We start from the raw sequence: 70,583 nt of genomic DNA, 5'->3' as shown, positions 1-70,583 counted from the left end.
GTAAAGTATTGTTCAAATTTTCACTAGGTCACAATTTCACCATTTATTAATTTTCATAATGAAATAAATTAAATATGGATTTCACATCTAAATATTAATTACATAAAAAAATTTGGATGATGATACTCAAAACACATTCAACAAATCCTTATCTTAAATGCTTAGAATGAGAAAGCAAATTATTACCCTATTTGTGGAAAATTTGACTTTAAATACATGATCATATAAGATACGCATCCAAAAATTGTACATTATTTAATGCAATAAATAAATTAGATTCGTATCTCGCTTGATATTGTTAATATATTTGTATAGTAATTATTGAGATAGCTATCTTATCCTTTATCCAAATATCACAAAGGATAGGTTAATTTTAATGGATTGTACTATTCTATTCTATAAAGTTTATCCTTTTCATTTAAAGTTTATCCTTTTTAATGTATCTAAAAAATTATGATCAATAAGAAAAATGGTTTAATTAAATTATGTGACTAAATTATATTTTAAAAATTAAAATATATTAATTAGGTAAAGTCAAACCTAAGAAGCATCATGTGATATTGCCAAACCAATGCCTGAAATAAAGTCTCACGAAATTAAAAGCTTAATCTTTGAACCTTACAACACCAAAGTCTCACTAATTATTAAAATTATAAATGCTCAACCAATATTGTCAGCTAATCCCTCCCAAAAGTCAAATTAAAAGATACATCTCCTCAAATATTTAATTTATCAACCACAATATGATCCGGTCTAAGATAATACTAATAATTTGAGTAATAATTTTTTTTAAAGAGATAATACTAATAATTTAATATACTAATAAAAAGATATTATGTAATATTGATAAAAGTATTAATTAACATAATTTTTTATGAATAAATTTATTAAATAAATATATTTTTAATTATAATATTTTTATCTGTATGGTCAAAAGTCCAAAAATAGCAATATTTAAAAAACGAATGAAATAACATAAGAAATAGATCTTATAAAATTTAGATTCTAAATTTAGTCCATATTACAACTCCATAATCAAACCAACATGTATACAGAGTAACTTTCATCATACATACTGAAATTAGTATAAAACTTGACTAATTAGGGAATTAAAAAAAAAAGTTTTTTTTTTTTAAGTTTTAACAAAAATAATTAACCTAACCATTTCAATATCAACTCAATTAATAATAAGTTAAATACAAAAGCAAAAATAAAAAATAGATTCTTCAAAGAAGCTACACGCCTACACGCACACTGCTTTATTTTATTTTCTCTCTCACCCTTTAAACTCTTGCAGACAAAAGAATCACTGCATCATTAAAAAGCCACTCTTTAAAAAAAAAAATTAAAATAAAAGTCGTGTTTTGTTCTTCTGTAACACCTTTTTTTTTTTTTCTTTTATTTTATAAATAATTTTCAGTAATTTCCTCCGCCATTAAAGAAGAGCTTAATAAGAAGACCTTTCTCTGTTCATCGATCAAATCAAATCAATGGACGTCACCTCTCTTTAATTTTCATAGGTAATTTTGCCTTCCACTCTATTTTTTTTTCATGTAATTTTGGTTTTGATTATTAATTTGTTTTTTGATCGGCGATTGTCCAGAAAATTGAAGGAGTTGTTGCTGTTCATCTTTACTGGAAATCAAATTTTGTAGTATCGAGAAAGTGTGAAATTTTGTTGTTGCGATCATGGCGGTGGCGGAAAACAGTGTCGCATCGGGTGGAAACCATTGCGAAACGACTGATCTCGACCGATCAAACGGCAATCACATCAACAACAACGAGAAGAGTGAGAAATGCAGTTTGAAGTCGCAGTCTTTGCCCAAAAACGACGTCGTTGTTGTTGGTGAAGCGAAAGAGGATGATTGTAACAGTAACAATAATAATAATAATCTGGAAAATAATCATTCTGGCTTGACAAATTCTGGAAGTAGCGAGAATAGCGGTGTTACTGATGATGATGATTTTGATGATGATCATCAAAGCAACATCAAATTTGATGATAATAATAATAAAAATGAAAATGGAAAGAATTTTGATGCGAAAAATGAAGAAGGGTTTAAGAAGGAAATTAGGGATTTACAGGAGATGTTATCGAAGCTAAACCCTATGGCTAAGGAATTTGTGCCTGTAAATTATGTGAATAATAATAATAATAATATGTTTAGTAATAACAATGGCAATTTTGGTTATGTTAATAATTTTCTAATTGCGCCGCCGAGTCCGGTTGCCGGCAATGTCAATGGATTCTCTGGTAGAAGGGTAATTTTATTTATCTGATTGATTGCCATTTTTGTGTATTTATTTGGTAGGGTTTATTGATTTTTGTTTGTGTGTGTTTTTGTGGATGAACAGAGGAGAAATGGGTATGGTCAAGGGAAAAGGAGGATGAATACCCGTACTAGTATGGCTCAAAGGGAAGATGTAATCCGGCGAACCGTGTATGTTTCGGACATTGATCAGCAGGTACAGGATTTTTGCAATTATTGTTAAGATTATTGAATTTTGTTGTTGATTTAGGTTTGTTCTGTGTGTTATATTTTGATGAAGTTTGTGTCTTTTGTTATTTATCTATTGAATTATCGAACAAAGCTATCAGAATTTTATCTTGGTAAGATTTGGGGTGAATTGCTTGTGAAATTTCTTGTTTTGGGTATGAGTTTGTGTTGTGACATTTGTGTAATGGTGGGTATCAGGTCACTGAAGAGCAACTTGCAGCGCTTTTTATCAATTGTGGACCGGTAATTGGGCTGTTTTTAGCTGTATGTTGTTTTGGTTGGATGTATTTAAGTGTAAACATTGAATTGCTTTCTTTTGTTGGGGTGGTTTAGGTTGTTGATTGTCGTATTTGTGGTGATCCGAATTCTGTACTTCGCTTTGCTTTCGTGGAATTTATGGATGAAGGTAACGGCTTTAACATTATTTTTGCTGATAAGTTGGGGATCATGCTTGGTTATGTTTGTCATGTTGCGATTTGTTTTGGCTTTGCTATTTTGGCAGAGGGTGCTAATGCTGCTTTAAGCCTGTCGGGTACAGTGCTTGGGTTCTATCCTGTCAGGATGCTGCCTTCTAAGACTGCCATTGCTCCTGTTAATCCTACTTTCTTGCCCAAGGTTGGTTCTGCACTGCACTTACTGCAATCTGTAATCTATCCCTTGCAAGCAAGTAAATTTTACTGCTCGAAACAAGCTTCAACATAATGATCATTATGGACTTTATGTTTAAACACTATTAATGTCAGTGAGGTAATTAATGGCTTTTGTCTGCAGTCTGAAGGTGAGAGAGAAATGTGTGCACGAACTGTTTATTGTACCAACATTGATAAGAAGGTATTATTTAGTCAACCATCCATCACTTGTGTGTATGTTCATCCTGTCATTTGATTGGCCTCTAGTTCTCATTGCTAAGTTCATGTGCTTTTTGATATTCATTGCAGGTTACACAATCTGAAGTCAAACTGTTCTTTGAATCATTTTGTGGAGAGGTTTGTAGCTCACCATATCTCAACATTGACTAATTGGGCCCTGTCAATTTTAAAATTTATGTGTAAAGATTCTTACTTTCTAGGTACAACGCCTGAGGCTGCTTGGAGACTATCATCACTCAACTCGCATTGCTTTTGTGGAGTTTGCTATGGTAATTTCTGAACCTCTCTTGTTGCCCTTTTCTTTCTACTGTTTTATGGTTGAAGTTCTCATGCTTTTGATGTCAAATTGGAAACTATATTTCTTTCTTTGGGTTTTCAACATATTCTTTTGACTTGAATGTTGTAGTCTAGTCAACTCTTTGAATCAAAAACAGTGGATTGGAGACTTGCTAGGCTCCTATACCGTGTGTAGTTCAAATTTGGCGCTTTTTGCCCTTTTCCCTTACCTTGCACGTGTTCTAATGTTTTAGTCATTCCGGTGCCTTCTTTGGATATGCATTAACTGTTACTCTCCGACTGTTTTTATTTATAATACTGTATTTAATACTAGGGTATATATATTTGGTTCTCGTGTGGTATTGACTGTTTTTTTTAAACAAGCATTATACTTTTATAATACTCTAAAATTGAGTGCTTATTTTATCTTTGGATTTTGAGATATGGCATTCACCCTTGCTGTCGTATGGTACAGAAACAATATTTTTATTATAAAATTAATCTTATTGCTAGGCATAATGTTAACTATTCTACCATCTTGGGGATCTCCTTCCTTACTTCTTTAGTCTTGTAGAGCACTTAAAGGATATGGAGTTTGGGACTTTGGGGATTGGCTTAGTGGAACACAATCATCAGCCCATGAAGGTTTTTTTGATATAAGTTGCGCTGAATATTTATTATTGGGAGTGACTAGGATAGAAGCACAATCCGTTATTCGTATACTTCAATTTTAGGATTTTTTGTAAGAAACTACCTAATAAATCCTAGATTTTGTGAGCAACTACGTAGTAAAAAAAAATGATGTGAAAAACTGCCTAATAAAAGGATAAAATATTGTAAATTACTACCTCTTGTCGGATTTCTATCGTTAACCTATTTTTTCTCACGTTGACCCACCTCAAAACACCCCTAAAACCACAATCTCGTAGCCCAAACCTACCCCCAACAACTCGGAAGCCAACCACCCCAAAATAGCCTTACCGCCTTACCACCTTGAAAACCAACACTCGTGGTGGTTTTAAGGATGTTTTGAGGTGGTCAACGCCACAAAATTATGTCTTGAAAATCCGGTCAAAGGTAGTATTTTACCTTTTATTAGGTAGTTTCTTAATTAAATGTGTTTTATTAGGTAGTTTTTGACAAAAAAGTCCTAAATCTTATTATGAAGTTCCTATATTGGCATATTCATTTTTAGAGTCTATTTCAGCCAGTATTCTTTCCAAGGATCATGAAAGATTAAATAAATAGGTGGGTTAGATTTATTTTTGTATTCTGCTTGTCACGGGAAATTACATGCTATAGAAACACACATCAACTTGTTTTAGGGGTTAGAGAATTTTGTAGGCATGACAAATCAATTATGTTTTGAGAACCTGTTGCATAAAGACCGAAATAACTATGGGATCTTGTCATCTATGGAGGGGCTGTAGTTCTGTACACCTCTATCTCTTATGTTCATTAGATGTTATCAGTATGGTTTATAAGTAGTTTGAAATAATATTATTTTTACATAAGTAAACGTAGAGGTTTGGACGTTTGGTACCATGAAAGTTTTATTGCCTATTTTGTGGAATATACTCTGATTCATGACTGTAGAACGCATGTAAAATATTCAAAATATATAGAATGATGTTCTAGAAGACCATGAAAGTGCTAGCTTTTGTCTTCCATCTTGCTTGCTGTGTGAGATGTTCAGTTTTTGATATATTAATGTACTTCTCTCCCATAAACCATAGTGACTTTATTTTTACATTTCCTTTTGAATTTTTAAACTGCAAATCTAGGGTCACCATTTCATTGAATTGATGTTAAATTTTACAACTGGAATTCGAGTGAGTCAGGAACAAATTTATGTTGCTAGATATATTCTAATAGTCAAATTAGGACTAGCAGAAAGAGTGAGGAGTCATATAAAAAGAGAGTTACTTTGCTTTGGGATTGTGGTCATATTTGCCAATTATGTTTCTTAGGTTTCATGAATCTGGAAATGGCTTTGGGTAATTTTTTTGAAATTGGTCCAAAAGTGTGAATTATGGCCTTCAGTTTTGATAATATTAGACTTTTTTGGGCCTGAAAAAAAGAGAGGTTTGGGTACTTTCTATGGATCCCACGACATCCTGAGAGGCCATTTGGGTGGCTGGAACCGATCATTTTTCCTTTAAATAGGCAATCTAGCCCCTTACACCTCTTTGGCTACCACAAGAGGTTATGTGACTAACTTAGGGCCATATATGGTTCCAAAGAACATTGTATGACCCTGGGATACGTCTCCTACCATCCCTTAAGAATTCAACACCGGATCTCAAAATCTCCTAAAAATGCTCCGATTTTGTGTATTCTTTGGAAACATTATTTTACCGGGCAAGACGCAAGATTATGCAACAAGGTGCTTCTTCTGAGGACCCTGGGAGGCTTACTTGGTGCCCATAACCATCTCATTCATGTCTTGGCCTAACCGTTGTTATCATGTCTTAGAATGCCTTGCCTTGGCCTTGACTCCTTGAGTTTTCCTTGTTGCCTTGCGCTGTTTTTATTGCTTTTAATTTTCTTGTGGTATTGTGATTGAAAGGGTTAAATTATTTATAAATCATTAATCTAAGACTATGACAAATTTTTTTCTGCTAGATAGCTGTTCTGCTTGTGTTGTAGTCTCTTCATTTGCTAGGGCTTTGGCTGCAGAATCATGATGCCTTGGTGGAATCTAGGATCCAGTGGCTAATGGGTGAGAATGGAGGGTATTAGTTAAACATGGAATTGATGAAGACATAAGTAATGTCCAAGTCCTTGGTTACAAAGCTGCAGGGCGCAGGCATTTTATTTAATTCGTGTCATGAAAACTCATATTTAGTTACTACTATTTTTTTGCATATAGTTTGATAGAGTTACAAACCTTACTGCAACATTTTAGTTGACCTTTTGCACTTTTGAAAGTTTTATGTCTATCAATCTGCAGTTTGTTTTGAAGTTTGTGCGACTGTTCTTTGAATGGGCATATGTTATCAGGCTGTCAAAGGGGGGAAGGGGGTTGTTTCCATAGTAGCTGAAGCTTGATATTCAACTGTCATATGTTTTGCCTTAAGTAGGCTGGGTGCTTTTTTTATTTTATTTTATTTTTTTATTTTATTTTATATTATGCTTGCTGGTTATTGGAAATTCCATTTAGTTGATGGCAGTTGGTAGATGAATGTTAGCGGGCTACATTTTTTGTGCTTTGAGACATATGCATGCAAAATTCTGTTTTTTTTTTTTTTTTTTTTTTTTTTTTTCTCTTTTTCTTTATGAGAGTATTATGGTACCAAATTAAAGTGAACCCTAGATTATCTATCCCTGCCTCACTCTAGAATTTGTAATTGATATTATCCACTTCTTTTACTTCAAAGTCATAAATTGTTATATGGTCTGTCATTATTTGAGGTTCTGTGAACTTTTTTTTTTTTTTTTTTTTTTTTTTGTCATTAGAATTGACATGTCTCTTGTGGTGCTTACAGGCTGAAAGTGCAATTTCGGCTCTCAACTGCAGTGGTGCAGTGCTGGGATCACTGCCTATCAGGTTGGTACTCTTGCAGCACTCATGTCCTTTTGCTCTATAAATAATCCTATTTCAGGGGCAAATCATAACAATACACTCTTTACATATACAGGGTGAGCCCGTCAAAGACTCCTGTTCGCCCTCGTCCTCCTCGCTCTCCATTGCACTGAATGGTCATTGGTTTCTCCAAGACAAGTCACTGCTCATCTTTATCTCCACATATATATACATAAATATATATAGATACACAGAATAGTATGAAGGTACTCGTGGCGTCGTTAGTTTTGTCCTTTCGTATCTTGGGCCCAGTATCCTGCTTTTACTTATAGGGAGGTATTTTATGTTCTTTTCAAGGCTTTGTTCAATTTGAACATGTAGTGAGTTTGGAGGCAAGTTCCGAGGCTCTTCTTTCCTGAGTTAATTTATGTTGCACTGCACAGTATGACTGAAAACTATGCTGGAGATTTGTCTGCTTAAGACTATCTTTGCAGATGCTCTCTGACTTTCTTTCTTAAGCCCACAACAAATTTATGGGTTCATTTCTTTGGTTTTTTAAGATGGTCCGACTTGTTCAGCTCTTCTTATTTTGAATGTTGTCTGAGTATGGTCTACGTTTGTGGGCACACTATTTTTTATTCACTGCCCATATATATGCTGCTGCTTGTCTATAGGTTAAGCACGGATCGGATATTCAATCCGAAATGGGTTTCAGATATCTGAAATTTGAAATATCTTTAAATATCCTATATCTTAAAATTTTGGAATGACACATGAAGTATTCGATATCCAAAATACTATATAGAGTAATACGGAGTGTTGCCTTTTTTTTTGTTGGGGGGGGGGGATATTTGAAAATCCAATCTGTCATGTATCAAATTTTCAGGTCGAATATCCAATCTGAAATTAATATCGATTGGATGTCACAAATTATGAAATTAGATGTGGATCTGATGTTTGAATTTAAGATGGTTTAGCTTAGCTAAGTTTGTTTCTCACAAATTTTGTGGACTTGTTTGAGCTTATGGACATGTTCTTAACAAAAACGCTGGACATTGTTTTGGGCTCAGTTATAAGAGAGAATCTTTTACTTAACTGGGTTGGTTCCAATTTTTGTCTAAGACTACTACATAGGTTTTTAGAGTCCAAGACTACTACGTAGATTATGGATTAGATGTCTGATACCCGAAATTGACTAAGATTATTTTTCCGGGTGTAGCTTCGGAGCCTAGTTGGGTGTCTGGCCTGGACGTCGGTCGGGATTCACTTGCACAATGACGGTGGTTATGCCCTCGGAGGCGGCTTCAAGAAACCCCCCTCGCTCCTCGCTTAGCCTTAGCTCGTCGCTTTAAAATAACTTCAGCGGGAGTAATCAAAGCTCCTCGCTCAGCCTCAGCTGTCACTTTGAAATAACTTCAGCGGGAGTAATTAAAGCTCCTCGCTCAGCCTCAGCCCGTCGCTTTGAAATAACTTTAGCGGGAGTAATCAAAGTCTCATCATGATGGTTCAGCATGATAAAGATCACTAGCAAACTCTCTAAGCCTCAAATCAGTCGAGTGCAAATATGAGACTCGGAGGGGCTAGTTGTATGAGGAAGAATTCGGTCATCAAATCCAGTCAAATAGTGACTTGGCAGGAGTTATTTACTTGGAAGAGCTGGCACAAGTTTCTCGTACCACCTTGTGAGGGGTTAGTTGTATGGGATAGCTCCGGTATGCTCCTAACCTCCGGGTAGAAGAATGTTTCAAACACCCTCAAACCACCTCTTGAGGGGCTAGTTGTATAGGGTAGCTCCCGTTAAGCTGCCCCGTGCTCCCAGCACCACTTGAGAGGTTCACATTCATGCCAGCCCGGTCCAAGGCCAAGGAAAATCCTAGGGGCTTAACTTCATGACTGACCCCAGAAGGCCCATCTCAGAGTCAGGGATAATCTCTCAGGGCTCAGCAGGCTTCAACCTGCAACATCAAGAATAGAACAACTATAAATCTAATATATATATATAAAGGGGAGTTTTTTCCCGAGTTTTTAGAGAGCCGCGTAGGATCTAATTTTCTCAGCGCGTCATGTAGGATTATAAATCTTAGTAATAGCCAATTAAATAAGAGATTATTAATTTATTTTAGAATTGAATAATGTAAATGCCATGTAAGCAAAATTGGCGAATGAGATTTTTAAGTTTAAATTAATTAAATACTATATATTATCTTTTAATACTAGGAATTTTATCTAAATATATAACAAATTTTAGGTTCATAAATACAAAAAAAAACATTATTTTAAAAAAAAATCAAACAAACCGTGCATCGCACGGGGTTCATCTAGTAGAAACCCAAAGACAACGAAAAGGAGGTTAAACATATACAATTAATCACTTATCCATTATTATCCACTGAATACCATACTAACTTTACTATCGAAGGGGGCCGAGGGCATAACCACCGTTATTGTGCAGGTGTATCCCGACCGACGTCTAGACACCTAGCTAGGCTCCAAAGCTACACCCGGAACAATTATAATCCAAATTCATATTTTCAAAAAAGAAAAAAAAAGTACTAGGGAGTATAATACTTCTTCTAAAGTAAGAATTTTATGCTATTCACAAACTAGTTGACTAATATTGTCAACTCTCATATTTATACGGTTGGAGAGTAGTTGTATGACTTGTATTGTTGTATCCCTATTTTATAAACAACTTATTAATTAAATAGTTTTCTCATTTTTGCATCCCCAGCAAATTTCTTATGTCTATAATTATATGACTTCCACAATCTCTAATGTATTCCCTATTTTGGCCATTGATATCTATATGCTTGTAAGTAGAGCTGTTAAAAGTTAACCCGACCCGAAATAACGACTAAAACCCGATTATTAACCGACCATATGAACCCAAAAAAATAGTGACCCAAACCCGACCTGATTCGACTTGAAACCAACCCTAGACTCGAGTTGACCCGAGTATGTGAGACCCGAACATGAACTGACCTGAAGATGAGCTAACCCGAAAGTAACCCGTAAATTATTAACATGAACCGAACCCGACTTGAACCGAAATTGACCCAAACCCGTTTTAACCCGTCAAAACCCGAATTTAACCCGACTTGTTACTAACCTGACCTGAATTCAACCCGACCTGAATTTAACCCAATCTGTTACAAATCCGACCCGAAATCAACCTGACTTGTTATTGATATGACCTAAGTTCAACCCGACTTGTTATTGACCCGACCCGAATTTTACCACACCTATTACTAACCCGACCAAAAAATTCAACCTGATCTGTTACTAACCTGACTCGAAATCAACACGACTTGTTATTGACCCGACCTAAATTCAACCTAAATTGTTTCTGACCCGATTTCAAATCACCTTAAATGCAATTTAGACCACCTTATTATTGTTAATCAAATCATTTTGTCTAGAGAGATCAACAGTCGGTCTAGGCCAGCAAAAGAAAGGCTCATCATCCTCAAATTTAAGAGTTAAATATAATATATATTAGTTGTATGGTCAAAGGAGATAATTATCTTCCTAAATTATAGACTATAGTTTCCTAGTATATTGCGATATATATTACAGTAAAGGAAATAATTAGCTTGATAAAAATGATAATTATCTATTTATAGTTAGTTAAACCCGAATATGACTTCAGTTGGAAATGACCCGACCAAATTGTAACCTGCAAATTATTGACTTGAACATAATCCGACTTGAATATGAGAATGACACGACTTGAAAAGGACCCAACCTTATTATAACCCGTAAATTATTGACTTGAACTGAACCTGACTTGATCCCGGGAATGACCCGACTTGAAAATGACCAGACCTGATTATAACCTGCAAATTATTGACTTGAACCGAACCCGAATCGAACCCAAGAATTACCCTAATCCGTTTTAACCCGTGAAAACCCAAATTAAACCCGACCTATTGTTCACCCAACCCGAATGTAACCCGATCCAAACCAGATAAGAAATATGACCCGACGTGACCCGACTAAAACATGACCCAACCCAAACCCGACCCGCATAGGTTATGGAGTTAATCCAAATTGACCCGACCCACTATTAACGACCCAAACCGGACATGTTTACCCGAATTGACAGCTCTACCCGAAACCTCCAAAATTTCTCAAAAAACGTGGATATTAGTCTTCAATTTTGGAATTTTTTGAATTTTTTTCACCCGTAAATAAGCCAAAATGTTTACCATGGTCCCTAATATCCTTCGGGAGTCCAACTGGCTGGGTGGAACCATCCATTTGCCTTTAAACGATCAGTTACCGGTTTTCAACTTGCACCGATTTCATTAACTCAAGCCTACCACGAACATTTATGACAACATATAATGATCATATATGGTTCCAAGAGGTATTATATGACCCCAAAATGTATCCCTTAAAATCTCAATATTTTTCGACACCGGACCCTGAAACAGTCGAAATTTCTTAAAAAGCGTGGATATTGGCCTTCAATCATGGAATTTTTAAAAAAAATTTCTCCCGGATATAAAAATTGTCGAAATGTTTACCATGGTCCCTAATACCCTTCGGGAGTCCAATTGGGTGGGTGGAACCATCCAATTTGCCTTTATACAGCCAATTTACAAGTATACAACTTGCAACGATTTCATTAACTCAAGCCTACAACTAACATTTATGCCAACAAATAATGATCATATATGGTCCCAAACTACATTATATGACCCTGAGATGTATTCCCTAGAATCTCAAGGCTTTTCGATACCGGGACTCGAAACCTTCAAAATTTCTCAAAAACCGTGGATATAGCCTTTGATTTATGATTTATTTTTTTTTTTTACTTTTTTTGGTCCTTAAACTAAAATTGCCGAAATTTTTACCTTGGTCTCTAATACCCTCCGGGATTCCAATTGGGTTGGTGAAACATCCAATTTGCCTTTAAACCACCAATTTACCGGTTTACAACTTGTGCCGATTTCATTAACTCAAGTCTATCACAAGCATTTATGACAACATATAATGATCATATTTGGTTACAAACGGCATTATATGACCCCGAGATATATCCCCTATAATCTAAAGGCTTTTGACACCAGGCCCCGAAACCTCCAAAATTTCTCAAAAGTGTGGATATTAGCTTTCTATTTTGGTTTTTTTTTTTTTTTTTTTTTTTTTACTTTTTTACTTTTTTCGTTCGAAAATAAAAATTGCCGAAACGTTTATTATGGTCCCTAATGCCTTCTGGGAGTCCAATAGGGTGGTTGGAACCATCATATTTGCCTTTAAACGACCAATTTACCGTTTTACAACTTGCACCGATTTAGTTAACTCAAGCCTACTACGAACATTTATGACAACATATAATAATCATATATGGTTCCAAACGGAATTGACCTCGAGATGTACCCTATAAAATCTCAAAACTTTTCGACACCGGGTATCAAGACATCACAAATTTCTCAGAAAACATCCCAAACTTTTTGACTTTTTTCGCCAGAAAATAATAAATGCCGAAATGTTTACCATGGTCCCTGATATCCTCCGGGAGTCCAATTGGGTGGGTAGAACCATCCAATTTGTCATTAAACGACCGATATACCAGTTTACAACTTGCACCAATTTCATTAACTTAAACCTACCACGAACATTTATGAGAACAAATAATGATCATATATGGTTCCAAACGGCATTATATGACCCCGAGATATAACCCCTAGAATTTCAAGAATTTAAGACACCGGGCCTTAAAACCTCCAAAATTCTCAAAAAGTGTGGATACCTTCAATTTTGGAATTTTTTTGACTTTTTTTCACCCGAAACTAAAAATTGCCGAAATGTTTACCATGGTCCCTTATACCCTCTAGGAGTCAATTCAGTGGATGGAACCATCCAATTTGCCTTTAAACGACCAATTTACCGAATCACAACTTGCACCGATTACATTAATTCAAGCCTACCACGAACATATATGACAACATATAATGATCATATATGGTTCCAAACAGCATTATATGACCCCGAGATATATCCCCTAAAAGCTAAAGTCTTTTCAACACCAGGCTCTTAAACTTCAAAAATTTGTCAAAAAACGTGGACGTTAGCCTTCAATTTTGGAATTTTTTTTTTACTTTTATTCGCCCGGTAAAAAAAAATTCCGAAATGTTTACCATGGTCTATAATACCCTCCGGGATTCTAATTGGGTGGGTGGAATCATCCAATTTGCCTTTAAACGGCCAATTTATCGGTATACAACTTGCAACGATTTCATTCACTCAAGCCTACCACGAACATTTATGACAACATATAATGATCATATATGGTTCCAAACGTCAATATATGACACCGAGATGTATCTCTAAAATCTTATTTCTTTTCGACATCGAGATCCGAAACCTTTGAAATTTCTAAAAAATCATGGATATTAGCCTTCAATTTTGGAATTTTTTGACTTTTTCGTACGGAAATAAAAATTGTCGAAATGTTTACCATGGTCCCTAATACCCCCCGGGAGTCCAATTGGGTGGGTGCAACCATCCAATTTTCCTTAAAACGACAAATTTACCGGTTTACAACTTGCACCGATTTCATTAATTCAAGCCTATCATGAACATTTATGACAACAAATAATGATCATATATGGGTCCAAATGACATTATATGACAACAAGATGTATTCCCTAAAATTTCAAGACTTTTGAACATCGGGACCTGAAGACTCCAAAATTTCTCAAAAAACGTGGATATTAGCCTTCAATTTCTGAATTTTTTACTTTTTTTCGCACGAAAATAAAAATTGTTGAAATGTTTACCATGGTCCCTAATACCCTCCGGAAGTCAAATTGGGTAGGTGGAACCAATCAATTTGTCTTTAAACGGCCAAGTTACCGATTTACAACTTGCACTAATTTCATTAATTCAAGCCTACCACGAACATTTATGACAACATATAATGATTATACATGGTTCCAAACGACATTATATGACCCCGATATTTATCCCTTAAAATCTCGAGTCTTTTCGTCAACGGGCCCCGAAACCACCAAAATTTCTCAAAAAACGTGGATATTAGACTTCAATTTTGGAATTTTTTGACTCTGTTTCGCCCGAAAATAAAAATTGACAAAATTTTTACCTTTGTTCCTTATATGGTTCCAAACGACATTATATGACCCTGAGATATATCCCCTAAATATCAAGCCTTTTCAACGCCGGGCCTCGAAACTTCAAAAATTTGTCAAAAAGCGTGGACATTAGCCTTCAATTTTGGAATTTTTTGACTTTTATTCGCTCGGAAATAAAAGTTTCCGAAATGTTTACCACGGTCCCTAATACCCTTCGGGAGTCCAATTGGGTGGGTGGAATCATCCAATTTGCCTTTAAACGGCCAATTTACCGGTTTACAACTTGTACCGATTTCATTCACTCAAGCCTACCACAAACATTTATGACAGCATATAATGATCATTTATGGTTCCAAACGGCATTATATGACACTAAGATGTATCTCTAAAATCTTATTTCTTTTCGACACCAGGACCCGAAAGCTTCGAAATTTCAAAAAAATCATTGATATTAGACTTTAATTTTTAAATTTTTGGACTTTTTTCTTACGGAAATAAAAATTACCGATATGTTTACCATGGTCCCTAATACCCCCCGGGAGTCCAATTGGGTGGGTGGAACCTTCAAATTTTCCTCTAAACGACCAATTTACCGAGTTACAACTTGCACCAATTTCATTAACTCAAGCCTACCATGAACATTTATGATAATAAATAATGATCATATATGGATCCAAACGACATTATATGACCACGAGATGTATTCTCGAGAATTTTAAGACTTTTAGACACCATAACCCGAAGACTCCAAAATTTCTCAAAAAACGTGGATATTAGCCTCTAATTTTTGAATTTTTTTTGACTTTTTTTTCGCCCGGAAATAAAAATTGCCGAAATATTTACCAAGTTCCCTAATACCCTATGGGAGTTCAATTGGGTAGGTGGAACCAACCAATTTCCCTTTAGAAGGCTAATTTACCGATTTACAACTTGCACCGATTTCATTAATTCAAGCCTACCACGAAAATTTATGACAACATATAATGATTATACATGGTTCCAAACGGTATTATATGACCTTGAGATATATCCCCTAAAATTTCGAGTCTTTTCGTCAACGGGCCCCGAAACCTCCAAAATTTCTCAAAAAATGTGGATATTAGACTTTACTTTTGGAATTTTTTGAGTTTTTTTCGCCCGAAAATAAAAATTTATGAAATTTTTACCATGGTCCCTAAAACCATCCAAGAGTCCAATTTGGTGGGTGGAACCATCCAATTTGCCTTTATTTAAACGACCAATTTACCGATTTACAACTTGCACCGATTTCATTAACACAAGCCTACCACGAACATTTATGACAACAAATAATGATCATATATGGCTCCAAACGACATTATATAACCCTGAGATGTATTCCCTAGAATCTCAAGGCCTTTCGATAACGGGCTCCGAAACCTCCAAAATTTCTCAAAAAGCGTGGATATTAGCCTTTATTGTTGTAATTTAAGACTTTTTTCGCCCGTGAATAATAATTTCCGAAATGTTTACCGTGGTCCCTAATACCCTTCGGGAGTCCAATTGGGTGGGCGGAACCATCCAATTTATTGCCTTTAAACGACCTATTTACCTGTTTATAACCTGCGTCGATTTCATTAAATCAAACCTAACATGAACATTTATGACAACATATAATGATCATATATGGTTCCAAACGTCATTATATGACCCTGAGATTTATTCCCGAAAATCTCAAGGCTTTTCGAAACCGTTGCTCGAAACCTCTAAAATTTCTCAAAAAACGTTGATATAAGCCTTCAATTTTGGAATTTTTTGACTTTTTTTCGCCCGGAAATAAAAATTAATGAAATTCTTTACCATGGTCCCTAATACATTCCGAGAGTCTAATTGGGTGTGTGGAACCATCCAATTTGCTGTTAAACGACCAATTTACCGGTTTACAACTTGCACCGATTTCATTAATTCAAGTCTATCACGAACATTTATGACAACAACGAATGATCATATATGGTTCCAAACGGCATTATATGACCCCGAGATGTATCCTTTAGAATTTCAAGACTTTTCGACACCGGGCCCCGAAACCTCAAAAATTTCTCAAAATACGTGGATATTAGCCTTCAATTTTGGAATTTTTTGATTTTTTTTCCCAGAAATAAAAATTGCCGAAATGTTTACCATGGTCCTTAATTTCCTACGGGGGTCCAATTGGGTGTGTGGAACCATCCAATTTGCCGTTAAACGACCAATTTACCGGTTTACAACCTGCACCCATTTACCGGTTTTTAACGACCAATTTAATTAACTTGCACCGAACCCGACTTGAACCGAAATTGACCCTAACCCGTTTTAACCCGTCAAAACCTGAATTTAACCTGACTTGTTACTAACTTAACCTGAATTCAGCCCGACACGTTCCTAACCCGACCTGAATAACCCAACATGTTACATACCCATCCCGAAATCAACCCGACTTGTTATTGACCCGACCCGAATTTTACCAGACCTATTACTTACTGTAGACACCCATTTGTGTCTCCCCAAAACCAAACCCAGTGATGAGTACCTTTCATGTCGAATCATAATCGAATGAAACGAAAGTTTGGAAAGGTCTAGTGTTGCGGAAAGTTTTTTTTTTTTTTTTTCTCTTCTCTCTGTTTTTGAAAACTTATTTTAAGAAAACAGACAATCCAGTTTGGTTGGTCCATGATATGGGTCCAATAGTAGTGTAGTTGGATGGGGCTTGCAAAGACCTTTCCAACGATATATTATAAGCCCAATTCTGATGAATATTGAGGAAGTTATGGCCAATTTACCAAACTAGGCCCGGTTTGAGCTTTATGTACGGCCCAATGATCTTGGGGAGGGCCTAATATGATTTATCATTCCTAATGCAATTAGGAATGGTTTTAGTCTTCTAGATTCTTCTAGAAGGTTCTTTTCATTCCTAATTCAATTAGCATTGATAAATTGACTTTTGTTGACTTTTCAGAGTTTTAATCAAAATCAAATAGTATTTTCGAGGAAATTATATTATTTTATCCTCCAGTACGGTAAACTTATTGGATTTTCGAAAACACGTCGGAATCAGGCTTGGCGCCTAACCCCAGGCCTTGGCGCCTGGAACCAGGCCTGGCGCCTGGCGCTAGCCATTGGCGCTTGGCGCTAAGGCTGGTGCCTGGCGCCAGTTAGCCAGGGTTGGCGCCAGCTCTGTTTCCTGAGCGTCAGACTCTGTTTTGTTTAATTTATCTTTTTGGCTGATTTTCTCTATAAATATCGTATTAAAAACTCCGTTTTCAAAAACCATTAATCATCTACATCCATCATTCATCAACAATCATTATTCTTTAGCATTCTCTAAATCATTCATCTCTCTTCAAAATTCAATTCTTTCTTACTTCGCTTTTTCATACAAAATTCCGCATTCATTAGATCTAGAAACACCTGACCATATTCGAAGTTGCCTTCGCCCTAGACGTGAAAGGTTTTAATTTCTGAGGGTTTGGTCCCAAATCTCTCTTTCAATTATTTAATTTAATTATTGTTTATTATTTTCCTTGAAGTTACTAACGTGTGTATTTTGTTATTAGAAAGAGGTACGAGGCATCAAAGTAAGTACTTTATTGATTTAATTGATGTTATGATGTAAAAATCATGTTTACATTGTTATTATGATATTCCTAGTATCATGTCTAGGGTAATTTTAATATTAAATATGATTGTTACAATGCTTCCTATTTTTTTCCTAATATTTATGATTATTAGTATCATGTTAGGATTAAAGATTTGATTTTTATTGCTTAGTGACATGCTAGGGTTTGTTATTAATCTTGTTAGTATCATGCCTAGGATCTTGCTATTATTATTATGCTTTAATATTAACATGAACATCATTATTATTATAATTGTTATAATTTATGATTATTATGATTATTATTATTATGATTATTATTATTATTATTATTTTGTTCATGATTATTTATTATGTTGCTTGATTTATTTTGTTATTGCTTGATCACACCTTTATTGCATGTTTAAAGGGAATTGGTACTTGTAATCATGCTTAATAAGATAATTAATAATCTTGTTTAGGGTTAATTATGATTATATAATTTCAAGTGATCGCCAATAATAGATTTGTTTATGCATTAAATTCAACCATTATAGATAAACAGGTTTAGGGTTAACCTATTGATTGCATGTTAATCAGAAAGCGCACATGAATACGATCAGAATAAAGTAGAGGCCTATTATTAGGGCAGGTTCAATCTCTTTTAGGTTGGATTAGTACCTTCATCCCCGAACCCTTATTTGGTTCATGACCTTATGGAGTTGACGATCTCTTGGATCGTTAAGGGGTGTAACCTTCACCTCGTGAACGGTTTACAAGTTCCTAAAAAAACTTGTTGGCGACTCTTTTGCTCTATCTTCTTCCCTTTTGGACGCCACCGTACTTTAGTGTATGATCACAGTGAGGTTCGAGCTAGTGGGATTTTAAAGGCTTAAAATTATTCCCTACACTTACCCGACCCAAAAATTCAACCCGATCTTTTACTAATCCGACTCGAAATAAACACGACTTTTTATTGACCTGACCTAAATTCAACCCAAATTATTCCTGACCTGATTTCAAATCACCTTAAATGCAATTTAGACCACCTTAATATTGTTGATCAAATCAATTTGTCTAGAGAGACCAAGTTGGTCCTGGCCAGCAAAAGAAAGGAGCACCATCCTCAAATTTAAGAGTTAAATATACTACATCTGTTAAAAGTTATGTGGAACTTTGGAATTTTTTATATCTCACAAATAATACCCCAAAGTTGCACATAACAATTAACGAAGGTAGTAGTATTTATTTGTTGTATGGTCAAAGTAGATAATTATCTTTTTAAATTATAGACTATAATTCCCTATTATATTGTAATATATATTATAGTCAAAGGAAATAATTAGCTTGATAAAAATGATAATTATCTATTTATAATTAGTTGAATCCGAATATGACCTGAATTGGAAATGACCTGACGTGATTGTAACCTGCAAATTATTGACTTGAACATAACCCGACTTGAATCCGAGAATGACCCGACTTGGAATTGACTCAACCTGATTATAACCCGCAAATTATTGACTTGAACCGAACCCGACTTGAACCCGAGAATGACCCGACTTGATTATAATCCGCAAATTATTGACTTGAACCGAACCCGACTCAAACCCGAGAATGACCCGACCTGATACTAACCTGCAAATTATTGACTTGAACCGAACCCGATAATTACCCTAACCCGTTTTAACCTGTGAAAACCCGAATTAAACCCGACCTATTGTTCACCCGACTCGAATGTAACCCGACCTGTTATTAACCCAACCCAAACCCGATAAGAAGTATGACCCACGTGACCTGACTCAAGCATGGCCCAAATCAAACCCGACCCGCATAGGTTATGGAATTAATCTGAATTGACCCAATCCGAGTTGACCCGACCCACTTTTATCCGACCCAAATCCGAATTGACAGCTCTACTTGTAGGTAACAGGGAGTAGTGAACAATTATCAAACGTTTTTGTTTATTTTATAAAGGCAAAAGCTATTGTTGCCCCTGGGGCGTTAGATAAGAGAATTAAAATGCAAATATTAGAGTAAAATTAACATTAATTGCACCCCGAACGACGCGTAATTTTGTCATGAATTTCTAACTTAATACCATTTCAACCAATATAATTTATTCTTATGTAACGCTACGGGGCGCTCGTTAGCAAGGCCTTTTATAAATTACAAATTGAAATTTTGAAACTAAAAGTGGTTAATTCATGCTCCCACCGTCTAAAAATTCTACTTGTTTTGACAGTGCTCGTTCCAAAAAAATAGTTAGAATCGGACAATGTTTTATAAATGAAAAGAAGATTATAAAGTTTTTGATATTTATTTTGGTAAGAGTCTAAGACCAAAAATTAATACAACGTTGAGAAAAAATATCGTAACTTTGTTTTTTTTTTAAAAAAAAAAAAAATCGTAACTTTTGTACGAGTACTACGTATATTTTTTCATTTAAATAAAAATAACAAATTGACTAAAGATAAATTAAATAAGGTGGCAAGATGCACACCCTAAAGATTGCCTCAATCCATAAACTACCCTCCTACAGTCCTACTCTAGTACTCCCTAAGTAGATTGGTTGAATTCTTGAATCCTTTAAAATTTATGAGTTGGTCTACAGCTTTCTTATCTTAACCATACCAAATAATTTGGAACAGTTTGCACAAATCTTAATGATTCCACCGTACCATACTCAACCTAAATTATTCTCACTCTCACCACAATACTGTAAACTAATATCACTATGTTGCCATGTTGGCACTATCTTAATGTCTCTTTCACAGCCTAACCGTAAACCAATACTGCACTTTAATATACATTTACCACTAGTAGTGTCTAACACATCATTAATCAATCACTCTAATTAAATTACCTTGTAATTCTTTTAATGTACGCTCTTGTAAATTTGTAATTTCTAGCCATCTAGCCAATATGAGAATACGACGTATTAAGGTTTGCCATCTTTCAAGGCAAAAATGGCATACTATCTTGGGTTATTTAACAGAATACGATGATTAAAGATTTTATAAGACAAGTTTTAGAAAAGAAGACCTAATAAGAGTTGATAAAGGCTACTTAAAAATTTAAATTACATTAAAAAAAATCTCACAAGTTAAGTTAAATATAAATATAAGTGAAATTTGAATAAATTAAACACATCCTATTATCTGTATGATTTAAATTTTGACTAGTTAGAGAGAGAGAGAGGAGATAGTTAGCCACTCTATTAGCTTCATGGTTGATAGGTTAATCCTTGATGTTGTGATGAAATTGCTATTACCTTTTTGCAATTGTGGGGGAAAAAATGGATATTTATGTTGGATAAATACATCAAAATCCACTATATGTGCCTTTTGGCTTTCTTCTTGACGTCACCAATGAGGCATATGAAATCTTGAATCCAGAAAGATACTATCTTTGTTAAGGTAATGATGGTATGTAATGTGGGTGGTGCTAAAAAGGTGTTATTGCTCATTAGGATCATTGAATTCAAATTTAGCCTTCTGGATCAACTAATAAGTGTACCATAATAGCTTAGGCTTTGTTTAATTCACCTTATTTTGTTAGCTAGAAGTTATAACACTTGAACTTACATACATGTTCACAAATGTTGTTATGCAACTTATGTACACAATTATTTCCAATTAGTATTTTGATATGGCAGTATACATCAAGATGTACTTTATGTGACTGATAAATATTTACATTTAATTTCACTTATGATCTTCTAGCTCAGTTACGATTGTTGAACTAAATACATTCATATCCTTCAAAAACTTAATTAAAACTTTTAAGCTGAAACGAATTTGACCTGTGAGAAATTCCAGTCACAGAACCCCACCTTAAAAATAAACCACATATAAACAACCTAAGGACCTGTTCTCTTCAAATTATTTTCAGTTCAACTCTGTTCAGTTTAGTTCAATTCAGTTCTTAATTTCCTCCTCTCATAACATATTTAGTTTAGTTCAATTCAGTTCACTTTAGCTCCAATAAATTTAGTTTAGTTCACCACAGTACAGTCAATCAGATTAGACCCTAAATAAAGATTAATCATCTATTTCTGGCCTCCATATAATAAATCTAATCCACTAGAGTGTTGTAAAATAAAACAAAAACAGAGAACAGGTGAGAAACGGCAGATATTCCATATTCCACTAACCGACCCATTTGCATGCGTAGTGCTCATTCTTTTAATTATACATCTTCCCTCCACTCCACACACTCACACACACACACATATATATAAATAACATATTCATCTTCTCTTCCAAAATATTATAACATACTTCATTTTTCTCAACATATATATTAGAGTGATCTCCCTTAAACTTCCATTAAAAACACACATAAAAACCAACCAAAATCCCATTTATTTTCCTTTTTTACTTTACATAACACCCTTTTAATTCAATCTTCTATAAAAAAAATGGGAAATTATCTAGCTTTATGTACAATTGGTGACATACAATCAAAAGAAGCCTTATTGAAGGAAGAAAGGATTTTGCAAATAATAAAGAAGGTTGATGGAAAAGTATTAGAGTTCACAAATCCAATAAGTGTGAGAGATTTATTGGTAAGTTATCCTAATTCTTATGTTGGTATTTTTAAGGATGCTACACAACCTTTACCTCTTGATCACAAGTTGAAAATTGGTAAGGTCTATTACCTTTTACCTTCACTTGATCCAACTACTACTACGACGACGACAACGACGAAGACGACGATTAAAGTGGTGATAACAAAGGAGCAGCTTCAACAGATACTAAGTAAACAAGGGAGTGTTGAAGATTTTCTGTTAGGAGTTGTTCCTAAGAAAGATTTGAGTTCTAAGGATTGTTCTGTTTCATCTTCTACTTGGATTCCTAAACTTGAGTCTATTCCTGAAGGAAATAATGATGTAGTTTGTTGATATATTAATAATTAATATTGTGTATTATGTAATATATTATAGTTGTTACATAGATCAAAATACATATACTCATTGTAATATAGGCTTTATTTTGCTTAATTATAAATGGTGACAAGAGGAAGATATTAAACTAAAGGGAAAATATGCTAGCTAGCTTGTATGATGGAGCTCAAAATTTACCTTCAAAAGTCTGTTTCATGAATAAAATCTACAAGCTCTTTGCTAATTAATTATTCAATTGTGCCTTTATTGTATTTTATTTATTAAAAAAAAAACAAAAAAAAAACAAACAAACAAACATTAGCAAAAATTTTCTTAGCAATACCGTGTTATTTCATAATAATGTTTAAAAAAAAAAAACAAGTTGAACACAACAATCATCACCTTGTTAATAAAGTCTGATTTTGGCCTAATGGTTAACATACGACACTATATACGAAGTATATTCTTGAACGTGCATGCAGTGTTTAAATCGTATTTCAATCCTAAACGTACAGTGTTTAAATCGTATTTCAATTTATGTATGTTACTTTTTAAGTATCTTTCAATTACGACGATAAAAATGACGTCGATTAAAAAGTAACTACAAAAACTAAACCTGTAGTGTTACGTACGTTGTTACTCATACATAATTAACCCGTGATAAATGGGCCAATAGAAAGATCCACTCTCCCATACATTCACAAGAGTCACACATTGAATACCATGAAATCTTTCCTTGTGAAATTGCCAACTCTACGAAAACTTAACTGTCTATCACATGTGATGTATGAGTGTAAATACATTCTTATTTGTAGTCAAGAAGGAGGCTTACAACACGGAAGTAAATGCCTATAAATTATGGGCAAAACTAACAACTATTCAAAATAAGGCCAAATATAGGGGGTTGCAAAGATAAACAAGTTGAGATCACATGCTTTGTTGCCATAATAAACAGAAACAAAAGCAAAGGTGTTATAGTTGGGTTCAATGAACAACTTTTATTATGCTATAAGTTGTTGAATTGCAGCTTAATTGACTTGATTAAACAATATGGATTAGGCTTAATTAGAAGCGTTTTCCAACATAAAAGAATGACACACCATATTCCAGCAGCTATACTTTTCAAATACTTCTTTATGCAGCATTATGTGGGTCCTATAGATCTTTCTTTCTAGGATCTTTGCCTACTAAAGTACAATCTTGGGTATAATGAGGATTAGAAAGAGAATATCAGAAGATCCACATTTGGAGCAATATTTCTTTTATTCTAAACCGTATGTTTTGTGTGCAGTTGACCACACCTGTTGTGATGTCTTAGACTATTGGCTTTGACTTTCATGATGAGATTTTGATATGAGATGGTTATGGGCATCATCCATGACTCCTAAGACCCTTTGGAAATCCATGGAAGTACTTGGATGCATAATCTTGCCGGGTGAAAAAATAATGTACGGAGCCAAATAATACACGAAATCAGAGCAATTTAGTAGGTGTCCGGACCAGGTGTCAGAAATTCACAGAATTTTACGGGATGCATCCCGAGGACATATGATGTTGTTTGGACCCATATACATCCATAAGTTGGCTACATAAAGGCCCCGTGGAAGCTTATAACCAATACAAGTGGCGTGTACGAAAACTGGTAAATTGCAAGGTTAAAGGCAAATTGGATGGTTTCACCCACCCAGTTGGATTCCCGCAGGGTATTAGGGTCTATAGGTAGCTTCTCGGCAATTTTTGTTTCCGGCTCAAAAAAAGTCAAAAATTGGCAAAATTGAAGGCTATAATACACGCTTTTTGGCCAAGTACGGAGGTTTCGGGACCGGTGTCGAAAAGTCTTGAGATACTAGGGGATGTTATATAATGTCGTTTGGAACCATATATGATCATTATATGTTGCCATAAATGTCCGTGGTAGGCTCGAGTTTATGAAATCGGTGCAAGTTGTATACGGGAAAATCGACAATTTGAAGGTATATTGGATGATTTTACCCACCTAAATGGACTCGCGGGGTGTATTAGGGTCCATGGGAAGCATCTCGGCAATTTTTATTTCCGAGTCTAAAAAAGTGAAAAATTGTCCAAAATTGAAGGTTATAATACACGATTTCAGGTCATTTTTTGACATTTTTTCGAAAACTGAACTGAATAGATGGGGTGACTCCTGGAGTCATATAAGGTGGTTTGAAACCATAACACACCTATAAAGATGTCTATAAAGTACCAAGAATGAGTTATATAATGATGTCATAAAAGTATATTGAATTGATATTACTTGACAATAATGATGTTATAAAATAACAATATAATTTCTATAACATTAATTAACCAAGTAACCCCTATATCATTGACTGAGTAACCCCTATTACTCTGACTAAGTAACTCCTATAACACTAACCAAGTAACTCCTAGGATTGGCCGCACGATGTGGCCATCCATATATAATAATTTGTGTTAATTATAAGAGCATCATGGAGTTATTTTAAAGATCATGAGAATATTTATAAAAATTGTAACATTTCATACTAAATCCATAGGCGTGTATATAATGGAGGATGTGGTATGTTGGAAGACTTAAACTGCAATAACTAACATTATTATTCTTTTATATACATAAAAAAAATATTTCAAGGAACTTCATAATCATAATTGATCGATTCATGTACACAACACAAGTACACAACAACTTTATCATGTGACTAATTTTAAAGGTTCGTTAAAATTGCAATCCCTTTACCAATTTGAGAAGGAACTCCTCCTAAGCTGCAAACTGCGTGCCTAGGGGTGGATCTCATTTGTCTATATTATAGTTTTTCTTCTAGTTGTACCGCAAGTCATGCCTTATCATCTAACAAATTAGGTTTGATAAAATGATTACATACGACACGTACCAATTACTTTAAAACACATACTTGTATATATTTAAACAATTTAGTATATATAAATTATCAAGTAGGATGTTAAATACAGTTATGAGATAACTAAAGAAAACAAAGGGAGTATGTATTATGTAAGTGCTTGAGAGATACTATCATTATGATCGATAGCCATTTGCGAGGGCTTTTCCTCTACAATTTCAGGAGGCCAAAATGATCTACATGGGACCTATGAGATTAGCTTTTAACCCCACTTGGTTAAACACAAACGAGTTTTTTATGTTTCCCATTTTAAATCACTATAAAAATTAGTTGATTTAACGAATATTATTAAATATTGATGGTCCACCACTAGTTGTATACTTGTGTTATGACTTGTAAGTTGTAACAAGACCTTTCCCTTTAAAAGAATAAAAACTAATAAACCCTACTTTAATTAGAAATCAAGGACAAGAAATCTTATCTAGACCCATAACTTAGGCTAGCTAGCTAAGCAACTTAAGCTACATAATATGTTGAAATTAAAGTATGAATGGAATTTCCAAAGACTAATAAGAAGTATTTAGGCAATGCCTAAAATAGCTTAGAAATGGCCCACACTAAGGTCACTAACCGTCCTAAGTTGCATGCGTGTTTGACGATTCAAGTAAATTACTACATCCCTCACTTTTCTCCCTTCTATTTTTGTCGTTTATTTCACTACTCACTGCACGCTCTGTCTCCTTTTGTTTGTCCTATTAAAAAGTAACCACTAATTAGCATTTTGATTAAGAAAAATTAATAAGAAAATGAAATTAATTTATGCATGGGATCAAATATAATGAATATAAAGATCAACAGCGAACCTTTTATGGTCATTTATAAAATGAGTCTAGCTTAAATGGATAAATCGAAAAAGAAAATGAAGCAAAATTGAGACGGAAGAGTATAATACTAAATAAATTTTCCTTAACCGTCTCTTCTTTATTAAACCTCTAAGCCCATCATGCCTTTTCTCAACTGAAGTAGATCACTTAAACCCAAAAAAGAACCGCCTCTTCACACAAAGTTGTCCGACTTTTTAGTTTAACCCCTTTATTAACTCACTCTTCTTCAATGATATAAACCTTGCTTTCACTTCTTATATTTCACCAAAACTTCACCATATCTATGCATTTCATAGTCAATCAACACATTAAATTCAATGGGGAACTTGCTAGGGTTATGCGCGGTAGGAGGCTCAACATCGAACCAAGACAAGGTGTTACAAGTTATGAAGGTCCATGATGGAAAGATACTAGAGTTTAGAGCTCCAATAAAAGTAAAGGATTTGTTGAAAAACTATCCAAATTTTTATGTGGGTTTATTTAAGGAAGCTACCCAACCTTTGCCCTTAGAATACAAGTTGAAAGTTGGGGAGATTTACTATCTTCTTCCTTGTTTTAGTGCTACAATTGTTGAGCCTACTAATATAGGTAAAGTTTCTTCATCATCTCCTATTTCAAAGCCAAGAAATGGTGTTGTAAGGATCAAAATGGTTATAACAAGAAAACAACTTCGACAACTCTTGTCGAGTCAAGCTATGAGAGTCGAAACAATGCTCTTGGAGATCGGTAAGAAATCGTGTTATCCCGTTGTTATGTCGTCGTCTCATTTGCAAAAGCTACAGCCTATTGGGGAAGAAAGTGAGTGAAAATGGAATTTGGTTCTTAGTTGCACACTTTGGTACGTACGTACGAAGAATTGATGCAAATCATGCAATAGAATGGGGTGCAAAACTGAAATGTAGCTTAAGAGCATGTATATAGTAGATAATGAATCTTTAGAACGTATATTTTCACATCAAACAAAAAAAATCTTCGTCTTTTCAGATTATTGTCTAGATTTAGTAATGAAAACAGGGGAAGCAAACATCTTTTGAGGTATTTAATCCTCAAAATACTTGTAATTTTATTATTTTATACGTGTATATTGTACAACTCAACAAACTTACAATATTATATATAAATTTATATATATATTAGTACACGACGCATATGATAAAAGTTTGTTTCTCATAATATAACTCCTAAATTAGTAGATATTTTGTACAAAATAATATATAGACTAAAGACACAAGTTGGAAGTATACGAAACAATTTTGCTCTACGAAAAAATAAAATCTATCTTCTCATTTTAAAGTGTTTGTAACTAAAAAATAAAGCGATAAAGTACTTAATCGCTCTAACATACACAAGAATATATGCCATAATTCTTAAGGGGATTTGCTTGGTGATGTATTTCCTAGGGATGCTTTACCCTTGATTGCAATAGGGCTTCTCACAATGTGCTTCCCATCTGACCACACCAAACTTCCGAAAATATAACCGGTGGGAAGTTGGTTAACATCGGCGGAGAAGATGAGCTTAAACGTTAACTCTTGATCCTTTTGACAGAACACCAAAGTCTTAGGTTCCACCACAATCGAAACCCCGGGTGGTGTTTGTATGGTTGCAGTATAGGTACCTGGCTCTCCAACATTTTTCAACTTTCGTGTAGCAATTGCTGCGCCAGTGAAATCAGGAATACTTATAGAGGGATAGTTGAAGTCCAAGATATTGAATGATTCGGGACACTTGTAATCGTGTTGTTTAGTGAACAGTTTAAGAAGTGTAGTGTTATAATGGTGTGCACATAGGAAGTTGAGGTAGTCATAGTGATTCATGTCGTAAACTAGTCCAGGGTCCATTGCTAGGTTGGGTTGTATGAGGCCTGCGCCGTAAGCAAATGGTGTGGCCTCGCGTATCATGTCATCTTCAAAAATTGGCTTGTCGTTGTTGTCTACTGAGCTCGCTACATACACCAGAATAGACACGTACAACTGATTATTAATAAATATCATGTGACGTGAAATTTTACTTACATATGCATCAAACTGCTATGGTGCACACGTGTACCATCACATATAAAATTTGGAAATAGTTAAATGTGAGGGCGAGGGGTTGAACTAAAAATGTAGGTACACTCGAGTGCATAAGAGATTAAATGATGAGTCAATTACTAATATTTCATTCTATGCAAACGTACCTGTAGTCATGATTGCAGATTTGATGGCGGAGGTGGTCCAGAGAGGATACATTTTTCTAAGAAGAGCAGCAATGCCAGTGACATGAGGAGCTGCCATAGATGTCCCGGACAAGGGTAGAAACTTATCAGGCAACGGAACATTCGGAGCTTCGGTATAAGCTGCCACAATACTTACTCCAGGAGCTATCACATCAGGCTATGGTAGATCATATATGAGAAAACATACATTCAGTAACATAATAGAAAACACTAGTTGGAGTGAATGAAGTAAGAAAACACACCTTAATAATCTCTGGGGTGATTTTGTTGGGACCTCTAGAAGAAAAGTATGCAATTATTGGAGCAGGTTTTATCCCCAATTCAGTTCTTGCTCCAGTAATTGATGCAATAGGATCCCTGTAATTGGACTTCGAAATCAACTTATTCTCTATAAAATGCAAGTACGCCATGATGGAAAGAACAACATACTCGATATGTCCAAAAAAAAATTGTGATCTAACAAGTTACATGACAACTAGATCCAAGTTAATACCAAAGGATCAACTAAACCAGAAGACTTTTATGTGAAGGGGCGTAATACAGTATAAAACCAATCTTGAACACTAAACATAATCTTTTGGTTGAGTTGGTCCTTTGTTAATTGAAAAAAATGCACGAGTAGTAAAGAAGTGAAGCAGGGGTCGAGATGAATTCTTGCCTCGTAGAGCTGATATAAGAAAGAAGAGCTTGACCATCATCGAATTTCAATTGAGTGGTAGGGAGAGGATGAATCATATCGGGAAGCATTTTAGATCCAACAAATTGATTATTCGCGATGATGAGGCCTAGAGCTCCAGTTTGTAACGCAACCTTGCTCTTTTCGCTCTTTTCTATCATACGACCAGGACCCTCCAAGAGACAAACTAGAATCTTCCCCTTCACCTTCACTGGATCAACAGTTCCATGCTTACAGTATGATCTGATCTAGATTATCGATACATAATAAAATATGATTTTGGACAAAAATTTAAATGCAATGAAAGTGATCAATATAGTATTATTTCAATAGTTTTTATTGAGTACTCACGCTTTAATTGGGTTAGCGCCATTGATGCGGGCACTTGCACCGGTGATTAGAGGGTAAAATGAAGTACCATTTAGACTGTTTTTGCCATCTATAAACCGCGAAGCCTGCATATATTGATTAGATTCAAACCATATATATAAGTTCGATCTTAAAAGTGGATTGATTAGTGTTAGTTTCGAATAAACTCCTTTTTTGATGATACACATCAACTTATAGTCTCAATTATACACAGATCCTCAGTCTTTGTCACTAGGCTAAGGCCTCATCAGTACTTACTTTATTCATCTTTATGTACACTCGGCCACATGTTCTCACTATCCTTCTATGCAAATTTATGATAAGTGAGAAGGAAAAAAAAAAAAAAACAAAATTAAGCAATGAAAAAGAAGAGTAGAGTTCAAGTAAGAATTACATACCCTAATCGTTTGGTTGTTTCCTAAGACGACGCAACATGTAAACTCTCTACCAATAGTACTAGCACCGACGGTGAGCATCCAAGGGGCAATATTGTTAACAGACCCCGAAGATGGTCCACTGTTTCCGGCAGTGGCAACGACAAGGGTACCATTGGCCATAGCATGGAAAGAAGCTATAGACAAGGCATCCTTAAAATAAAAATCACCGCCTTTCATGGAATCTTGGATGGTAAATCCTAGAGATAAATTGATGATGTCTACACCATCGAGGATAGCAGCCTCAACTGCTGCCAAGCAATCCATGAAAGATCCTTCCCCTAGTTTAGAAGCGGCTTCTGGCCATAACACCTTGTATGCAACCACTCGCGCCTTTGGTGCTCCACCTTTTATGGTGCTATATCTTAGCCCTAACATAGTTAAAGACGTTGCATCTGCTTCTAGGACAACACTTCCTCCGGCAGTGGATAATGTGTGTGTCCCATGCCCCCCCATGTCGCGAGGGCTAGAGTTTGTAGCAAAGGTTAGGTTTTTGGATGTTAGAGATTGGACATACCCTTTGTTGAAGTATCTTGCACCAATAAGTTTCCTATTCATCACATAATAATTTGATTCAACTCAATGTGAAATGAGAATTACAATTTTTTTATATATAGTAACTTCTTATGTTACACACCATGTCAAACAAACATAATAAACTTCTTAGTTCCAACATAATGCATCAAAAAACTTGTTCATATGATAGACATAAATCGTCGAGTTTCTTGTACAAATACTAACCTGTTGCACTTGAATGATGGATCATTAATATTGGAACAATGACCTCTAAACTTATTGGGGACGATTCCAAGGCCTTCATCCGAGAAGCTCTTGGATTCGGGCCAGACACCTATCACATACATACAATTTTAGAACATAATACGTTCTTGATACTCAACTTCACAAAATATATTCTAACAATGATCAATGATCGATGTACAAAGTACTATACAAGAGAAATAAAACTTGCCAGTATCGAATGCTCCTATGATAATGTCTTCTCCAAAGGAGGCTTTCTCCCAAATAGATTCTTTAGAAGGGATAACTTGATGCTGAAATGATCCTAGGAAATCCCATGACTGAATTGTTTGTCGTCTAACATTAAGATTTTCAAAAATCGATATAACATTAGGATGCTCTGCCATAAAAATATTTATGAAAAAGGGTCAAAGTTTTAGATTTACATGCAAAAAATTTAATCAAATTAGTATGTATATCATTATATCTTACTTGCAAGTTCCTCAACCTCTTCCTCATGTAGAGTTGCAGCAAAACCATTAAATATTTTTGCATAAGAGTAAATTAGCTTTTTTGAAGGGTCATCATGACCATTGTCGTTCCTAATGAATGTCCATAAAAAAAATTTCGAATTAGTGATGGTAGACGTTAAATGTACTTTTTTTATAATAGATTGGAGAGTACATTTAGATCTACCTATAGATATATACCTCTTTGACACATTGGAAATCATATCATGGTGTGATCTTGTCACATCCGCGGGATCTCCTAACAAAGGACGTCCACCATCGAATGATCCTAAATAAACAATGTAATGCTGCAAGAGATAAAGTTAAAACTTTACATAGTCTTCCCCTCAATAAACTTTACAAAGAGGGTAATCGAAACAAGTTATCTCTTGTTCTTAACCCCAAAATATAAGCGATTTGATAAATTATCTACAAAAAATGAACTTAAGACTTGCCTTATAAACAGCAACAACAGGTGCTTGCAATAGTGGTAAAAGAAGAATCGATAATAAACTATGTAGAACGATTGAATGCCCCATTATATTGTATTCCTTCTAGTTGAATTGCTTCTTTTAGTTCTTCTCCTACTACCCATAAATTCTTGAAGTTTGAAGGTTTTTTGTTTTATCAATAAAAAATTTCAAAATATTCAAGATCCATTGTTGTGCTCAAAGATGATTGCAACCAAGAGAATAGGAATGTCTTTCTCAATTCTTCTAACATGTGGATTAGTTTCATAACACATTATATTACGGAATATGATTTCAACCACTAATAATGATTAAGTCTACATTGTAGGAAATCATTATGCTTTTAAACTTGCCTATTTAGCAAGTGTGAATATCAAATGGTACACTTGGCACCGAATAGTAGAAGTAGATTTAAGATTACTCCGTATTAAATTGGTTAGACATAGACAATATTTATTTTCAATTCAATGTGCATATGTATCATTTAGTTTTATCCTCTACTCGTAATTACAATAGATTGGATTGGGTAATTGGGGGCAAATTAGCTTGAAAACTTGACTATTGTGTATAAATTCAAAGAGTTCATACATTTTCATCTTAAACAAAAATACCCTTTTTACTTGAGATTATCTTCTAGCTTAGAAATGGATAAAACATATCACCCAAAGTCTTTTGGAGGTAATCAACTAATCAATCGAGTAAACGTTTGTAAAAATCTTATTTTATATCATGTAAATTTTAATTAACGAGTACACATTCTTACACAAAACGTATGCATTGTTTTACAACTTTGATCCTTAGACATTATTCAACTATGACAATATTTTTCACTGGATTTGTACATCAATAACCTTGCGTTCAACTTTAGGCTTAGGAACCGAGATGTTAAGAACACCATTCTTAAGCTCGGCCTTAATCTTATCCAACTCACAATTATCAGGCAATTGAAGCCTAGTATCATATGAGCTATAACTTCTTTTACTCCATGCATCGTCACCTCCTTCTTCCTTCTTGCGCTCTCCTTTGATGACAAGCATGTTATCCTCGACCGACACCTTGACATCCCCCTTGTCGAGCCCCGGCATGTCGAACCTCATCTTGTACTCGTTCTCGTCCTCCATGATGTCCCATGGAGCTCGCATTTCGCCCATCCTAGTTGGAACTGTCATTGTGTCCTCGAACAGACGGTCCATTGTGTCCAACATTTGGCGCATTGATCTCATGGGTGACAATGAGTCGATCAATCCTGCAAATTTTAATTTTTTAGCATCAAAATTTTCACGTTTTAAGAATTTGGAGCATACATTAGGAATTTAGAATAATAACAGTAACATGGCTTCCCTGTTTTCCCCTGCTTTCCCCTGTTTTCCCCTGTTTTATATTATTCTGTATTTTGTGTTAACAATATATACTGTTTCTAATATAAATAAAATAAAATAAAATAAAATAAAACAAAATTAATAGTTATTGTAGAGATAACATGCATAACATTAACATGTAATGTCAAAGTTTCAAAAGATGGTACATAAAACTTGTGATCAAAATTAGGTACAAAGTATAAGACTATACAAGTTACGTATGTATGCACTAAACCGCATATATAAACTAATCTTAGGCTTCAACCATCAGTTTAACCTTTTGGCTGAGATAACTCGTTAACGCCAATATTAGAATAAATTGTTCATACTATAAGGTTGTCTAATAAATAAAATGTACCATAACAAGAAAGAGCAAGTTTAACTCACCAAAGGGAGACATGTCGACGGCAAGCCTTCGAGGGCGGCGTTCGACAGCCGAAGACTGTTGTCTGTTGGTGTTTTGGACTTGTACATCAACATGATGACTACCCTCTTTATTTTGTTCTCCACCTTGTTGTGCTCTTACAACCAAACGTGACCCCAAAGAAGGTTTCTTTGGTGCTGGAAAAGTCACAGAACATGGGCCTAATCCAACTAGTTTGCTAGATGTTGTTCTGCTTGAAACTAGTGGTGCAGCTGATGATGCACTGCATGTAATACCCTTGATTGCCATTTTTTTGTACAATTTTTTTGTACAATTAGCTTGTAAATAAAAGTGATTGTAACTCTTTTAGATTAAGATTGAATTTGACGAGTTGTTTGTAGATGTTGATGTGTTTGTGTTTTGCTGCTTGTTTGAGAGATGAGATGAGTGAAGTGGGTTTATATAGTAGAAGGAGAGAGAGTGTGTTTTTGTTGAGAGTAATCGTGAAGGTTTGAGTGCAACTATGAAGTTTCTGGGTTCTTATGTTATACGGTGTCGTTTTGTATGTTCTGGTTTTCTCTCTTTTATTCGGGAAGTGTCTTCATCTTGCTAGAGGACCCCTCATAATCTCAATTGTGTAGGGAAAACTTTTTTTTTTTTTTTTATTTTTATTATTATTATTATTATTATTGTCGTACTCATCTAATCTAATATTTATTTATATAAATAAAGTAGGCATTTTTCGGGAGCATTTGACGCGCCACATAAGAAAAGGTATTATTTTGACCAATGAAATTTTAGATTAATAATTTATTTTAGAATTAAAAAATTCACTCGCCACCTAAGAAAAAGTGACGAATAATATTTAAGAATATTGCCACCTAGGTAAAAATAACGAATAGTGAACAACTAAAATTTTAATTATTTAAAAAACTAATAATTATTTTTTTTACCAATATGGATGTAAATCTTTGATCGTAAATATTTTTAATCTCTCCCTAGAAAAATTATAAAAATTAGATTTTAAAAAAGTACTCATCGAAACAAATAAAACTAAATCTCATATCACTATGTTTTTCCTTATATACAAAGAGAAATTTAGAAGATTCCCCCTAATCTTTTTAATAGTTAAAAAAATTTAGATGAGACTAAGGCCCTCTTCTTTTCATCTTAAAAAAAATAATATTAAGTAAAAATAATTTCAGTTCAGTAAAATTAATTTCAGTTCAGTAAAATTAATTTTAGTTCAGTAAAATTCAGTTTTCTTAAAGAAGAGTTGTAATATAAAATCAGTAAAAATAATTTAAGTTCAGTAAAATTAATTTAAGTTCAGTAAAATTAATTTCAGTTCAGTAAAAATAATTTCAGTTAAGTAAAAATAATTTTAGTTCAGCAAAATTAAGGTGAATCAAACAGGGCCTAACATTTTGAAAGAGAACGAGTATATAAAAAAAACGCATTTGCAAAGGACTTATTTTAATCAATAAATAAAATCATTTGTCATTTATTTTTTATTATGCAAAATTAAAGAATAAGGTTTGGAATTTTAAATTCGCCACGTAAAATAAATAAACCTACGAAAGATAATTTTAGTGTTAAAATTTAAAAAATTATCTTATGATATTAGGAATTTTATTCAAATATCCGACGAATGATCTTCATATAAAAAAAAATCTTAAATTAAATAAAAAAATTTACTAGAACCGTGCATCACACGGGCTTATATCTAGTTGATGACTATAATGAGCAACCACCAAATAAGCTAAATGAGTGAGACTTGACCCCTAAATTCAGCCTGAAAGTCGAAGAGTTAGCCAATTATTATTCTACCCTCCTATCTCGTCTCAATTTGACTACATGGGTTGTATATATTTGTTGTTTCATACTCGAATCACTTCTAATGCAAGATCATATATTACCTTATTGATGTTCTTGAGTTAAGCTCTTCAAAACCCCTATGTAAGAATTCTTAAGCCAAACTTAACTACTAAAACCTTTTTAGCTAACAAAGATAAAAGAAAACAAGATCACCACAAAAACCCTACACGCAATAAAGTACTTCAAAATTAACCCTGGTAAATTTTAACACTTTGATTATAAGGTAATTAGTGTACATACAATGTGTTTTTATTATTAATTAAACTTTTTTAAAGGCAACACTATGATCAAACATTTACATGAAAAAATTAATTCAAATATATTAGGAAAATTCTCAATGGTAATACTAAACTTTTTAATTTTCTCAGTGGTAAATTGCAAAAAATTTTATTATCCTTGGTAAACTTTAATTTATTATAATTTTCAATGGTGAACTTAATGATAAATTTTAACTTAATGTTTAACTATAGTTAGTTTTTATTTCATTTTTATTTTTTTTACATTTATTTTAGATTTTTTTACTTTAAAAAATTACCCATCCCTAACAATCAGCCACTTCTCCCCCGCCCCACTCATGCAACGCCCAGCCTCCCCTTCACCGGCGCACCGACCTCCCCCTACCGCACCTCTCTATTCCCCCTAAATCGCCAGCCCCTCACATAACTGAGTGAAATCAACACCCTCAGCCCTAAAACCCCCTCCTTGAAATCCCAAATTCTAGATCAATCTCTCATCCCTAAATGAAATCAGATAATTGGGGCTTCGGGATGGTCGAAAATCATGGGTTTCTCCAATTCTCGAAGCTTTAGGTGCAGGAGGGGTGGGGAATCGCTACAATTGGTTGCGGAATTGCTGTTTGCGGTGGCGAATTGGTGATTGCGGGATATAGAGGGCGATTGGTGTTGCGGGCTATTGGAGTGAGAATTGGTGGCTGTTCGAAGGTGTGGTTTGGTGGCGAATCGATGTAATTGACGGTGTTGTTGGTGGGCGAAGCGGCAATAATTGGGTGAAGGTGGTAGTTGTGGTTGGTTGTTGTTGTGTCTTTCGATGGCTGACATTGTAGTGGCTGAATGGTGACTGTTTTTTGTTGTTGTTATTGTGGGTTGTTGTTGGCAGGTGCGGTGGGTTGTTGTTAGGTGCGGTGGTGGCAGTTCAAAGGTTGTTTGGTGGTGTACCGTGAATGTGCAACAAGGTGTGGCAGGTGGTTGAAATGGTGGTTGTTCGGTGTTTGTGTTCTTGTTGGAAAGGTGAAGAGGAAGAAAGAGATGATGATCTTGATGACGATATGTTGAGTTTGAGTGAGGTGATGACATTTTAGGGATTTGAGTATATTAAGTGAGGATATTTTTGGAATTTTTATTTTTTTTATTATAAAAAGATGTTAACCATGGTTTTATATTAACTAAATTGCTTCATTAAGTTCACCATTGAAAATTATAATAAATTAAAGTTTACCAAGGATAATAATAATTTTTGTAATTTACCATTTAGAAAATTAAAAAGTTTAGTGTTACCATTGAGAATTTCCCAATATATTAACTAAAATAAAACCACACAAGCACAATAATATTTACTTAAAATCTTTTATACTATACTCTAAAGTACGTACGTAATAAGTTCTCACACCTATACATTAATATAAACCAGTTTATTTTGTTACAACTTACCGGACGTCTATGTATGATCTTCTACAAACATCTATATTGTTAGAAGTGTAAACTAAATTGGTAACGCTATACTGCTATAGTTAAATCCGAATGAGTAGTTGACTAATAGTTCAATATAACACTTTGCACTAGCTAAAGCGCCCACAACCTGCCACCACAAACCACAAGCAAGAAAAGTAATCCAAGCACTACAATGGTACAGCATCTGGATCCCAAAACTAACCACGTAAAGACAAACAAGCACTAAACATATAAGTACTTGAATGATGCTGCAAACTCATATAATTGTCCTTCGATAGTTCTTACTAGTTATACTAGCATCCAGCAACAAGTACCATTTGAACTAACAGTAAAAATACTGCTACATAAATAAAAATTGAGCACGTGAAACCATTAGAGTTTCTCATCAGATACCTCAATAAGAGTACTTTATATAAAGGACATTAAAGCATAGCTCATTCTCTCTCTTTTCCTTTTCTTTATCCAGCCTTCAATGGTCTCGAGGCACCTTTAATTTTCATACACTCGTTCATTTAATTTTATCCTGTTTCTTTATTTACTACTCCGTATTAGTGAGAAAAAAGACATAACTTGCTTTTGAAACAAACAACTATTTGTCTCACTAAAAGAATTCTATTTGATGATTTTGATCCTTCTATACTCCTATGATCCTATCCGTACATTTGTTTGTAGGTGGAACTTTTTACATTGTTCAACTCTTTGATCAATGTGGTACACTTGTATATGTTGTTTAAAAAAAGCTATACTTCAACTCGTCTAGCTACTTAGGATCTGAATTGAGCTAAATTGAACTGAACTGAAGTGATATAAGCTGAAATGAAGTATTTTACGAGAGAAGGAAATTAAGAGCTTAACTGAACTATAATTAAGCTGAAGTGAACAGGCCCTTAGGCACATGCTCCGTATAGATTAAAAAGCAATCTTTCGTCTAATTAAGATTCACTCAGTGTTGCCTATAAGTCTATAACATAGATAATTTCGATACAAGAAAAGATTCAATGCAAAATCAAGGACCACACATCCTCATTTGAGGTGTCAAAACCTCACCCAACCCAACTTGATTCGAAACCGACCCGAAAAATATCTGATTTGGATCTGGACTCTCGTAGACACAAAAATTTAGCATGAATAAACTTTAAAAATTGACATGATTTGATCATCCGAATTGACACCTCTAATCCTCATAAATAGCGGAGCCCAAAGGCCAATATCTATTTTGTACTACCTTCATCTGCATTTATTTAGCCATAACATCTATACTTCTATACTTTATTAGTATTTAAAAACACAAACCATAATTTTTCATATGACACATGTCATCACAAGTCACTCACTACCACACATGACACATGTCACCCCTTTTAATCTTTTAGTTTAAGTCTTTATACATTCTATAACTTGCAAATTCAATTAAGAAAATGAAGTGTTTCATTTACATCGTAATAAAATAAAGTTGAACCAATTAATATACATCACATAAACATATGAATTGAATTATATAAAAATTGTCTTTTCAGCTAATAGACTTAAAATATAACTTAAACCAATATGTCATTTCATATCCTATAGTCTTCATGTATATATATGTAACTAAATTCTTTTATCTTTTTCCCCAGTTCTACCATCTTTCTTTTTTTCCTTTTAAGTTTTAGCAATGAAACAATTAGTTCGTATTTCATATCACAAGTTTCAACTATTGAAAAACGTACTTACATATGAAATAACCTAAATATGAACCCGTGCATCGAACGGGCCAAAATGCTAGTTGTCATTTAAAATACACTAGGAGTACATGACAATTGATTCAAATATAGGGAATAATAATAGTTGACTGCTACCGTGTGGTTAAATCATGATTCTTCCATTTAATCCACTCATATAAGTGAGGTACATATGTTACTCATGATACACAATGAGATTATTAGTACACACAATTCACTCATTTTTGAATCAATTTTGTTAATTTTCAACATGATCTTGTATACTTCCTCCATCAATCTCTTTCTCTCTATATATATAAAACTTTAAACACGATATATTATTACTCAGAGTCGTACAAGTATAATATTTTAATTGTTACGAAGTACTCCATAGTATATATAAACAAGTGACTTTAAATTCACATATGTACACCCTAGTGGACCTAACTGTATTTCAAAGTTGTTCAAATCCACAAACCTTCTTTAATCTTTTATTTCCTTTTGCAGCAAACACCCGACAGAAGAACTTGTGCACTTTTTTGTTGTGCAGAAGTTGTTTTAAAACAGTAGGCATATTTCAAGTACCAACCTGCTTCCTAATTTTAGTTTACAATGACATTTCATTTAGTACACCCTTCACATTTTCATCACTAAGAAAAATTCTATTTTAACTCTCTCTATTTCAATGAATATACTCTTATCACCAATTATTTCTTTGTTTGTACCCACTTTTGCATTTTAATACCACTAACAAAATCATTCTCAAAAGCATCCTAAGCAAATGTTACTACTATAGCATAGATACATACACCTTAAGGTTTACTTCAGGCAATCTAGTTATTCTAAGTATGGGGAAGAATGGTGGAAGTTCTTCGTGGTTTAGCGCGGTTAAGAAGGCGTTTAGGTCTCCTAGTAAAGATAAACAGAACAATAGTGATAAGAGAAGTTGTAGAAGTGAAGATCTTGAGCAACAAGAACAAGAAAAAGTGATCATTTTCATTCATTATTTATATGTACTTAGTTCTTGTCAATCATTTTTTTTATTATTGTGTCTTTGGATTTGATGTTGTAGCAGAGAAGAGGAAAGCGTAGGTGGATGTTCGGAAAGCCCTTAAACACAAATGACGCGACAAAGGTTACAAATATAAAGAGTCATGCTAGAGAAAATGCTGGTATTGGAACACCAAATGTGGCTGCCTCGGAGGAGGAAAGAAAGAATGCCATCGAGGTGGCTATGGCGACTGCTGCAGCTTCTGAGGCAGCAGGCCAGCAGTTGCGACAGCTCAGGCTGCAGTTGAGTTTATCAGGAAGACTAGACCATGCATTTTGGTCAAAGAAAATCAAGCTGCTGTTATCATTCAGAAAGCCTTCAGAGGATATCTGGTAGGTTGGGGCCCTCTAATTTCCCCTAGCATTTCTTTGCTCTTTTATCACCTGAAATAGGTTTGCATATGTAGTGTCTCTACTGATGTTACTGAATGTGGTAAGACTTCAGAAACTAGCAGTTTCAGGGTCTTAGTGTGCATGCTGAAGCTGAAGTCTAAATTGCTTCATTTTTTTCTTCAGAGTCTTGAAAATTGTGGAAATTTATTGGCACAGAATTTTTAATGTTGTCATCATTTTTCTGACTGACTTGGTGTAATCTTGTGTGTTTGAACCAAAATCAAGGTAATTTTGTGTTGTAGAATTAATTGAATTACTGATTCATTGTTTTGTTATTACTACAAAGTGCGCGCCTTTCTGACAAATTTCTGTTGTGGCTGAGAAATCTATGTAATTAGGTTCATGGCTCAAGGTTAAGTTGTTTTTTAAACTATCATTGTGCTTTCTATTGGAATTAACAGGATTAAACAAAGCCCTGTCTATTCACTTTAAGTGCACTGAAACTGATTTTACTGGGAATTAGTGAATTTTTTTACAGTGTGATGTAAGAAAACTTCTAATCTAACCACCTTAGATAAATGCATTTGATACTCTTATTGTTTATCATGTTTTAGTCCATGCAATACATGGGTTTGATAGATTAATTGGTGTAAAATGTGAAAAACTTCCAGGCAAGACGAGCATTAAGGGCACTGAAAGGGCTGGTAAAGCTGCAGGCATTAGTAAGAGGTCACAATGTGAGGAAGAGAACAACATTGACTCTAACGCGTATGCAAGCTATCTTTCGAGTTCAAGCTAGAGTTTGTGATCAACGTCGTAGACTTTCAATCTCACGCGAGAGCAGCCTCAGTTCCAGTTCTTTTACTGATAAAATTCCCCTGGTAAGTTTAGTGTTTAACCAATTTCAGCTCCCAAGTTTTGATGTTTGAACCTTTTAGTGATTTTACTTGTTCCTGTATGTTGTAATGCAGTCTAAAGACGGCGAATGGGATGAATTTCAGAGTGTTGAAAAAGAAATCGACTCGAGTTCCATCCTTGGAATGACCCAGGAAGATGTTTGGAAATCTGAAAGGGATCTTGCTTATGCCTTCTCTGACAAGGTTCTCCATTTCTTTCTCTGTTGATTCAATTTACTAATGCTGCTTTTTGTGCTTTAGTTTAAAGATGTAATTAAAGAAAAACAAGTTTAGAATCTAGATAACTCTTACCACATGTTCACATTCCTTGTACATGAAGAAATTAGTCCCCTTTTTTGCTACAAACCCAGGAATCTTCCAAACCAATCAATCCAACCACATGTTCCAAACTTCACTGCTCTCTGCAGCTTTAGTTTATTTCTTTTTTCGAAAATGAGACGAGATCATAATCAGTTCCTATGTGTTCATTTTTGTTTCATCGGCAGATGTGGAAGTCTCGAATGAAAGAATCCGACGAAATACCAGATGGGGCTGTGGATTGGAGGGAAGCGATTCGATGGGAAAGACCAGGCAGATACTCTTGTGATCAAAGGCACCCCATCAAATTACATCAAGTAGAAAACGCAAATCGCAGGTCAAGTTTTCACAAAATCAGGGAGAAAAATCCTTACCAGCAGATCAAATTAAGTCCCTATTCGGCTTTTCAAACACCCATCAAACCATACCAACCTGAACTCAAACATCTACAAGTTCATTCTGCTAGCCCCCGTTGCATGAGACAACAGGAACCAATCTACCTAAAGTCTCAGACACCGCGCTTGAGTTGCTCTTACAGAAACAACACTGCAGTGCCGAGTTACATGGCAGACACTGCATCTGCTAAGGCTCGAATTAGATCACAAAGTGTGCCTAGAGAACAAAGGCCTTCCACACCTGAGAGAGAAGGGATAGGAATTCCAAAAAGGCGCTTATTTTTTGGATCATCAGAAGAGGTAGCTTCACCATCCTGCAGAAATACTCCAAGGGTTCAGAGATAAGCTGACATTGAACTATGAAGTCTGACTGTAACTGTAATTCTTGTATATTAGATTGGTAGTTTATTTGTTTTATCTAGTGTTTCATTGAAGTTTAAGTAGAATAGGCTGATGCAATTTTAAGTCTGGCTATATACTCACTACTTCAGTTTGATTCTAGAGATGCAGGAGTTTTCTGACATTTTACAGCAAAATAACAGGAAATAGTTAACAATATTTGAACTCTTTAGAACTCAAAATATCTAATATTTCTGCACTTCCTGCAAAAGAACACCAAGTACTACACAGTGGAATTCATACACATTAACATACATGTAAGAACAAATGAAATTAAAAGAGCATACAAAATTTCCAGCTGATTAGCCACAAGAAACATCCAACTAATCCTGGATTCCCGTCTAAGCGAACCTTTAAACAACTCAAAAGGACAGAAAAACAAACATACTAATTCAACCAGTGGAATGGCATATCAGAATTTGCCTTGGAGTTATGACAGGTAGTAGTAGTAGGGCTATTGCTCTCACTGCTATCAGAAAACGTAGCAAGAGTTTTCTGCAGAACCCCGGAAGGCGATGAGACAGCAGTCGCCGGTGGAGTGACAAACTCCACCTCACTGACATCAGACAATGCCATATTACCCGGCCGCAGGACTTCGGCCAATGGGCCACCAGGTGTGGTGGAAGAAGAAACCCATGAATCAATAAGGCCAAGACCCATATGAATTTGGCACATTTCATCATCAATGACATTGGAATTACCACCATTTGATGAGGACAAAGAAAGTTTACTACTTCCATTGTTCTTATTATTTCCTGCCATACCCATTGACCAAGCATCAAACAAAGGCCTCTCTAATAAGCCCAATTCATCAGGTTTAGTAGGATTGTAACCAGATTGAGAGTTCAAATTCAAGGGCTCTCCCTCAAATTGTTGCTGAAAAACACTGGAATTCATGTTTGTCTGCACTAATTGATTCCATTGTTGCTCATCATTCCAACCCAAATTCCTAAAAAACAAGAAACAAACATAATTTAGCATAATTAACAGTTAAAACCAAATTAAATGTGAATAATTAGACAAAAAAAACAAACATAATAATCATAATTAAGAAAACCCCACCTAGAATCCTCAAAAGGGTTAGCAGGAGAAACCAAAGAATGATCAAAGATGGAAGCTTTAGAACAAGATCCAACACATTGAGGTGGGTTTAAAGAGGAATTATCACTCAAACGAGTTTTCTTAGCAGGGGTAAAATTGTCTTTTTCTTTGTTGTCGTCTGAGAGATTAGAGAGAGTGTGTTGATGACGTTGCTGTTGTTGTTGTTGTTGAAGTTGTTGTTGTTGTTGTTCCACATGCTTTCTTGAACGGGGGCGTCCTCTATGCATGTGACGCTCACAGTATTTTTGGTTAGGCGCTACATCCCTTGAGCACCTCCATTTCTTTCCATCTGTTCTTCTACACCTTCCTGGCTCTGCATCTTTACTATTTCCACTCCATCTCATGCTTATTCCACTCCCATACTTTCCCATATCTGCCCTTCCACCAAACATAAGAAAAACATGTCATGTTAATACGGCGTGACATAAAACTTGTATACAACGGATGTATTACAAACAGCATGGACATGTAATCACCCTATATTACATGGAAGTCACCCCAGCACAAAGTTCGCCTTCATGTAATGTGGGTATGTATAATATCTTGAACACAAGGTTTGTTACATGTAACAACATACAATGATACGATCACCCCAAATCACATAAAAGTCCCGCGGCCACGAAATTGGTACTCTTGTGATTTGGGGTACATACAATCGTGTATACAATGTGTGTTACATACAACAATAGGTGCACAGACAGATTTGTCACCCCAAATCACATAAAGGTCGCCCCAAGTCACCTTGGTGCCGAAGTTGATTTTTATGTGATTTGGAAATTTATATATCAATGTACATGTAAAAAAATAAATAAATAAATAAAGGATAAATAAAAACAAGCGAGAGAAAAATAATTAGGGAAGAAAGTGACATACAATAGGAGGCAGGGGCAAAAGTGGAAGGATAAGAGAAATTGGTGGGGAAAGAAGAGTAGAGAAGATCAGGAGGAACAGGAAGAGATGCCATCATGTACTTGTAAATCATTGCTTGTCTTTCCAATTCTTTCCATTGTGTTGCTGTAAATGGAAACCCCATTGTTGCTGTAGCCATTCCAACTGCACCCATTTACATTACCTCTAAATTAATTAACAAGTAAACACAAAAATACCAAAAATGGGTGAAATTGCTCTGTTTTCAGTAAAATTTTATCGGTATTTGAGAACAGACAAATTTGTAAAGTTTTCGTTTTTGTAATCAAGACAATAAAAGTTAGATTAAAATACAAAATTGAATTTGAAAAAGTGTTAAAAATCTAATCTTGATAATTGGGTACAATTAAAAATTGAATCTTGCTCTGTTCAAATTAGCAATTATCACCCAAAATTGCTCTGTTTTAAGCAGTAAGAAAAAACCCAGAAAAACATTCTAAAGTTCTGATCTTTTCAACAGAAAAACAACAATAAAGTCAACAAATGTACAAAAAAAATGCCGTTTTTTTTTTTTATGAATTCATAAGACAGAACAAAGAAGGATAAAAAAGTAAACAAAAAATTACCTGAGGATTTGTGGAAAGGATTTGCAGAAGTATAATATGAAGAAACATCAAAAGGCTGCTGCAACCCTCTTACAACACCAGTAGTTGTAGAAGTAGAAGTAGAAGAAGAATGAACAGAAGAAGGGGAATTATCAGCTACAACAGGACTACAGTATACAAGTGGATTATCACTGATCATCATGTTATTGTACCCATTACATCTGGGCCCACCATCTCCATCACCACCATTATTATCATGATCATCTCTTCTTCTTTGATTGTTCAGAAATGAACGGTCCTGATCTTGCTGATTCAGTTTCAGACCCAACTCAACTACTACAACTTGTTCACCATTTTCAGAATTCTTTTTCATGCTTCAATTTTTTTTCCCAAAAATAATAAAAATTCAATCTTTAAGTTTTTTGAGTTTCTATTCTATAAGAGGAAAGATTGAAACTTGCTTTTAAAGAAAGAATAAAAATTCAATCTTTAAGTTTTTTGAAAGTGTTTGAGATTTGGGGGTTTAGTGAAATGGTTGAAGAAAGAAGGGAAGTGAATTAATAAATAGAGAAAATTAAAGAAATGGTTGCCGCCATTCTTGGCCTTTGATTTGCTTCCATGCTTCCAACATTCTTACCATTTTGCAAAAAGTACTCTTTCTCTCTCTAGCTATATATAACACTTTCTCTCTCTAAATACATGACATAATTGCGATGTTTATGTCAACTTGTGAGAAAATCCTTTTAAAATAAATAGAAAATAAAATTAAAAAATTGATTAATTAATTTTTTGAGTATTGATATTTGTTTGAAATGCCACGCAATTGGAGAGGACTATCTTTTGTGCATGTTGCACCGTACCGAGGCCCCTTATTAGGTTTATTTTTAAATGATATAGGGACTTGAGCCTAATATTGTAGGGCCCCCTCCCCTACAACACCTTATTTTAAAATGATTTTACCTCTAAATTACTCCTTTTTACTACAGCTCCTTTTTTACCGTTGCTTATTTATTGGAGTATAAATGCATTTAGGAAAGTGATTAAAAGGGAAAGAGTAGCAATTAGCCAATTAGCCCCTTTGACTAACAAAAGTATTGGTCTAATAAGATTGAACAATTTTAAGTTTTTAACCTCGAGGTTGGGTACAATTTCCACTAGCCTTTACAATTGTAGGTCAATTACTTCTTCATATTTTGTCAACGAATATTTTTTTAAAAAAAAAAAAAAAAAAAAAAAAAAAAAAATGTATATGTACTTATGTAGTTTTAAGGATTGCATATAAATATCAGATAGACTTTTTAAAATGAAATAAAATTAGTAACTTATAATAAAATTACGTATAAATTAATATAACTAATATTTATTTGTCCTTAATATTTCCTTATTTAGCTTTTTATATGTTTATCATTTTTCAACAAAATAAGGTCATTTAATTTGTCAATCCCACAGACACATACAGAAAATTTTATAATTACAGCTTTACGATTATTACAGATTAGGAAGGGTATTACAAATGGTATTTGTAATTCCACCATAGTAACTTATGTGGGCTTGAGGATTATAAATTTGGACAGATGGGAGTATAGGAGGAACTACATCAATTAGTAGATTAGGATTTTGTGGCTATTATTATTGTCAAGCATAAAAATCATATTGATGTTGAAGTCTTAAGATGTGTAGAAATTTTTTCTTTGTTTATGATTTATCATCGCTTCATAACTCCATAAGCAAGGTGCAACCAATAATTTTCTTTTAAGGGTCAATTTGATATCAGTTTGTAGAATGCTTAATATAAATTCGAATGTTGGAATTAAACTTATAACATATGTATTTGAATTTATGTTTGAATTCAAATTTATAAATTTAATATGATTTGGAGTTTTATTTTTAAAATATTATGAAATTCAAACATTGAGTTTCTTTTTTATAAATGATTTTTATTTGAGATTAATGAGGTCTATCTATTAAATTCTTACTACAATTGCAAGTTATTAATAAATATTAAAAGAGATATCAAATTTTGTTGGGAAGAATAATCCCTTTGTATTTAATTTATCCACTTTACATGTTTTCATTTTTCAAGTACCATGATGTGGTAAGACATGAAACTCAAATCTTAGTTTAGCAAGTGAGCTTAGTCTTAAGCCCTGTTGTTTTGGACTTATTTTCAATTTAATTCATTTCAACTTAATAAGAGTTTATTTCATTTTTCTACTTTTAATTCAACTTTACTCCATAATTCAACTCAAAAGAACAGGCTCTGAGTTGGATAAGAAGCGATAGCTAAAAGCTAGTACTAGTAGTTGATTGATTGCTTTCCATCTATTGTAGCTACTAAACTCGCACAAAATTGATGATTTGATTTGAGGAGAGGTGATTTGAGTCGAGGGCCATTTGGGTTTGGAGGGGTCGGTGACACAAACTGCTCCCTTTCTCCCACACCAAGTTTTTATAGCGAGTGGAATTCTTGCGCGTCTACCAGTTGTAGGATGTGACTACACCTTGTAATTTTACTGTTCATAAATTGAGACGACACAATTAACTTTACTACTAGTACGGAGTAACGTTTTTCAAACTTATTCTAATTCTTTTTTGGACCATTCTTCAAGTGGTTCACTTATGAATAATTTTTTATTGTATTTGGAATTTTGCACTTGAAAAATGACAAAGTAAAACTGATTCATTCTAAATTATTCGTGTTCAATTATATAATTAATGATACCTACATTTAAACGAATCTAAAATAATGTGTAATGAACTAAGGACCTGTTTTGATTTACTAAACTAAGCTGAACTAAACTGAACTGAATTAAACTGAATTGAGATGAAATAAATATTTTATGAGAGAAGACCCTAAAAACTGAAATTAAGTTGAAGAGAATAGGCTCTAAGAACACCATATACCTACAGAATTCATAATATATATTGATGAAAACATATATCAGCGTGTATAAAGTATGTATGTTTTGTGTTAAAACCTATTTGTAGTTCATTTGTGAATAGTCTCACATTGAAAAATGAGAAGAGAAACAACGACTAAAGGTATAGAATTGGAGTTACTTTTCCTATCCTTAACTGATTTTAGGGCTTGTTCTAATTTACTAAACTGAACTGATGAATAGAACTGAAATGAATATTTTATGAGAGAGGGAAATTAGGAACTGATCTGAACTGAACTGATTGGAGCTGAATTGAACTGAACTGAAATTGAGCTGAAGAGAACAAGCCCTTAGTATGAAACATTCTTTGGGCTTGCAAGTGAACCCAACTCTTCTCTGTGACTAATTGTAAGTACTACATCCGATTTTTTTTTAGTTGCAACTTTTGAGTATTATTTGAGAGATATAAAATATTCCAAAGTTGCAACTAAAAAAACCCGGAGGTAGTATATGTTTATATTACATTAATATTATTGTGACGGGGTGTATGCAAAAGCTTACGACAAGTTGGCGACTATCAATCAACCATCATATATTAATGTCTACCCAACTAAGCTTGGTCTAGTGATAAAGATTGCACTTTCCAACCTCGAGGTATGGTAGTCTAGTAATAAAAATTTCATTTCTAACCTCGAGGTTAAGGTTTAATCCCCACAAGAGATAGTTTGAGCGTGAGGATCCCTTACCTAACCCGTAAATATACGACAAATAAAAGTCGTAAGGATTAAAATTTGATCAAGGTCCTTCTCCATCCTTACCTTAAAAAAAAGTTAAACAAAATTTAAATAAATTATCATGTCATAGAAAAATCTCAATAAATATTTCATTCTTCAATGGAGACATTTCATGAATATTTTAGAAAATCATAAAAGTTTATGCATTTATTTTTTACACCTCACGTAAATGCAATTTACTACATATAATAAACTATTTTCTCTTAGGGTATAAGGACGAATATATCATTTCATTATCTAGGTCATGTATTGTTTATTTTATATACTACCTCCGATTTTTATTATTTGCAATTTTGGAGTATTATTTGTGAGATATAAAATATTCTAAAATTACAAATAATAAAAATCAGAGGTAGTATAAGCGACAGGGCTCCCTAATCAAGGTGAGCCGTATTCATCCCAATACTTATACATGGTATTGGAGCCTTATTTATTTATTTATTTATTTTACTTTTGTTCTTGTTTTTACCGTAAAAAGAGGTCTTCTTCTCCTCGTTCTTTATATCCATTCAATCTTTTATTTTTTGAAGTTATATCTACGTCAATAAATATCTTATACTCCCTCCATTTGAACTCTAATTACAACTTTGATCATAAATTTTCATTGATGAATAGACAGAGTATAATTACGTAGTATATGGAATTTCATAAGATTTGTTTCAATTTTTAAAAAATAGTTACTAATACACGATTAACAAGTTAAAGGTCATATATATACTTCCTCCATTTTAAAATAATTGTAACACATACTTTTTCACGGTATTTAAGAAAAGTAGGGTTTACATGTAAGAGGTTGTTAGAAAAATAATTTAGTAGGCATAGTATACGAGAAATAGTATAACTTTTTCTCGAAATAATTATTCATTTTTAGTGAGTTTCGAGTATTGTGCATTTTAGTCATCCTCCATTTTAGAGAAGTTTGTTGAGTAAGTATTAAAACATGTAGAATGTATATGTTTTTTTTAAGTCGTAAATAAATAAATAATGCAAATAATAATAGACGGGTAGTATTAGAGTATAAAGGTACAAGTATCCCTCTCCTTCCCCCTCTTGTTTGTAGAATATGGCGTAACACTTTTTTTTGAGGAAAATATGGCGTAACACTTTATATAATGACATTTGTAATCTTGCTAAAATAATCTTTTTTTTTTTTTTTTTTCGTACGTAGTATATGGAGTATATTATAAACTATCCTTATCGATCAATATTTGAATTAATATGATCTCGACTAATTCCAAAAGTAATTTATTGAGATTCAGAACTTTAATAATAAGACACTCCTCATAAATTTCACTAAGTCACGGCAAAAGTTTAGTGATGTTTATACATACATAGGTTAAATAATAAGTCAAAATTCCAGTTGTGAGATTAAAGAAAATTGGCTAGTCTAACAACAGGGTCCATGCAAAGAGATTTTATAAGATTGCCAATTGTAACTTTTTTGGAACTTTGTTTCTCTTCTTCTTGAGCCCCATGTTGAGTTTATCTCTTCAAGAAAGCCTTATAAGTTAATTAGGAATACACTGTAGCTTAGTTAACCTTTTTTTTTTTTTTTTTTTTTTGGTGAGTGAATTTTACCTTTTTAGTTTAATTAAAATATTCATTGTCAAACTTCTAACAAAAGTTCCTAGAATGTCAAACTTAAAGTACCTAGAATTATTTCCAATTTTTTTTAAAAAAAGAAAAAAAATTAATGAATGTCACATACTTGATACTTGTATCGAGTAGCAGCACGTTAGTATGGGTTGACAAGGAGACTCGAAGTAATAAACTTCATAAACTCAATTGGATTTTTGTAATCATTGATTCTAGTTGAGTAATTTTAAAGTGAACATGTTTATCAATTGTTTTATAAGGTGTGATTTTATATTTAATAAATGAGATCTCATACAAACTAAATTCTGTAATTCATCCCTTGAAACTTAAAAGCAATGCTTCTTTGAAACGGTAAAGTATAGTTATGGGACGGGCCTTATGAGTTGTTTGGTGAGTGGGATGAGAACGATTTATAAAGCAAGTGAATATAAACTGAAATGAATGTTTTAACTATTCGTCTGTTCTAAATTATTTTTTATCATTATAGTGACACATAATTTCATGTGTTATTATTTCATCATATGTATACATAGCTTTTACAGATCTAATGCTAAACTAGGTGGATTGAGAATTATTCGAGGATTAGTAAGAATAAAAAAGATAGTTATAATCGACCATAAAATGGCATCAGGGAGAACCTTAATGAGGAAAATGGATTGTCACCATCAATCAAGCATTCAATCTCAAATGTGCATCAGACATTGCTCTTAAATTGTATGGAATTGCACGAATTGCTTAAATTATCCTCATACTTCCCAAATTTAGCCTCCTATTATTTCCTTCTTTTTGCTAAAAGTTACAGTGAAAACCTTAACTTATATCCAACTGTAATGCTAACTTCCTATTTCTATATTCCTTAGGACCAGATATGTGATGTACAATTTGTCCTCTTGATTGGGGTAGTAAATTGAAGATATGGTTGCATTGAGATTTGAAATAGATATAGATTCAAATTGATCGATACCAACGATAAAAGATATTATTATATTTATAAAAGGACATAGACATAATAAAAACTCACAAGTACATATAAGTTTTAGTTTAAATCATTAAGATCGATTAAATTTAACGTTTTTATGTTCCAATTTATTAGAATTTCCAAGTAAGTGCTCATTGGTGGAGTGGAAAGATCGATTTGTTATTCATACCTAACCTTCTTCTCATTTACATCGGTCACCACCAATTTCATCTCTAATATGCAAATTATAATTATATTTTTAAAATTGATTTTCGTGATCCAACTATTTGACATTTCAAATTTGAGTCGGCTCAATCATACCCAAACCTAGATCAAACTGGCCATAGTTTGATTGGTTTATGAATTATGATAAGCGAGCTAAGCATGATTTGTCCATCAATGAACTCATCAACCACCATACGTAACTACACATACAATGCTAGATACAATAGAAACTGTATTCTCACCATTCAACCTACAAGTCACTTATTTAAAAAAAATAAAAATAATAACTACATTATTAAGCAAGAACACAATTGTATATTATCTTAGATAAAGTATTATTGGGGAAAATTATGTAAAATGGGTTGTGGTCAGAAAAATAATTGAAGGGGAAGGAAAAAGAGAAAATTACATAGATATTTATTATGTATGATGAATAATATAATTGACAAGACTACATAAAAAGAAAAAGAAACTTATGATGAATATGGGCCAATGAAAATTGACATGACATGTTACATCAATAGTGGTTGGAGTTACATACGAATCGAAGTAATATGCATGAATTTAGACTTTATAAGCTTATGATAAGTGAAAAAATACCCCAAAATAAATAAAGATAAGAAAAGGTGAGATGTCTCCAAGGTAGAAGCAAGGGAATAAAGAGAGGTTATGGGCAAATGGGTCAGTGGATCCAAGTGTTTTGTAATTCCCAAGCTACCACCGCCAAGGAAACACTCTTCTTCTTCATCCCCTAATTTCAATACCATTTTATTTACCCTTGTTTCATTATATGTATACCACCGTCGTTTCTGAAAGTTTGATTTAGGGTCTGTTTTGATTTACTGAATTGAGCTGAGCTGAACTAAGCTGAACTAAATTGAATTGAACTGAACTGGTTAGAGTTAAATTGAACTGAGCTGAAATGAATTGTTTATGAGAGAAGAAAATTAAAAACTGAACTTAACTGAACTGATTGGAGCTAAACTGATGAAATTAAGCTGAAGAGAACAAACCCTTACTTGACACTTTTACTATATAATCTAATATATGTTTCTGACTATAAATATAAATATTTTCAGTTATTATAAGTGAAAGTTATAAATCAATAGTTAAAATTTTAAAAATTTATGTCAAAGATAGTGTATAAATTATATTCTTCTATTATTTATATAAGCCATGATTTTATTCTTATCATCAAGCCTAGAGATAAAAGATTGAAGAGTAAGAATTAATTATGAAACTCTCTAGATTCAAAGAATTGTCATTATTCTCCCTTATCGCCAACACTCCCATCCAACTACCCTTCCACACCCACACAAATTTATGGGAAAAGAATAAACATTCAAGTAAATTATTTATGGGAAAAATTTGTTGAAATAATGTAGTGATACTACAATGCCACTTACACATCAATATTCTTTGTATTTGGTATAAAAGTTTTTTTGCTATTAAAATTATGGTAGATTGTTTTTTGGAACACGTATTGTTGTTATGTTAGTATGTAAATTCATGTCCTCATAAAAGAATCAAGCTAAGATTGGTCTAGTGGTAAGGATTGTACCTTCCAATCTTGATGTTGGGAGTTCAATTCCCATTAGAGACACTTTAAGGGTGGAAATCCCTTACCCTTTCCCCTCACTCTCAAAGTAACTGGCCAGTAAATACCATACTGAAACAACCGTGAGGGCTGAGATACAGTTATGGCCCTTCTCTTTACATATTTTTAAAAAAAAAGTCCGTATGAAAGAGTATACTTCGTATCAATTATAATTGAGATGGTAATAGCTTATAAACAATAGCATGTGAAGTAAAGTTTATGTATTGAAATTTTGGATTTGAAATTTGTCCGTATACTCAATAGATGTCTATATTAGCCAAATTATATACTCGTAAATTACTTGAAAAGATTTAATAGCTTATTCAGAATTTAGAAAAGCTTAAATTAAATAAGTTTAGGGTTATTAAATGAATTATGGGACCATATCATACATTTGTATGAATAGTGTAAACAATATCATTAAGAAACACATTTTCATTTTTAATGCCATCACAAATGTCACTTAAACACCATCCTTTAATAGCATAAAAACAAAACTATATTTATTATCGATAATAATGACGTGAAAGCTTCAAATTCTAGTTAACAGATCATTATATTAACAATGTACTAATCCACTAATAATTTGATGCTATCTAAAGAAATAAAAATGAAATAGAGACAGAAAGAGCAATTAAGAATTTCCCATAATTCGTTTTATAGCCTTAATCAACCCTTATTAAAATGTTTCGAATTGTGTTAACTAGCAAGAGGGATACGATCATATACAAGTATGCCTTAGTTTATAATGTATAGGACCACAATGGCCCATAACTTTGACGTGGTTCTTATGTTATACTCTAATTTGAAGCAATATTTTCTTTAAAAATTATAAATTAAAATAAAATTAAATAGGTGGTTGGATGTATTTTGACAAAGGAACAGATTCAATATATCATTTTCTTTCTTTCTCAAATCTCAATCTCCCTTATTGCTTATGTCTTGATCTCAAAGATTTACCGGACCACAAGCATGTGATTCTGTACTACCTTTGATATAATTGAAGAGAGAAACACTTCATAGGAAGGACATAATTATGTATGTGTTTTTTTTTTCTCCCTTTTTTACCCCTTATTAGCTTTATTTTTAGGAGTAAATATCAAGTTATTAAAGCATTCTTTTTCAAGCATTATAATTTTTGGTCCTAACTCCTAAGTTTTCAATCAATAATATACTACTTTATGGAACATAACACCAAATATCCCAACCACTAAGGGAAAGAAATTAATCAAAACTTATTTCAAGTACTTCATTCGTATCTGATCTTTCAAGGAGTACTTGTTATGTTGTATAAATGACAATTATGTACATACCAATGATTTAGCTTAGCCAACTTCCATGTACCGACTAAAGATTTACAATAAGTGTTATATGCAAGCTACGGACTAATAATCATGATACTCGGTATTGAAATTAATTCTACACTTCAAACTTTAAGGTGCTTAAATAAGTAGTTAAATTTATCTATGTATTACATGAACGGAAAAAATTTGCATGAGATAATATTATCGCGTCATACTAGATCAACCTAAGCTAGCTAGTAGCTCTTAGATAAATTATTGAGGTATTGATAGTTCGATTGATAAGCTAGAAAGTAAAGAAGAAGAGGCTTATAATAGTCTTAAGCTATGCTTGACAACTTTCTCAATACACTCTTACAAGGTACATAGTACATTAGTACCATTCCATGACATATTTAACAATTAACTTAGCTAATAAACCTTAATTGGACAATAAAACGAAGTTTGTTTGTTTGTTTGTTTTTTTTTTTTTTTTTCCGAAAAACAAAGTGGGCATAAGTGACATTACACTCAACCACCCTCTTCCCCTTCAAAAGAAAAAGAGTGTGTTAGATGCAAGTGGCAAAGATAAAGCCATACAAGGTCGCTATAACCCACCTTATACTTGTAATAGTAGTGTGATTTTACAAACTAAATAATGCTAAAGAGTGAAGTGTTTGTTTTCACTTTAACATAATTAAGGGTCAAATTTTAGGTCCACCTTCTTACATGATAGTGACCATTCAAACCCCCCCAAAAAAAGATCAATAGAAGTGATTAGTGACATACAACCAACCAAATTAAATGAGTTGTAGTATATGATTAATAAGCTATGAAAATATGTATCAATGTATCATCCCCCATTATTTTCTAGTAAAGTTAAGTCTCACTATTTCAGGCTAATAATACAATGTCTAATAATAATGAAATAATTTTTGCAATTTTCACTACATCGTTTAAGAAATGATTTTACTAGGTTGGTTTTTTGAGGGGTTAATTTTTTCAACCCTATATTAACAGATAATTTTACAAGATAATAATAATTATAATTATAAAATACGCGGGAATTGAATTTCAAACACTATTGATGATTGACAAACATCTACTAATATGTTTGGAAGGACAAGATGAACAAACTTTCCTTTGGGTCTGGGTTACTTGCAGTAGCCTGTGATATACGGACCCTCTTCAATCGTACGTGATTAATACATCAATGTGTTACCCATGAAGGAAACAGCTGGATGTTCTTGAATAAAAATTTAATTTGTGCATTCAAAAATCGAACCCGTTTCGAAAACGAAAGCCTTAATAATGTAGCCAAATACATCTCTTCCATGATCCCAGGGTGAAGAAAATTAAGGCCATTTTTCTTGTGACTTGTGGCCCTAGCTAGGGTGCTTCATTACCCTGCTAGTCCCACAGCCATGAATTATATATCGGCTTGGCACGATGGCTGGGAATCTTATGTTGCCCTGGTATGGACAATAGCTAGAGGTTGAATTTTTTAGTGTCCTTGGTTACATAGCGCCAATGTACACTGATGACCCGAGCGCCCTACTTATCAATTGAATAATTGTCTTTTTACTAGGTAAGGTGATAATCTGAGCACCTATGTCCCTTAAAATGCAACAAACGCCTAAGATTTCCTTGATTCATATGAACACTTATTAAGCGAAAACAAGTACAGGAATTAGGAATAAGAGGTCTAGGGTTGAATTAGTCACTTGATGAATATAATGGTTACAGCTCTTTTCCATGAAACTTGATCTAAGTTACTTAAGCTCTTTCTACACCTGGATACCTTGTAACATGAACGAAAGGTTTACAAATACACCTCTAGAACTTGGTTCTTCATCATTGAAAATTGCACTCCAATCGCGGTTTTTGTCTTGGAGAATAGTTGGATGCATGATGCATGGATAATTCAAATCAAGTTCCGACAAAGTAGAGAGAAGAGTAGGCATACAATGTCATTTTGAGCTAACACCAACATCCCAACAAGCTATGAAATGGACTATAATAGGTTATATTATTATGCCCTAGTGAAAAGGTTTTCCTAACTATATAGCCAAACACCATAGCTTAAAGTTTTTCCAAGTGCTCTGATTTTGGGCTCTTGGGCCTTGAGAAATAGGTAACTACTGAGTGAACTTTGATACAAGAGGTACTCTGTACCCAAAATGCCCGCAATGCCTTAAAGAACTCAATTGGCCATGACTCAAGGGAAACCCAGTATAAGGTCATCATTGTGAATTCAATTGGCTGATTGCAAATATCTTCGACCTCCAACACATATACTACCACTGTTTCATATTGCAACAATTAGACATTTTTTTCTCTGTCAAATCGTTGCAAATAATATGAAACGGACGTAGTAAATCATTCCGACATACTTGGAACTAATATATTTGTTCTATGATTTATTTCACTCCATAATCTATAAACTTCACAGCATTCACAACAATGCTCGAACCGAGTGACTTATACGTCTATACAGACTCCCCTCCTGTGTTTTACAGAGTACTTGCTATGGGAGTGAAAGACTCATACAAGATAGGAATGAAAGGAGCTTGACTGAGACCTGAACACTTGAATTTCACTGCGGATACCATGTCCTAATTCCTATGTCAGCAGTCCGCCAGCAGTAAGCAAATGTTTTTAGCCTTGTGGACAGCTGCTTCTGATATCTATTTCTTGGAAGGTTTTGCATGCAGAAATTGAATAATATAATGAATGAGAACCAATTCACAGTTCCATTTAATGAGTTTGAAGGACCAGATACTAACTTTGGTGATATCAGTCAGAACATTTTGTCTGATACACAAGGAAATAGGCAGAAACAGATAACTGAACATTTAACCTGATTAAAACTCAATGCAACCACAATTTTACACAGGAAGAATCATACTGTTGTATGAATGCTGTTACTGGATATTCATGATTTGAAACAATCTGAAACACAATCTAGGTAAAGCAATCCCTCAGAAACTAAAGTTTGACAAGCAGCACCAAGAGTACCAATAGGAGACAATGGATCGAATCAAATAGGCATTAGAAACTACTCAACAGGGAGGGGTTACAAGGACAACCACCACGGATAAAAGAATGTTACGAATCTGTAACTTCCATATACGTAATCAGTGGAAACATCAAATGGTTTTTGTACTTTTACTCACATTACATACACTACTAGTGTGACAACATAAACTACCTAAGTACCAAGCTTACAATACAAACATATAATTATAGAAAAAACAGTACAGAAACACAGATATTATAATACAAACAGATACTTCTAGCAAAAACAGTACAGAAACACAGATAATACAATACCAACATCGAAGTTGATCCATCACTTGGTTAGGAAGCAAAAGCTATCAGCACAAAATTGAGGATCCAATTTGAAAGCTGCACCTAACTAATTCCTAAGTCACACCACCAAAAGCACCACAGCACTCTGAAAAGAGCATGACAAAAAATGCACTCTTCTCAGTTTTCACAATTCGAATTCATCTCCTTCCATCTTCAACATTTCAGCAGCAGCCTCTTCTTCCTCATCATCAATAGCAAAGTATGGATTACACGACTTTGGCCTGAAATTATACCCCGTAAACAGATAAAACGCAAGGGTACCCAATTCACCTGCGACCACACTAGTCCACTGATACCGGTAATTCGTGATGGTCTCCAACCCATAAACAATCACCCTTGTAAAATAGATATAACAAATCACCACAACATAGTAATGCCTAAACAACGTCAACTTCATCAAGTTAACCGCGGCCTTCCCATCAGTCGTAGCAGCCTCCCTAAGGTTCCTAATCGACCAAACGATGGGAAACAACACGGCACAACAACAAACAATATCGACGAACAAAAACACTTGCATCCAAGCGTATGACTCCCCACCATACGGCCCGGTCTCATCAATGACAACCTGAGCTACATTAGCAACTACTTGAAGTGGGATCACAATCATTAAAACCTTCTTCTCCTTATCTTGTAAAAAGGGTTTCAAAAACGACCAACCAGTTCCAATTAACACAATCAAAGTAAACAAAGTAATACCCTTTAAAAAGCTAAAAATGTAGAACAGAACATCCCAACCATGAGCACTTCCAGTTTTTTTAATATAAGATTTATCTTCAGCTTCACACAACAAATTCAATCCTTTCAATACAAGAACAGCAAGCATAAAGTAATGAATTCGATAAATAACTTCTCTTTTCGAGAAAAGGGTGTAAACCCAGATCAAAATTAGGGCGAAATAAATCAGGGCAAAATTGAAGTAAATTGAGGGAAGATTAGACTTACCTGCTGAAAGATAATCACGAATTAACGACGATTTACCTTCTAAATTATACATAGAGGAATGAACATCCATTGAAACATGAAGATTAGGGATACAATTAGCGAAAACTAGGGTATAAAGATTGGGGTCGGATATTTGAAGAGAGACATTAAAATGGGTAAGTCCGCCATTGTTGAGACGATCAAAGGAAAAAACGGGTTTAATAAGATCCGATTGAAGGGCACAAACGATGTCGTTTTGATTGAGTTGATCGACGACATGGTACCAAGAATCGCGAGTAGAGAGGAAGAATCCGACAAGGGAGAGATCGTTGGAGTTGGGTTTAGGGTTCGTGGGAAGGGTAGTTTGGTCATTTTGATGGAGTCGGAGAGAGAGGAGGGTGACGTTGAGGTCGAGTTTTCCGGTGTGAGTGAACCCGAATTCGTCGAATGGGATGATGGGTCGTGAGTCGGATCGGATCTCGGCGAATCGGATTTCGGCGAGGGTAAGGGTTAGGGTTAGGAGGAGAGAGAAAGTGAGAAGGATGAGAGTGCGAGGTGAGGAAATCGCCATTGTTGTGAGAAGAGAAGCTCACTGCAACAACAGTGGTTGAGCTTAGTAGAGTCGTAGTCGTGGAGATTTTTTCTGTTGTTTTATTTTGGGAAATTTCCAGGTATTGACTTTTCTCAGCGGTACCACATTTTTTTTTTGACTTCCTGCTGATACACTTGAGGTTTTGACTTTATAATTGACGTGATTAAGTCTGTTAATATGACGTTAATAACTTAGTAATTCTAGGTTAAAAGCTGAGATTAGGTGAAAAGACTAAAATGCCCCCTTTTAATCCTTCCCTCCATCACCCATAATTAAACCCCTTCCCCTTCCATTTATGTCGATTTGACACAAAACAAACTCCTTGTTCAAATTTCATCTCTCTCTCCTCTGCTCTCTGCATCATTCACGACGAAGTCCAAGGGTTTTGCAAGGGAATTGCGCTGATCTTTTTGGTCTACAAAATCATTAGAGGATAATCTAGCACAATTCAGGTACTTTAGCACTACTACTGTTCATTTTTGCATGAGTTGGTGCAGTTGTGATGTTCTTTTTTCTTTGCGATTTTAAGTTAAATTCATGATGTAAATGTTGTATATTTGTGCGATTTTAGGATTTTTTTCAGGTATATTAGGTGCGTGATTATGTGTGTTCAATTATTTATGTAGAGTATGTATTTAATTTGGATGAAATGGCATGATCCTGTTTCATTGATTTACTTGAATTGGAATGTATTTGCTTATTTGATTGATTGTTGGATACCTGAATTGGGATTTATGTGCATGTTATAGGTAATTGGATACCTGATTTGGAATTTATTTGAATGTTGTGGATTGTTGGATATGATTTTGAATTTATATGCATGTTGTAAGTGTGTATACTGTTTACCTTCTTTTGCAGAATGGGTGATGTTGTGTTAAGGTTTTATTACTTTGATAAGCATGTTGATCTTGCTGTTGACTTAGATAGATGTAATTTGCTTGATTTGGTTATGGATTTTGAGGACACTGCTGCAGTAGACTCTGAGTTTCCTATAGTCAACCCATCATTTGGTTATGGTTTCAATGAAAAGAATCACCCTTTACTAGATGATGCTGATCTTTTTAAGATGATTCACACCCTAGGTGAATGTGAGATTTATCACATTTGGGTAGGTTTTGCTAAGAAACCAAGTGCCTTGAATAGAATGACCAATAGGCTAAGGAACAAGTCCAAATCTGCACAACCTTTTGCTGCACCTTCCCAATCTGAACCACCCCATATTGATCAACCTTCTGATACTGCACCCTCAAATGAACAACCCCCTCAAATTGAAACAGATCAACTTGTTCCTGAAACTGAACCTCCCCTTTTTGACCCTTCCCAAACTGAACCTCCCCTTTCTATTGAGGATATCAATCTTAATAATGAGTCCTCTCCACCTAGGTATACTGACGGTTATGAGTCACCCCAAGATGAAACAAATCAATCTGCTACTGAGTATACCAAGGGTAGAAAAGAGTTTGAGAAAAGTATGGAAAAGATAGAGAATTCTAGGAAGGTTAAGGGTGCAGCAAAGGGTAAGAAGAAAGCTACAACTAAAACATCCCCAATGCAACCACCATCTCCCAAGTCTCCAAACACAGTCTTCAAGGGTTTACCACTTAGAAGGAGTCCTAGATTTTCACCTTTGGCAGTAACTGACACACCTAATGCTTATGATGCTGACCCATTGACAAATGCTTCACAAACAACTATGTTTAGGAAAAATGTCCCTAGATCAACAGCTATAAGAAAGGGGTTAGTGAAAGGATCAACTGTGACTGAGAAAAGGATGCTAGGTGTTGGTGACAGAGTGAGTCAGCTGCAAGGATCAGTTTCTAGGGTTGATGTAAATATGAGTGAGGGCAGTAGTGCTGGGGACAATGTGGGTGAGGTGCAAGGCACAAGTGATTCTAGAGTTAGAAGAAAGATGACTTTTGTTGTAGACAGCTCTGAGTCTGTAGGGACACAACCCAATCTTGGTTTCAATCTTGGTGAAGAAGATGAGGATTCTGATGGAGATGTTGCACCAAAGGGTTCTATTCCAGCAGATGAGCTAGCACAAGTAACTAGGATTCCAAAAGTGAAGGACAGTTGGAAACCATCAAAATGGTTTGATTTTTTTGATGATGAAGATGATGAGGATTATTTTCAGAGATTGTACAAGAATGGTGAGATGTATGAGGATGCTGACTTTGGTAAAATAACACTCAGACCTTGGATGATTTTTACTGACAAGGCTCACTTCAAGGACACTCTGAAAGATTTTGCTGTTCAAGAAAGGTTTGCCATCAATGTAGAGTATGCTGACAACAAGAGATACAGTGCAGTTTGCCAATCTGAATGCTGTGATTGGAGATTGCATGCCAGCAGACTGGCAGATGGCAGAACATGGGCAATCAAGAAAATATGGCCCAATATACACACTTGCAGGGGCTTAGAGACTTACAACCCCATCTGCAATGTGAAATGGGCATCTCAGAAAGTCATGGAAGACATCAGGGCTAACCCAGACATTCCTGGGAAAGCACTCAATGAACTCCTTTTTCAGAGATATGGCATCTACATGAGGCAGTCAACCTTGTACAGGTTAAAGAGCTATGTGATTGAGCAGTTGTTTGGAGGGCATGATGAGTCATATAGACTACTGCCAATGTATGCTAAGATGTGCATAGAAACAAACCCAGAGTCCAAGGCTTTTTGTGCATGGAATGAAACAGAGTCTATCCCTAAACAACTTCAATTTTCAAGCCTTTTTATATCATTCACTAGACAATGGAAAGGTCTTTTAAGGGGTGTTAGACCTTTAATTGGTGTAGATGGAACCCACCTCAAAGGTAACTATGGGGGGGTATTGCTCTCTGCTGTGGGAATAGATGGCAATAATGAGATCTTCCCCATAGCATATGCTGTAGTTGGCCAAGAAGACAAGCAGTCATGGACCTACTTCTTTTGGCATTTGCTGAACATTGTAAAAGATTCATCAAGAGAGCATTGGACTATTATTTCTGATAGGAAAAAGGCAAGTGTTTGTTGCTTTTTTCAAATTTTCATTCTCTTTTTTTTTTTATATGCAAACATACAAATGCTCATGATGTAATCATTGTTTCAGGGAGTTGAACTTGCACTAGAACAAGTATGGCCAAAAGCTGACAGGAGGTTCTGCTGTAGGCATCTAAGTAGAAACTACAAGAAGCTATTTCCAGGCCCTATGATGTATGTTCTATTCTGGAGAGCATGCAATGCTTCTTCAACTTTCATATTCAGGAAAGCTATGGAGAAGTTGCAGAAAGCAGGAGGAGATGATGTCATGACTTTGTTTGCAGAATTGGGAGAGAAGTCTAAGTGGAGTAAGCATGCATTTGACCCAAATGTTTGCAATGACTCCAATACATCCAATTTTGTAGAGAGCTTCAACTCTACTCTAGGGGTGAATAGGTGTAGGCCTATTTTGACTTTGCTAGAAGGTATTAACCCACCTCTTACTGTATTAACATTGTCATTTTATTTTGATTTGGTTTGTTTTTCTAAGATAATGTTGTGCAGGAATAAGGAGGGTATGTATGGTTAGAATAGCAACAAGAATGAAGAATGCAAAGTCTTGGAATGATGAAGAAATAACTCCAAAAATTGTGAAGCTAGTGAAAGAAATAGGAAAATCTAGCTCAAAATGCAGAGTATTCAAGTCCAGCCCAGGTGAATATGAAATTCATGAGGGAAGATCACAATTTCCTCTCAGCTTAAACAAGAAAGTTTGTTCTTGTGGGGCATGGCAACTGACAGGTGTGCCTTGTAGGCATGCCATTAGGGCTTGCATTGATGCCAAGTTGGACCCACATGACTTTGTCAGTTCCTGGTACTCTGTGAAGACTTATAAGCAAGCTTACAGTGTCTGTATCAACCCAATTCCTGACACAGAGCAATGGCCTGCAGATGAGTCAGGTAGAATCATCATGCCTCCTAAGATGAAGAGGGGAATTGGAAGACCAAGCAGGAACAGAAAGAGGGAAGAAGGTGAGGAGCAACCTGGAAAAAGGTCAAAAAACAGTGAAATGCAGCAAATGTGGTTGCTTTGGGCATAATAAGACAACCTGCAAGGGAGGCTTAACAGGAAAAGAGTTGAAGACAAATGAGCCTGTTGTCATCAGAACCCTAGGGTCAGAGACCAAAGTAATGCAGCAAAGGCAGCTAAGGCAGCAAAGCAATCTGAAGCACTTGGATCTCAGTCTGCAGCAACTCAACCTTCAGCATCTCAAGCAGCAGCTTCAACCAAAAAAACTAAGGGAAAGAAGGGCAGACCCTCAGCTGAGCAACAAACAGTGCTGACAGCCTCACAGTTGCCTAGCCAACCAATCCAGATGTCTCAAGGAAACTCTCAAAGCTAGCAAGTGTTCTGTTTTGCAAAGTAGTAGCAAATGCTTTTTTTTGGTGATTTGGATAGAAAGTCAAAATTTGTAGTCAACTCTATATGTTTTGAATTTTTTTGCTGAACTTACATGGTAATGTTGAAGAATTATGCCATTTTGTCTATATTAAGAATGGTGGCCACATTTTGAATGATTTTCCAGACTTTAATGAATGTTGGCAACTGATGCCATTTTGTTTAGCTTGTTAATTTTAGTTGATCTCAATGATTGATTCATTCAAAACCAAGAAAATACAACCTTACTCAATCAAAATGCAAATTATTTTTTCATTTTCATTCAAAACCAAGAAAATACAACCTTACTTTTATAATTTTTTCCTAGTACACTTAGTCTCTGAAGTACATGGCAACTAAATACACAATGCTCATTTCAGGGTTACAAACAGTAAAATAAGATACATCACAAGAGCAATTCTAATAACCATATAAACATAGCTTGCAAACTCATATGCTTTGTCTGTGAAATCAATAAATTCCTCTCTTAATACTCTCAAATTGGATGATTCTTCATGATTGGCTATAATTTGATCTTCAGGAACCCACATGAACAAACCACAATGCCTGCACTTGTAATATGACCTCCCTGGATTCGAAATTGAGTCAGACACCCTAATATCAGCAAGTCTTGGTGGATTACAATTGCATTGAATTCGTCTCACCCACATGGACCTCCCAAATCTGCTGCCAGAAGAGGAATCACTGCCTGCAGAACCAGCCATGTCAGAACAGCAGGGACCAACAGAAATAAAAAGAAAAGAGGAAGAAGTGAGCTCGAAAAAATGGAGGGGAAATTTTATGGAGAATAGAAGAGGGAAAGTGGGGTTTTATAGGGAGAGAATAAGGGTTGGGAAGTTGGAGGGAAATAACAGCAACATTAAGGGGGAAATTTTGGAGGGAAATGATTAAAAAAATGGGGGTATATTAGTCATTTCATCTATTACTACGCCTAAAATGTGAATAAAATAAGTTATTAACGTCTTATTAACAGACTTAATCACGTCAATTATAAAGTCAAAACCTCAAGTGTATCAGCAGGAAGTCAAAAAAAAAATGTGGTACCGCTGAGAAAAGTCAATACCTGGAGTGTATCAATGAGAATTTCCCTTTTATTTTTGCCGTGGGAAATAATTAGTGGTCAAGCTCCAATTTTGGTCAAATTACTCAATAGTCAAATGCAATCACTATTTAATAGAGCTGTCAATTCGGGTATACGGGTCGGGTAAGAGTGGGTCGGGTCAACTCGGTTCGGGTCAATTCAGATTAATTCCATAACCTATGCGGGTCGGGTTTGGGGTGGGTCATGCTTGAGTTGGATCACATCGGGTCATACTTCTTATCGGGTTTGGGTCGGGTTTAAGCCGGGTTAATAACAGGTCGGGTTACATTCGGGTCAGGTGAACAATAGGTCGGGTATAATGCGGGTTTTCACGGGTTAGGGTAATTCTCGGGTTCGAGTCGGGTTCGATTCAAGTCAATAATTTGCGAGTTAGAATCAGGTCGGGTCATTCTCGGGTTTGAGTCGGGTTCGGTTCAAGTTAATAATTTCCGGATTATAATCAGGTCGGGTCATTTTCAAGTCGGGTCATTCTCGGGTTGAAGTCGGGTTCGGTTCAAGTCAATAATTTGCGGGTTATAATCAGGTTGGGTCATTTCCAAGTTGGGTCATTCTTGGAGTCAAGTCGGGTTATGTTTAAGTCAATAATTGGAGGTTACAATCAGGTCGGGTCATTTCCAAGTGAGGTCATATTCGGGTTCAACTAACTATAAATAGATAATTCTCATTTTTATCAAGCTAATTATTTCCTTTGACTATAATATATATGGCAATATACTAGTAAACTATAGTCTATAGTTTACTAGTATATTGCCATATATATTATAGTCAAAGGAAATAATTAGCTTGATAAAAATGAGAATTATCTATTTATAGTTAGTTGAACCCGAATATGACCTCACTTGGAAATGACCCGAGCTGATTGTAACCTGCAAATTATTGACTTAAACATAACCCGACTTGACTCCGAGAATGACCCAACTTGGAAATGACCCAACCTGATTATAACCCGCAAATTATTGACTTGAACCGAACCCGACTTCAACCCGAGAATGACCCTACTTGAAAATGACCCGACCTGATTATAATCCGCAAATTATTGACTTGAATCTAACCCGACTCAAACCCGAGAATGACCTGATCTGATTCTAACCCGCAAATTATTGACTTGAATCGAACCCGGCCCAAACCCGAGAATTACCCAAACCCGTTTTAACCCTTGAAAACCCGAATTAAACCCGACCTATTGATAATTATCTCCTTTGACCATACAACAAATATATACTATATTTAACTCTAAAATTTGAGGATGATATAATGATCATATATGGTTCCAAACGGCATTATATGACCCGAGATATAACTCTAAAATTTGAGGATGATATAATGATCATATATGGTTCCAAACGACATTATATGACCCCGAGATATAAATCTAAAATTTGAGGATGATATAATGATCATTATGCCGTTTGGAACCATATATGATCATTATATGTTGCCATAAATGTTCGTAATAGGCTTGAGTTAATGAAATCCGTGCAAGTTGTAAACCGGTAATTAAATTGGCCGTTTAAAGGAAAATTTGATAATTCCACCCACCCAATTGGACTCCCAAAGGGTATTAGGGACCATGGTAAACATTTCCGCAATTTTTATTTCCGGGCGAAAAAAATAAAAAAAAATTCCAAAATGAAAGGCTAATATCCACGCTTTTTGAGAAAATTTGAAGGTTTCGGGGCCCGGTGTCAAGTCTTGAAATTTTAGAGGATACATCTCGGGGTCATATAATGATGTTTGGAACCATACATGATCATTATTTGTTGTCATAAATGAAAGGAATGGTGTCCTTCGAACAAGTGTACTATTCCGTTAGTGGGTTCAGAATTATTAGAAAGCTAATATATTCAGTGAGGTCAAGTGATCGGAATGCCTGGGTGGAGGCCGCTTCCGATCAGTAATATTAATGAATAATTAATATTACAGCTTAAGCTTGACTGAACCCTTCGGGTCTCACCCAAGCATTCAACAAACCGAACCGACGAATTAATTCGGAAGAAATTAATGAGTCGACCGAGTAATATTTATTTAGACGTCGCAAATTTGAGCTTAGAGCGTTGAAATCGAGCGTCGGAAGTCGAGTCGAAAAATAGTGAAAGACGAGACGAGAAATAGTAATAAATCAACAAAAGACCAAAATACCCCTAGGCTCGGCTTGGTGCGCATGCTAGCCACCATGCTAGCATCGCAAGGCTAGGCGCTGCCTAGTGCGTGCTAGCATGCTAGGCACAACCTTGTGTTCGCAATGGCTAGCAAGCCATGCCGCAACAAGCTGCAGCAGCTAGCACGCTAGGCGCGCCAGCTCGCCACAGCTAGCAGCAGCATGGCTAGGCCATTGCTTGCTGCCTAGCAGCGCTGGCCAAGGCACAAGGCCAGCAGCAGCCCGCACAAGCATGCTGGGCTTGCTGGCCAGCAGCGCCTGGCAGCCCGCATGCGAGTGCTGGGCCTGCTGGGCTTGCTGGGCGTGGCTGCCACGGACAACAGCACATGGCAGCCCACCTTGGCTGCCTTGGTGCCCAAGGGTGGGTGTCATGTGGCTTGTGGTCCTTGAGTGTGTGTGGAGTGAGGTGGCCGGTTATGGGAGAGGGAGTGGGGAGCAAGTTTGGTCCCCCCCTTCTCTAAGTGGTCCTCACCTAACCACACACATGAGCTTGCCACTTGTTGATTTATTACTAGCTTGATTATTAATTTTATTTTAGCTTTAAAATAAAATGGAAAAATCATACTATCCCACATTGATGGGAGAGTAAATGATACTCCCATCATTTCTTATAAATACCCAACTATGGGCATTGGGAATGTTGCTTGAGTAAGAGTTGAAAAAGGCATCACAATTAGTGAAAACCTTTGAACTCAATATAATTACTCGGGTTTTATTGGTCGGGTCTTGCTAACCCCAAGACATTGGACCTAGTCGGTTTTGTTGGTGCGGGTGGACTTCGTTGGAGGTCTCCGCGTGAGCGGGACTTGAAGCTTTCAACTAAGAGCTCATTTTGGAGCGAAGCACGCGTCAAAGGTAATTAGCTTGTCTTAATCTTGTGATTAATTTAATTATGTTTATGGTTTTATTTATTGCGAGTGCGGTCTTGTTTTTGGGTTTGTTTCCGCGGTGAGTCGGACTCACCAAACCCCAACAGCGGTATCGGAGCCTCGCTCGTTTATTTTTTAAAATCATAATATTTTCAAGGTGTTTTTATGGCTTAATTTTTCTGGTTTTAAGTTGCTAATTAGATTAGTAACTCGTTTTCCCAATTTTTACCTCGTATTAGAGTTGTCTTCAGCTCCCGAACCCAGATTTGGACCCAAAAATAGTGAATTTTGGGTGGAAAAGACGTTTTGGGGTTTGGTGAGTCCGACTCACCGCGGAAACAAACCCAAAAACAGAGACGCCCTTTCAGGGCTCTGTTTTTAGCCAAAAAACGACCGGAAATGCATTTTTCAAGGGATTTTTCGTTTTGACGAAAAATTTTAAGTCTTTCTAACCTTGAAAATTGATTGCATATTTATGGTGATTATGAATTTGTTCTTTCCTTTATTTATATGCAATTTTAGACCACTTTAAGCATGATTACTTGGTAGTAATTGGTGCTTGAAAGTTTGGTTTTATTTTTTCACATAATTGCAAATTAATTGCATTAAGTGTGAAATTGTTGTTCTTTGTTGCTTCCAAGTACTAAAGATTCAATCTTTATTTATGATAAGTGATTGAAACTTTGAGTTACTGAATTCCATGAATTTTGGTTAAACTTTGTTGATTTAATCATTTTTTAGTTGATTGGAATCATAAAGTTTAAAACTTGTGATTGAAATTGGTTTATCTTCATATTGGAAGATATAATTTATTCATGGAGTCACAAGTATTAAAGTTGGAGTCTTTATTGAACTTATGTTCATTTTTCCAACTCCCTTTTATTTTGTCAAAATCTCAAGATTAATTTAAAGTGATTAAATTAATTGTGAGAATTGCCCTAATTTATTTAAATACACCAAGTTAAACCAATTTTATTAAAGAATGGTTCTTGGAAATAAATTTGGTTAATTGCATTTGGATGAATTATTTAAGTTGGACTTGTTATTTTTTCATTTTTCCTCAAAATTGATTCTAAAATTAATTTAGAATTGATTTATAATGTCACACACAAAAATCGATAATTTTCGAAGCATTAGCACGCAACACGAGGCCTAAGAGCCCCGAGCTAGCTCTCGGCCAGCTGGGCTGCTCACGCAACCCATATGTGGCTGCCGAGGCTGCTGGGCGCTTCGTTCTTAGGTGCGTGGTGTTGTGCGTCTGTGTGTGCGAGGAAAGGCGTGGGCTGCTGCTCGCTGCCAGCAGCATAGCGCGCTAGCCAGCAGTAAGCAGCAGCATGGCGCAGCAGCAACATAAGGTTGTGCGCGTTGTGCGTGCTGCTACGCTTGGCTGGGCTGGGTGTGGCGCATGCGAGCACAAGCAGCCCACATGCATGCTTGGTGTTGCGGGGGTGCGCATGGGCATACTACGTGCTTGTTGTACGGTACGTACAATCCCATAATTGGCACAATAACCCCGGGTTATTAAGGCGATGCTATTTTAAAGTTAATTTTAGCGTTGCTTAATATGTAAGTAAAGGTAATTTTTGGACTCCAAGTCTTAGTGCTAGGCACTTAGACATTTTGGAATACGTATTTTGCTTAAATTGTCGTTTTAACTATTTTAATTATTTTGTTTATTTAATTAAAATTTTTGGAGGCTAGGCCTCGGGTTTTGAGCGACATTTGCAAAATTAATTTTGGCAAATATTTGGATTCACCGACTTAATTAATTGGATTAGTTAAATTGGATGCGGAATTTAGTGGGAGCGTCTCTAAGTTATTACCATAACCGGTTAAAACAATTTTGACTAGTTTAATTAGGCGTGTTAATTGGATTAACCACCTAAATTAGTTACTAGTTCTCGCGCGTTTTATGCATTGTTACTTGTTTATCGTTGTAAAATGCATGGGCCATTCACAGATAGTGAATGGATGAATGGAATGTAAATTCTCTCACAGGTTTTATGAAATGGCAACTAGTGGGGCCCGATTAGGATAGAAAATACGGACTGTGATCCGTGATGTATTTTGTAAATCTAAATACGGTCTGCGAACCGTTGAGTATTTTTGTACCTTAATATTTAGATTAGTCCTAATCGTAGATACTAGCAATTGTAATATTTTGGTCAAGTCTTGAAGACGGGGTTCTTAGAAGACAAAGCCATGAAGTTGCAAATGAAGACCTTTTGAAGACTTGAAGATCTCAAGGGGTCATGCTAGTTGCCAAATGCATCTCTATTTATGTTTTCGATATATATTTATGTTTATATATATATGAATTATATGTTAGATGCATGTTTAGGATTTCGAATGTTGAGATGATTAATTAAGTTCACTTAAATCAACCAACATAGAAACCCTAGGTCCCTAAAATATTGAGTAAAACTTGCCATTCCAAAACACACTTACCAACCGAACGAGGGTAGTGGTGGGCTACGCCAAAGCGAGGCATCACTACTTCTCCAAGGAACGTAAGGCATACCGGGTATGCAAGGTGGTTTTGGTTATACTCAACGATATGAGTGATGGAGTCCTAACATGTCGTGGAAAAGTGAATAAATTGTTTAGAGAGCATTGGATGCGACGATTTATTTAACCAAGAGTGGCTTGGAGCCATTAGCAAAGCGTTGCTTACCTTAGGATATTGAGTGTTAAGACAAGCCAAATCATGCTTAACCACTCTTTGTTTCTTTGGATCTTGGAATCGACTTATTCTCACCTAAAATGGGGACAATCTTTAATGTGTGAATAAGACGTTTTAAATAAGTTTGATTAAAATGCATGAATTCAATCTTATTTAAGTATAATGAATGGTTTTTTATTTCAAATTATTTCAATTGTAGAATCATGTCTTCAACTAATGTCAACGACCTTATGCTCACGGAATTGCCCGAAAAGTTGACAATTTCTCTGTACTTGGTAAACTTTAAGGAATGGGAAGAGGA

At 34.8% G+C, this 70,583-nt stretch overlaps 8 protein-coding genes across 9 annotated transcripts; 4 read left to right on the top strand and 4 right to left on the bottom strand.

Moving 5' to 3' along the window:
* Window positions 1-1,150: 1,150 nt before the first annotated feature.
* LOC110738894 (polyadenylate-binding protein-interacting protein 11-like) lies at window positions 1,151-7,783 on the top strand. Of its 2 annotated transcripts, XM_021919350.1 has the most exons (11): window positions 1,151-1,520; window positions 1,604-2,262; window positions 2,356-2,466; window positions 2,697-2,741; window positions 2,832-2,904; window positions 3,001-3,113; window positions 3,270-3,329; window positions 3,437-3,484; window positions 3,568-3,636; window positions 7,132-7,193; window positions 7,285-7,342. In XM_021919350.1, the coding sequence occupies exons 2-11, from the start codon at window positions 1,690-1,692 to the stop codon at window positions 7,340-7,342; spliced, it is 1,212 nt and encodes a 403-aa protein (XP_021775042.1). In that variant the 5' UTR covers window positions 1,151-1,520; window positions 1,604-1,689. The 2 variants fall into 2 exon arrangements, with proteins under 2 accessions (XP_021775042.1, XP_021775041.1); XM_021919349.1 differs by lacking the exon at window positions 1,151-1,520 and having other exon boundaries at window positions 1,690-2,262; window positions 7,285-7,783.
* Window positions 7,784-21,849: 14,066 nt separating this feature from the next.
* Window positions 21,850-22,984, top strand: LOC110738893. The gene has a single exon (XM_021919347.1). It carries the CDS (start codon window positions 22,264-22,266, stop codon window positions 22,744-22,746), a length of 483 nt encoding a protein of 160 aa, XP_021775039.1. The 5' UTR covers window positions 21,850-22,263; the 3' UTR covers window positions 22,747-22,984.
* Window positions 22,985-27,697: 4,713 nt separating this feature from the next.
* Window positions 27,698-31,953, bottom strand: LOC110738827 (subtilisin-like protease SBT5.3). Its single transcript, XM_021919261.1, has 11 exons — window positions 31,870-31,953; window positions 31,616-31,722; window positions 31,398-31,507; window positions 31,138-31,305; window positions 30,909-31,017; window positions 30,132-30,717; window positions 29,716-29,819; window positions 29,347-29,607; window positions 28,931-29,045; window positions 28,650-28,845; window positions 27,698-28,415 (listed from the first exon to the last, which is right to left on the bottom strand). Exons 1-11 carry the CDS (start codon window positions 31,951-31,953, stop codon window positions 27,838-27,840), a joined length of 2,418 nt encoding a protein of 805 aa, XP_021774953.1. The 3' UTR covers window positions 27,698-27,837.
* Window positions 31,954-32,583: 630 nt separating this feature from the next.
* Window positions 32,584-34,260, bottom strand: LOC110738892 (small heat shock protein, chloroplastic-like). Its single transcript, XM_021919346.1, has 2 exons — window positions 33,630-34,260; window positions 32,584-33,130 (listed from the first exon to the last, which is right to left on the bottom strand). The coding sequence occupies exons 1-2, from the start codon at window positions 33,913-33,915 to the stop codon at window positions 32,712-32,714; spliced, it is 705 nt and encodes a 234-aa protein (XP_021775038.1). The 5' UTR covers window positions 33,916-34,260; the 3' UTR covers window positions 32,584-32,711.
* Window positions 34,261-39,507: 5,247 nt separating this feature from the next.
* LOC110738891 (protein IQ-DOMAIN 14-like) lies at window positions 39,508-42,324 on the top strand. Its single transcript, XM_021919345.1, has 4 exons — window positions 39,508-40,255; window positions 40,927-41,136; window positions 41,227-41,355; window positions 41,658-42,324. Exons 2-4 carry the CDS (start codon window positions 41,026-41,028, stop codon window positions 42,207-42,209), a joined length of 792 nt encoding a protein of 263 aa, XP_021775037.1. The 5' UTR covers window positions 39,508-40,255; window positions 40,927-41,025; the 3' UTR covers window positions 42,210-42,324.
* Window positions 42,325-42,435: 111 nt separating this feature from the next.
* LOC110738890 (growth-regulating factor 7-like) lies at window positions 42,436-45,569 on the bottom strand. The gene is made up of 4 exons (XM_021919344.1): window positions 44,858-45,569; window positions 44,238-44,417; window positions 43,326-43,737; window positions 42,436-43,212 (listed from the first exon to the last, which is right to left on the bottom strand). Exons 1-4 carry the CDS (start codon window positions 45,207-45,209, stop codon window positions 42,651-42,653), a joined length of 1,506 nt encoding a protein of 501 aa, XP_021775036.1. The 5' UTR covers window positions 45,210-45,569; the 3' UTR covers window positions 42,436-42,650.
* An 11,692-nt stretch (window positions 45,570-57,261) lies between these two features.
* Window positions 57,262-59,119, bottom strand: LOC110738889 (protein GPR107-like). Its single transcript, XM_021919343.1, has one exon. The coding sequence runs from the start codon at window positions 59,027-59,029 to the stop codon at window positions 57,662-57,664; it is 1,368 nt and encodes a 455-aa protein (XP_021775035.1). The 5' UTR covers window positions 59,030-59,119; the 3' UTR covers window positions 57,262-57,661.
* Window positions 59,120-62,334: 3,215 nt separating this feature from the next.
* LOC110738826 lies at window positions 62,335-63,441 on the top strand. The gene is made up of 2 exons (XM_021919260.1): window positions 62,335-62,496; window positions 62,576-63,441. Exons 1-2 carry the CDS (start codon window positions 62,340-62,342, stop codon window positions 63,109-63,111), a joined length of 693 nt encoding a protein of 230 aa, XP_021774952.1. The 5' UTR covers window positions 62,335-62,339; the 3' UTR covers window positions 63,112-63,441.
* The last annotated feature ends 7,142 nt before the right edge of the window (window positions 63,442-70,583 follow it).

Source organism: Chenopodium quinoa, unplaced genomic scaffold (genome assembly GCF_001683475.1).
Source record: "Chenopodium quinoa cultivar QQ74 unplaced genomic scaffold, ASM168347v1, whole genome shotgun sequence".
NCBI classification, from domain to species: domain Eukaryota; kingdom Viridiplantae; phylum Streptophyta; class Magnoliopsida; order Caryophyllales; family Amaranthaceae; genus Chenopodium; species Chenopodium quinoa.
The sequence above is the reverse complement of the archived record's forward strand: the minus strand, read 5'-3'. Positions and strand labels throughout refer to the sequence as shown.

Bases quoted from the DNA above. Each gene is read 5' to 3' on its own strand.
- LOC110738894 (XM_021919349.1), top strand. From the start codon at position 1,690: ATGGCGGTGGCGGAAAACAGTGTCGCATCGGGTGGAAACCATTGCGAA. The intron at 3,114-3,269 runs GTTGGTTCTGCA...TTTTGTCTGCAG, and splicing joins ATCCTACTTTCTTGCCCAAG to TCTGAAGGTGAGAGAGAAAT. The intron at 7,194-7,284 runs GTTGGTACTCTT...TTACATATACAG, and splicing joins CTGGGATCACTGCCTATCAG to GGTGAGCCCGTCAAAGACTC.
- LOC110738893 (XM_021919347.1), top strand. From the start codon at position 22,264: ATGGGAAATTATCTAGCTTTATGTACAATTGGTGACATACAATCAAAA.
- LOC110738827 (XM_021919261.1), bottom strand. From the start codon at position 31,953: ATGGGGCATTCAATCGTTCTACATAGTTTATTATCGATTCTTCTTTTA. The intron at 31,508-31,615 runs GTATATATCTAT...GACATTCATTAG, and splicing joins ATTTCCAATGTGTCAAAGAG to GAACGACAATGGTCATGATG. The intron at 29,046-29,346 runs GCAAGAATTCAT...GTCCAATTACAG, and splicing joins TCTTATATCAGCTCTACGAG to GGATCCTATTGCATCAATTA.
- LOC110738892 (XM_021919346.1), bottom strand. From the start codon at position 33,915: ATGGCAATCAAGGGTATTACATGCAGTGCATCATCAGCTGCACCACTA. The intron at 33,131-33,629 runs GTGAGTTAAACT...TAAAATTTGCAG, and splicing joins CGTCGACATGTCTCCCTTTG to GATTGATCGACTCATTGTCA.
- LOC110738891 (XM_021919345.1), top strand. From the start codon at position 41,026: ATGCAAGCTATCTTTCGAGTTCAAGCTAGAGTTTGTGATCAACGTCGT. The intron at 41,137-41,226 runs GTAAGTTTAGTG...GTTGTAATGCAG, and splicing joins TTACTGATAAAATTCCCCTG to TCTAAAGACGGCGAATGGGA. The intron at 41,356-41,657 runs GTTCTCCATTTC...TTTCATCGGCAG, and splicing joins CTTATGCCTTCTCTGACAAG to ATGTGGAAGTCTCGAATGAA.
- LOC110738890 (XM_021919344.1), bottom strand. From the start codon at position 45,209: ATGAAAAAGAATTCTGAAAATGGTGAACAAGTTGTAGTAGTTGAGTTG. The intron at 44,418-44,857 runs GTAATTTTTTGT...AAATGGGTGCAG, and splicing joins TCCTTTCCACAAATCCTCAG to TTGGAATGGCTACAGCAACA. The intron at 43,213-43,325 runs GTGGGGTTTTCT...CTTGTTTTTTAG, and splicing joins AACCCTTTTGAGGATTCTAG to GAATTTGGGTTGGAATGATG.
- LOC110738889 (XM_021919343.1), bottom strand. From the start codon at position 59,029: ATGGCGATTTCCTCACCTCGCACTCTCATCCTTCTCACTTTCTCTCTC.
- LOC110738826 (XM_021919260.1), top strand. From the start codon at position 62,340: ATGACTTTGTTTGCAGAATTGGGAGAGAAGTCTAAGTGGAGTAAGCAT. The intron at 62,497-62,575 runs GTATTAACCCAC...AATGTTGTGCAG, and splicing joins TATTTTGACTTTGCTAGAAG to GAATAAGGAGGGTATGTATG.